Below are 72089 nucleotides of genomic sequence, written 5' to 3'. Positions count from 1 at the left end.
CAATCTTTGTTCAAGCAAATTGTGATCAAAAGACGAAGTTCTTGACCTAGTTCATTTTCTCTTAAGAAGTTGCTGTGTATTTGCACCAAAGGGTTTTGTGACCAAGCATCTTCCTGACCTTCATCGCGTAGGATGAATTGAAGAACTTTGCAGCCAACCTCTTCTCCTTAGTTGGTGTTTAGAAGTCGCGTACTAGGATCTGCGCATTGGTTAGTCACATACTTGGGAGCCGTGCATCAAAGGTGGGAACTGTCGCTACAGATCAAGTCCAATTGGGTATTGGGGTAAGGGTTCAATTGTAGGTTGGTAAGGTACTTGGAATTCCTTTACTTGTAACTGCTTGATTTGATAATAGTGGAGTTTCGGGAGTGGTGACCTGAAAATCACCCGGTGGGGTTTTTGCCGTAAGGGTTTTTCCCATTCGTAAACAAATCACCATGTCATTTAATTTCTGCTGCATATTTAGTTATTTGGTGATTTGTTTATGCTTCCACGCAATTGCATGATTAATTGATTAATTAACAACTTGGCTAATTAATTAATTGGTTTAATCACAAGGGGTCATTCAGATTGTGGCCTATCACGTGGATTCGGAGCTTGCACGTGGTCGTGTCAGTAAATTACTACATGAGTTAGCAATAGATTTAGAGTTAAATCTTATCGTAAAAACTTCAATTCTCTTATAGTGAATTTACTTTACCATGAGGATAAATAAGTCAAATCCTCCCCAAGTTTTTACCTTAAAATTGTTCGTTTCATCGGTTTTTCTTGGTCATCATATCACGGTATTATTTACTTTTCCGCATTTGTGCATGATATGATATATGCTTGTTTAACCTAGATCTGAATAATAAACCTAATAATCAACTTTGTTAATTAATTAGGTTAAAAAATATGGTTTAAGGCGTCTAAACGAACAAACAAGTGGTATCAAAGCGGGTTAGCTCTTATTTATAAGTTTCTTAACTTAGAGTTGATCCTTGACCTTTGCTGTCATGGACTATGGTCATTCTCTTGTGATTCCCCCACACTTTGATGGAAATAATTATGCTTATTGGAAGGTGATGATGCCAAAAATCGTCAGTGAGTTGTACAGTCCTCATGTGCTCTAGACAGAACCTACAAAACAGAAACAAAGAAGACCTTAAAAAGAGTACTGGTGTAATATCAACCAAATACCGTCTGAAGGTTAAGTTAGAGAGAATTTCTACAACTCTAGAGTGCCAGAGCTGGGAAAATTATGAGTACCTTGATTTGTGAGGGTTTTGGGGTTTTGTTAGTAAAGTGGAGCTGACATTCATTTCTTGGTGGAAAAGGTATTTCCTTGTAGAGAAGATTCTCATTAATGCTCGTATTTTATGAGATTCTTTCCTTGTAGAGATTCCTCTAATAAAGGTACAAGACATTTCCATGTATAGACATTCGTGGAGGTCAAGCTAAGCCAGGCTGGACCTGTCAGCTTCTTCACACCTGTCGGCCTCTTCTCCCTCATTGGCCACTTGCCTCGTCTGAAAGTTCCCCGTCGGCTTGTGGAGGCGCCCGTCGGGTATCGTGGTGGGGTTGTCGGCTTATGGTGTCGTTGCTTTTGTCCTTCCATATATGCGCATGAAGTTGACGGGCCTATAGGTACCGTCGGCTTCCTTGTGTGTGACGCATTAAATCATTTTCAAGAACACCCTTATAAGCTGCCCCCTATTCCGTGGTCCCATCGGCTTTGGTTGATGGGCCGCCGAGTATATAAGCATTTATGACCATTAATAGGTTTTATTGGAACCCATGTCATTTAATGGCATAGGTAGCTCTTGGTTAATATGCGAGGTGACACGTGGTGCTTGCTGGTTGGCCTAGTTTCCAATCATGAGCACCACTTCGTATACTGCACCTCCTTTCTCTATAAATAGTCCTTCCCCCTTTCATCATTTCTTTTGCTTTACTTTATTCTTCATCCTTTGAGACCTTCAGGGCCAGAATATACACGCCGACCCATCTTTCACAAGCACTCGTTGCCTGCACCTCCATCAGTTTTATGGATCCCGTCACTTTTACAGAGTTGTCTACTTATTCTATAGGACTTCTTCCCCTTTTTTTTGGTTTTCTTTTTCTTTTTCCATTTTCTAGCTAGTCGTCACCTCTATAGAGACCCATTAAATAGGTTCTTAGAATACCTCCATCGCTTATAGGTGAATAGATGTCAGGTGATAGAAAAGCGATGAGTGAACAATTGTCGTCAGCCCGTGAGGGTGCGGACTACGATGAAGTCTACCTGTCAGGTCGTGGGCCCGAGGAGGGCTTAACCTGGTCCCTAGAAAGGGAACTGTCTACTCATTCTCCTGATGACGAAAAGGAGGAAGATTATGAAGCAGATAGGGGAGAGGACGAAGAGGAATTAGAGGAAGGAGAGGGAGGAAAGGAGAGGGAAGATAAGGAGGAAGAGAGTGATGAAGGGAGTCACAAAGAAGGTGACAAGTCGATTGGCCAAAAAGACGGAAGAGGCAGTAGGCCTTTCATTCTTCCAAAAATATGGACGGTGAACGACTTCTATCCAACCATGTCCTAAAGGGTCTTTAATACTCTTCGTGACCTTCATCAAATTCCTGACAACATCCCTATCCATCTGCCAAGTAAATTTGAGAGATGTTATTCGGGTAAAACAGCAGATGTGGGGAAGTATGACGCTATGTTTACTATGGGGTTAAGGTTACCGTTAACGGAACTACACCATCAACTTGCCAACTACCTTGGCCTATTCATCAACCAGATTGCACCAAATGCATGGAGGATTTTTATTGGTGCTGAAGTGATATGGGGTTAATTGAGTGAAGGGAACCATCGACTTACACTTGACGAGTTCTTTTACTGCTATAAGCCCTAGTAGATATACTCATCAAAGGGTATCTACCACTTCCTAGCCAGAAATCGGTCACGCAAGCTTGTTTCAGACATGCCAGATTCTAACAGAAACTGGAAAAATAGGTACTTTTTCGTCCAGGGGACGGAGTGGGTATGTAGACTTGAAGAGTACGATGGCATGCCTAATGGGTTTGACAATACTTAAGGTGTTGTCAAGGAGTCTGGTGAGTCATCGATGTCCTTTTTTGTCGCCCCGTCAACTTAAATTATGTACCTAACCTTCTGCTTTTTTCATTTTTTTTCTAGCTCAAGTCCGTCTCGAGATAACTAACGAATAGGAGAATTTCCTCAAGAGAGTTTGGGTGATCCCTTTAGATGAAAGGAAGTGGAAGGATTTGGTCACCCTCGACACCCTTTATGCCTTTTGTGGTGGTCTAGAGCCAACACCTACAGCCCGATGGTTGCCTGCTTCTTCCTGTCATTGTAAGTCCCTTTGTTCGTCTACTTCTGTTTTTACTCTCTCGATTCGTATAACTCATCTTATTGCTTTTTTAGAGATGGACATAGGCAGGTAAAGTACTTTGGTGAGGAAGGTAGCTGCCACTTGTAAATAGCAGGAGCAGGCATCGGGATCAACTCCTAACGTGGGCCCTAAAGTTACACTTAAGAGAAAACCCAACACCAAAGATGAGCATCCGTCGAAGAAGGGGATGGGTCCACTGATTGGCAAGCAAAAGTAGAAGACTACATCACCCCCCCTCCCCCTTGTCATAAAGCTAAGAAAGGTCAAATGATAGGGAAAGGACCCATTGCTCCTGTCCTTGTCCCAAGGCTTGTTACTCACAAAGATTACGCCATTGAGATGGTCACCTCGATCATCAAGGAGACGGACCTGGATCCGTGTACCCATCGGTATCCTAGGTTATCCATCCACCTCGCAGGTAGGACTAAGTGAAATTTGTAAGACTAGGTACCCATCGGTATCCTAAATCATCCGTCCACCCTATAGGTAGGACTTAGAATATTTTGAGGACTAAGGACCCGTCGGTATCCTAGGTTATCCATCCACCCTGCAGGTAGGACTAAGTAAAAATTTGTAAGACCAGGTGCTCGTCGGTATCCTGGTTCATTCGTCCATCCTATAAGTAGGAATTAGAATATTTTGAGGACTAGGGACCCGTCGGTTTTGTAGATTTTAGGGAGTTCGTTGGGTTTTTTTATTTTTTATTTTATTTTTTTTAACTCATCAATTTTAATAAGAATATTCTAAGGTGACTGTGGTTCGTCCACTTTTTAAGTTTGATCTTAGTAGACTTTTGAGATATGTGGTCCGTCCACCTCATGGACTGGACTTAGTAGATTTTCAAGGCATACATGGTCCATCCACCTAAGGACATGCATATGTTTCAAGATATCCCTTGGGATGTGTCCGGTTGCTTAAGGGTGTGTCTGTCCACATAAGGTCGTGTCCGTCCACTTAAGGACTTGTATATATTTCAAGGTATCCCTTGGGATTTCCTTGTATCCATCCACTCAAGGACTTGGTCGTAGATGCGTTTTTTGTAGAAATGTATATATGCGCATGATTTATCTAAATAACTCTTCTTATTATGGTAAACAAGTGCATAAGCCAAAAAATTGTTTTGAAAAAATAAAAAGCTACCACTTTAGTCTAAAAGTACTGTAGACAATAAAAATAACTAGAATGAAATAAACTGGAAATAAGGAGTGGTTGCCTGTATGCCGTTGTCTACTTGTAGTATTTCTTTAGGTCCTCGGTGTTCCATGGATGATGCAACTTTTATCTGTCGAGTGTTTCCAGGTTATAGGTTCCTTTCCTCTACCACGAAGTGATTCTATAGGGTCCTTCCCAATTGGGTCCTATCTTCCCTTGGGAGGGATCTTTTGTGGCACCCGTCACCTTCCTTAGGACAAGGTCTCCAACTTGAAAATCCCTATGTCTGACTCTAGAATTGTAGTGCTCGGCCATGAGGTTCTGGTATCATGCTAACCTTTGTTCGGCTGTTACTCTGACCTCGTCCACTAGGTCTAGCTGTAGGCACATGGTTCGTTCCTACTTTCATCATGGTTTTTCACTCTGTAGCTTATGAGTTCGACATCAGCAAGGATAACGACCTCGCTCTCGTATGCTAGTCGGAAGGGTGTTTCTCCTGTAGGTGTTTTGGCCATCGTCCTGTACGCCCACAGTACACTTGGCAGCTGGTCTGGCCATATATCTTTTTCCCCCTCAAGCCGAGTCTTGATGATTTTGAGCAAGGATCGGTTCTTGACCTTAACTTATCTGCTGGCCTGAGGGTGGGCGAGTGAGGAGTAGTGAGTCTTGATCCCTAACTGTAAGTAGAAATCCCTAAATGACTCGTTGTCGAACTGTTTTTCGTTTTCCGAGACCAAGACTCTAGGGATCCCATACCTACAGATGATGTTTCTCCAAATGAAGCATCATACGTTTTTCTCCATGATAGTCGTCAGGGCTTTAGCTTCCACCCATTTGATAAAGTAATATGTACTGATCACTAGGAACTTTAGTTGTCTTACTGCTGTTGGAAATAGGCTCATGATGTCCAACCCTTATTAAGCAAAAGGCCACGGGGTTGTCATTGGAGTGAGGTCTTCTATTGGCTGCCTAATGACATTGTTTAACCTTTGACACTTGTCGCAGGTTTTGACATAAGCTTGGGCATCCTTCTACATGGTAGGCCAATAATATCCTGCTTGAATTAGCTTGTGCACTAACGACCGTGATCCCGAATGGTTTCCGCAGATTCCTTCGTGAACTCCCCTTATGACGTAATCTGCTTCCTCGAGGGTTAGGCATCTTATCTACGGTTGGGAGAATCCCTTTTTATACAAGATGTCTCTTATTAGGACGAACCGTGCTGCCTGGACCTTCAATTTCCTTGCGGCCTCTTTACTGTCAGGTAGAGTGCCATCTTTCAAATACAAAACTATCGGTGTGGTCCAGTTGTCTTTCTAGCCTATTTCCTGCACATCCATGCCGTCTATCAAGGGCGAGAGCTGAACAAAAGAAAGTACCTTACTGGAGATGAGCACGTGTTCTGCTGATGCGGCCTTGGCAAGACGGTCGGCTTGCTCGTTCTCTTCCCTTGGGATTTGAACAAACTTGGCCTGAAGGTCGCCTACCCGCTTCCTTACTTGCTCCTTGTATTTCTTCATCCGTTTACCTTTGCATTCGTAGTCACCGTTCACCTGAATTGTGACCACCTGAGAATCGAAGTAAACAACCATACTTGTGGCCTTTGTTACTTTGGCGAGATCTAGTTCTGCCATTAAAGCTTCATACTCTGCCTTGTTGTTGGTTGTAGGGAAGTCGAGACAAACCATACACTCGATCTCATCCCCTTTTGGAGAGTGGATCACTATACCTACTCCGCCAACCTACCTATTGGAAGATCTGTCTGTGTGGATACTCCATCGAGAATGCTCTTCTGCCCCCTGACCTTCCACATTGGTGAATTCCGCTGTGAAGTCAGCAACCACTTATCCCTTCACGGCAATGCATGAATGGTATTGTATGTCGAATTTGCTCAACTTGATTGCCTGTAGCGCCATCCATCCAGTGGCTTCAGGATTACTCATTGCTTTCCATATGGGCTTGTCTGTCAAGATGACCACTGTGTGGGCCTGGAAGTAGGGTTTGAGTTTGTGAGCCATGGTAACTAGGGCGAAGGCTAGTTTCTCCATCGAGGGGGTACCTTTACTCTGCACCTCAGAGTGCTTGACTAGTGTAGTGCACAGGTTTCTGCACCTTTTCTTCTTCTCTAACTAAGGCTACACTGACCACAGCTAGGGAGACAGCCAGGTAGGAAAACAGCTCCTCCCCAGGTTTGGAAGGACTTAGCAATGGCGGGGAAGAGAGGTATGCTTTTAGGTCCCCGAATGCTTGTTGGCATTTGGTTGTCCACTTGAAGGACTTCTTCAATGTGTGGAAGAAAGGCAAGCATTTGTCTGTTGCCCTTAACACGAACCTATTCAGTGTCGTTACCTTGCCATTGAGGTTTTGCACTTCTTTTACGTTCCTAGATGGTGCCATATCCATTATGGCCTGGATTTTGTCTGGGTTGACTTCTATGCCTCTCTAAGACACCATAAACCCTAGGAATTTTCCAGCCATTACCCCAAATGTGCACTTGCTCGGATTGAGCTTTATGTTATAGGAATGGAGGGTGTCAATGGTCTCCTTGAGGTCCTTCAAATGATAATCTCCTTGTCGGCTTTTCACTAGCATGTCGTCCACATAGACTTGGACATTCCTCCCAATCTGATGTGCAAACATCTTGTTCATAAGCCTTTGATACGTTGCTCCTACATTCTTGAGACCGAACGACAACACTTTATAACGGAATAAGCCTTGGCTGGTGATGAATGAAGTTTTCTCCTAGTTAGCCTCATCCAGCTTGATTTGGTTGTAACTAGAGAATGCATCCATAAAGCTCAATAACTGGTGCCTTACCGTTGAGTCCACTAGTATGTCGATCCGTGGGAATGGGTAGCTATCTTTGGGGTAAGCCTTGTTTAGGTCCGCGAAGTCTACACACATCCTCCACTTTCCGCTGGCATTCTTGACCATCACCATGTTGCCTAGCCAATCGGGTTAGTATACTTCTCTTATGAACTATGCATCTTGCAACTTGCGAACCTTTTCCACTATAGCTTTGTCTCGTTTTTGGGCAAACACCCTCTTCTTCTAATTGACAGGGGGAAAAGATGGTGATACATTCAACCTATGAACCATAACTAAGGGGTCGATCCTAGGCATATCTTCGTGGCTCTAAGCAAAGACATCCTGGTTCTTTTTTAGGAAGGTCGCAAGCGCTTGGTGAATGGTTGGACTGGCAAAGGTGCTGATCCTAGTCATCCACTCAGGTCTAGAGTGATTGAGAAGTATTTCCTCCAACCCCTCAACGAGCTCCATAACCGTCTGCTGCTCCTCTATACTCAGTGTTTGTAAGTGGTCGTCCATCTCCAACATCACTATGTAGCACTCGTGTGCTGCCACTTGGTCTTTACGTACCTTTCCTACACCGTACTCGGTGGGGAACTTGATCATTAGGTAATAGCTTAAAGTCACGGCCTTCCACGAATTGAGGCTAGGTCGGCCCAGTATGGCGTTGTAAGTGGACGAACAATTGATGACAAGGAAAGTCACATCCTTGGTGATTTACTGAGTGTAATCTCCGACCATCACAGGTAGTGTAACTGCCCCTATGGGGTATACTTTCATGCCTCCGAAATTGACAAGGGGTGCATTGGTTGGTACGAGCCGTTCTTTCCCGATTCTCATCTGTTGGAACACCAGGTAGTAGAGAATATCAGCAAAGCTTCCATTATCAAATAGGACCTGGTGGGTGTTGTAGTCTCCCACTCGTATGCTAACAACGAGAGTGCCATCATGGGGGTGGTGGAACCGTCGGGCATCTTCCTCCGAAAACCCAACAATGGGGTTGTCCACCTAAGCCATCTTTAGGATGAACCCCGTCAGTTGGACATTCTAGACCATCCTAAGGTAGGTTTCTTGTGCCTTCTTGGATAAGCCAAATGTTGTGATGCCCCCTACTATCATCTTTGTGTCCCCTAAGGGGGGCCTAGGGCGCTCGCCATCCCTCCTACTAGCCTGTTCCTGTGGCAGGTTGTTATCTGTTCTATCTTTGCTAACAAACCGTTGTAGCTTCCCCTACCTGATAAGGGTCTTGATCTGTTGCTTTAAGTCATAGCATTCAGATGTGTTGTGACCATGGTCACAATGAAAGCGACAATACTTGTCTCTAGACCTCTTGTTGGGGCCTCCTTATAACTTGTTAGGCCACGTCAAGGTCGTATCGTCCTTGATCTGCATCAGGACCTAATTGATTGGGGCGTTTAACAGGGTGAAATTCATAAACCTTCCAATGGCAGTTTGGAGCGCCTATCCTCCCGTCGGTCTCTTGTTCTAGTCGTCTTCCGTCCTCTGTCTTACCAAGCATCTTCCTACCTATCCCTTTTCTTGGGTTTTTCCTCTCTGGCCAGTAGTGTGTTTTCAGGGTTCATGTACTTAATGGCTCAATAGAGTACATATGACATGGTTTTTGGGTCATTTTTGTATAAGGAGAAAAAAAATTCTCTTTCCACAAGCCATTGGTAAAAGTAATGACGAGTATATTGTCATCAGCTTCGTTTATCGAAAGGGCTTCTTTGTTGAAGCGCATTATGTAGGACCTTAGTGTCTCGTCCTCCTAGTTCTTGATGCTCATTAGGCACGCAGTGGACTTCTTATACCTGTGCCCCCCGATAAAGTGCAACGTAAACTACGCACTTAGCTCTTTGAAGGTACTGATGAAGTTGGGTGTCAATCAACAGGACCTTTCAGCACGGTTGGGAAAGATCGGCATATGATCTCGTCCGGAACACCTTGTAAGTGCATGAGGGTTTTGAATGACTCCCAGTGATCCAAAGGATCCTTAGACCCATCATAGGATTCTATCTGTGCATACAAAACTTTGACGGAAGGGGGAACGAAGTGATGGGTGCCGTAAAGGGCAAATCCATTCGATGGACCAACTCATCGAGGTTGTTTGACATCCGTCCCTTGAGGGAATTCATTATGAAGTCCATCCTTTCCTTCATCATCTGCATCTCTGCAACCATGTGCGGTGTTGTCGTATCTGCGATGGACGGACGGCTGGTGTCTTATCGCTGTTGTCTGCATAGGGCATTGCTGCCTTCTGGTCCTTCTCTATCCCTTCTCTCGGTGGTGTACTGAGGGCTAGTTCCCTCTTGCTCTTCTCCTTGATTATTAGGCCTAGCATTCCTTTGGCGCAACTATTTTTCTAGGTCTTAGTTTTGCTTAGTGAGGCGTTCCACGGCCACAAGCAAGGTCTGTACCTGCCTTTCGAAGGCAGTAGTGCGTGGTTCCTCTCCTTGATTGTTGTTGGTTGCCATCAAGTGAGTGAGTACCATACAACTCTTTGACTGGGAAGTGGTAATATGACTGCTATCTTTCCTACAGATGGCACCAACTGATGATGCCAAAAATCATTAGTGAGTCACACAGTCCTTACGTGCTCTAGACAGGACTTGTGAAACAGAAACGAAGAAGACCTTATAGAGAGTATCCGTGTGGTACCGGCCAAATACCCTTCGAAGGTAAAGTTAGAGAGAATTTCTATAACTCTAGAGTGCTAAAGTTGGGAAAATTACGCGTACCTTGATTTGTGAGAGCTTTGGGGTTTTTATAGTAGTGTGAAGCTAACATTTGTTTCTTGGCAAAGAACGTATTTCGTTGTAGAGAATATTTTCATTAATGCTCATATTTTATGGGATTCTTTCCTTGTAGAGATTCCTTTTATTAGGGTACATGACATTTCCATGTATATACATTTGTGGAGGTCAAGCTAAGCCAAGTTGGACCCATCGGCTTCTTCACACCCGTCGGCCTCTTCTCCCTCGTTGGCCACTTGCCTCATCCGAAAGTTCCCCGTCAGCTTATGGTGGTGCCCGTCGGGTATCGTGGTGGGGTCGTCAGCTTATGGTGTTACTGCTTTTGTCCTTTCGTATATATGTATGAAGCTAACGGGCCTATAGGAATCGTTGGCTTCCTTGATTGTGACGCATTAAATCATTTGCAAGAACACCCTTATTAGATGGTTAGGATGAAAGCCTTCTTGAAATCCGTTGATGAGAGAGTGTGGCTGTCTATTGAGAACGGTTCGTGAAGACCAACCATTACTATTAGTGAATGGACTACTATCCAAAAGGAAGCAACAAGCTTTTACAGTAAGGCTATGAATGCGATATTCAATGCTGTTTCCATGGAAGAATTTAAGAGGATCTCAAATGTTAAAATTGCTCACACTGCTTGGAACATCTTGTAAACAGAGCATGAAGGCATTAAGGTAGTAAAAATCAATAAATTGCAACAATTGACTTCTAGATTTGAAAGTGTTAGGATGTCTAATGATGAATCTTTTGATGAATTCTATGTTAGGTTGAATGATATTGTCAATTTTGCTTTTAATTTGGGTGAAGTTTATGATCAACCAAAAATTGTTAGGAAATTCTTAGATCATTAATTGAGAATTTTAGACCTAAAGTGACTGCCCTAACTGAAAGTAAAGATGTTGGCTCTATCTCTCTAGATGAACTTGTAGGATCTCTTCAGTCCTATGAATTTGACTTACCAAAATCTAATAAATCCAAATCTATGGCCTTAAAATCTGTTGATAATGTTGATGATTGTGGATTCGATGATGAACTCTCATCTACTAAGATTGCTTATCTTGCCAAGAGCTTTAGAAATTTTCTGAAAAATAATAATAGGAGGGCAAGAAATATAAACAATGTTGATACTAAGAATGTGAAGAAGAATGACACTGCCAAAAATAACAATTCTGAAAAATCAAAAGATATAGTAGGTCAATCTTCCAATAGTTCTTTAGGACAACAGTGTTATGGTTGTTAGGGTTATGGTCATCTAAAATCTGAGTGTCCAACTTTCTTGAGATCCAAAGGTAAAACTATGGCTGTTACTCTAAGTGATGATAAAGTTTCTGATCATGAGTCTGAGAGGGATCAAGAAGGAAACTTCATGGCTTTCACTGCTACTACTATAGTAAGTGAAATTAAGACTGCAGATGAGAACCCTTCTAATGGGGAACTCTCTGAGAATGCAGATTTATAAGAAGCTTACAACAAACTATGCAAGATTGTAGCCAAAGATGCTATGAGTGTTGAGTTAGGGTTGAAAAAGATAAACACTATTGAACAAGAAAAGAAGAATTTGTTGCTAAAGCTGTTTGATGCTAATGAACTCTTGAACTTTGTTAAGATTGAAAACATGACTTTGCTTGAAAAGGTTAAAAGTTAAGAATTAGAATTATATGTTGCTAGAGAACAAATAGATAGGGCTTCTACTTCTAAACTAGATGAGATGTTATGTGCTCAAAAGTTTGTTTTTGATAAGACATGTCTAGGGTTTGTTGAGAGTGGATCTCCTTCGGTTGTTAATCCTCCCAAATTTGTACCTGCATCTTCCACTCCTGTTGTTCATCCATCTGTATCTGAAGGCAAGGTACATAAAGAAGTAGTTCCAGCCTCTAGAGAACTAGGGTAGATCTGAGTGAGTCTACACCTCAGAATCCCAATCAATCTGGAAGCAAGAAAATCACAAACCCCAGTGGTTTTGTCACTTTTAAGGTGGAGCTGGGCATACTAGGCCAACTTGCTTTAAGTTGCAAGCTTTAAAGCAAGCTTCCAAACAAAAAGTGTCAGTGCCAAAAGCGCAAGATCATGTGGCACTTATTCATGTGCTGGTAAAGGTTCTTAACCTTTATATCAATACTAGAGTTGAAATTAGGGCCAATTCTAATAGAAATCCCAACTACCAGTTTGCATCTAAAAAGGTCTGGATGCAAAAGACTCAGCCTTAGTGAGTCTGCCTAACATGGTCCTTGTGTTAATTCTTTCTATCTCTTGTGAGCAAAATTGTTTTTCTTTAGGTTTGCATTTGCATAACATTCATACATTGCATTCTAGGGTTGTTTTTCAATTTTTTTTTTTAAAAAAAATTAAAAAAAAAAAAGAAAAAAAAAGAAAAAGGAGAGGGTTTTTGTATTATACATCTTCAAGATGTGTAATTGAGGTTGGCCTATGAAATTTACATTTCATGACTATGTACCTTGTTTAGCTTTGATAAGCTTTATTTTTCTGCACTTTACTAGTTTGTGCTATGTAGTGCTTATATTGTGTGAGTTGTTTATGGTTTTTAAACACATGCTCTTAATTTTGAAGTCACATTATTTTGATAGTAAGGACTAAAAAATCCTAGGAGAAAGGTATAAATAACCATCTCACCAATGTTATTCACCAATCATGAACACCTGTTTGCAAATTAAAAAAGCCGTGCTCGGTAAGGTGTAGCACTTGCACAGCAAAATACTTAAGGTGTTATTGTACAATAGAAAAAGGAAGCATATTGAAAAGTGAAAAAAAAAAATATATATGACTCAAATGAAAAAGAAAAATCAAATACATATAAAAACAATTGCATGATTGCAAGCATGTTTTCTAGGAGATGTGGGAGCTATATGATGTAACTCTTTAGGTGATAGTCACTTTCAAACTTATGCGATGAATGATGTAGAAAGTGTGTTTATTCTCTGTTTACATATTACCCTGTAGGTATCTCATACACTTACTAGTTGCACACACCACAAGCAAAAATTTGTTGAACTTTGTGATTGTGTGTTAAGTTTTGTGGCCTTCCAAAATTAAACTTCTTGATGTGTTTAATGCATTTTGGGAAGTGAGGAAAGAAAAGATTAAAGAAATTTGATAAAGTTTGAATTTTTCTTAGAAAAGTCTGGTTTTGAAAATCATTTGAAGTCATGAACATACATGTCATATCATTAAAAATAAATAAATAAATAAACTGTTTTTCAAATGATTCTGTAGAAAAATTTTCTAGAATTTTTCAAAATTTTTGTTTCTTCAGAATTCGCCTGATCGAGCCTATTTTCCAATCGATCGAAATGTGAAGAGGAAAATTATGTTTTTAGCTTAAAGTCTCGGGTCCCTTCGATTCCTTCCCGATTCCTTTCGATTAGTCGAGCCTTTTCTTCATGTACATTTCAATTCCTGCTCGATTCCTTACGTTTATGGTTTGTTTTCAATGTTTAAGGAATTTACAGGTTAATTCTTTCAACAGTTGTTGTCTATACTAGCAACTAATAGTTAGTAGTTGTGTAAGAATTGTATTAGGGCAATAACTTGTATTTGGGCTGGTATTTAATTTAAGCATTACATGTTTTATATGTGTTTTGTCATGGATTGCCAAAGGGGGAGATTGTTAGGTTCTAAAGATTTGTGTTTCAATGTTTAGAATCATATTTTTGTTGTGTTGGCATACCGAGAACAAAACATGTCTAGTCTAAGTGTAAGGCAATGCTTAAAAGTATAGGTTTCGAGTTTAAGTCCAGCTGACTGCAGAAAAAAAGGAAGTAAGGTTCTACCTTCCTTGACTGATTGAGAATTAGACTCGACCTATCGAAAATCGCAGGTCCAGTTTTTTTGTAGAATTTTTGAACAGGCCCAAGCGCGCAAAAACATTTAGGGTTTCATTTAAACTTCTCTACATATAAAAGGGAAACCCTAGCCACGTTTTGAAGACTTTTTGGAAGACTTGTGTGCTACTCTTTGTAAGATCTAACAGGTTTTGTACCTTTTAACTACACAAGAATCTAACGGAGCAAGAACTACAATCAAGCGTTGGTAGAACATAGTTGCTACATCAAGATCATTACTGACAATGACTGAAACCCTTGAGTGGGATCTCAAAGTCACAAGCAAGGCGGCTTATGTTGGTGTAAATCCAAGAAGAGAAGGAGTTCGTGGATTTGGAGCTTGCACGTGATCATGTCAAAAGTTACTACATGAGGAAGCAATAGATTTAGGGTTAAATTTGATTGTAAAAACTTCAATTCTCTTATAGTGGATTTACTTTGTCTTGAGGATAGTTAGCTCAAATCCTCCCCAGGTTTTTACATTGAAACGGTTCGTTTCATCAGTTTTTCTAAGTCATCATATCATGGTATTATTTAATTTTCCGCATTTGTGCATAATATGATATATGCTTGTTTAACCTAGATCTAAATAATAGACCTAATTAATTAACTTGGTTAATTAATTAGGTTAAACAATTTGGTTTAAGAGGTCTAAACGAACAAACAATATATAAAGTCTTAAAAAACCTTTCAAAAAGAAGCTTTAGGCCTAAGCTCTTTTAGTTTTAAACCTATTCTTCGTAGAATCTCCATCAATTTTAAATGTATCCCACTAACAATTCTCGAAACCCAAAATAACCATCAATGCAAAACATTAAAAGAGTCCAACAAATTTACAAAGTCCCAATAAATTAGACGAATTTGTTATTGAAATGTACAAGCACAATGTGGTCCTTTGAAAGAGAATATAGACTCCATTATTAGAGCTCAATAACGTATAAGCCACAACATGGTACTCCACAATAGCATCCCCAGAGGTAAGATTGGAAAAATGTGTCTTTGCTTGCACAAATCCACATGCTAATCGGAAAGCACCAGTCTCATCTATAATTGGCATCTCACGGATTGGATGAAACACTGCATTCTTGCCCAAAATAGTGAGAGTGCTACCATTGAATTTCCCAGCTATGAAAACAAGGTTCCTGGCCAAAAGTAGGCCTACTTCTTGTTGGCCAGCTGACCCATATAGACCTTGAGCTCGACACACAAGCTTAGAGGTGGGTTCAGGCCCTTCTGTTAATGGGTCATCAAAAATATTGACTAGTCCAAACAATGTGGGTGATTTCTTAGTCATTGATGCTTCAGCTACTTCCACTGCACTTGGATTTTTCCTGATAGTGTATTAAGGAAGTAAAAGTGGAGCCTAGAGACTTTCTCTTTGGCATGAGTTTCAACATTCTTCTCCCATAAGGTTATAACAATTTCAAATGTTTGTTAACTTCCTCTGATCAGCATACATTTATACATAAATCAATCCTAGAATATCAAAATCAAATAGAGCTATTTACTCAGAGTTCACACCCAAAAGAAATATGCACTATAACAATATAAAAAAAGAATAGTCGCAATTGAAACTTTGAATGCTATTGTTTATATGGCTCAAACCGACTTAAGATGACCGATATTTGGTCCAAGTGGTACCTCGCAAGGTACTAAATACCTAGGGGTTGAAGAGGGGTTTCAAGTTTAGGGGGTCGAACGGTAGTATATGATCATTTCTAACACCTCTCTCTCAAGATGACCGATATTTGGTCCAAGTGGTACCTCGCAAGGTACTAAATACCTAGGGGTTGAAGAGGGGTTTTAAGTTTAGGGGATCGAACGGTAGTATATGATCATTTCTAACACCTCTCTCTCTCTCTCTCTCTCTCTCTCTCTCTCTCTCTCTCTCTCTCTCTCTCTCTCTTTATATATATATATAAACACTTAAGATGTGTGCCGTAAAATCTACATTCATTTAAGGCTAAAATCCTCACTTGTCAAATTAGTCATTGGAGTTTAATTTTAACAGTTTAATATGTCACTTTGTTAAAATGAGTCAATCAAGTTCTTCCGTCCAAATTTATTAGCAAATGAAACCATTTAAATATCATTTATAATTTTTTAAAATAATACTAATCAAACATCACCATCTATCAAATGACACATCTAATGTATTCAGCCAAAAAGAAAACATGATGTCGCAGAAGTCTAAAGAAAGTACACATGATACTATTTTGATGGAACAAAAACTAAACTGTTAGTTCCTGGTAATAAACATTGAATCTACGAGGGGTTTCCTTGAATCCACAAGGAGAAGAAAATTGAAATCCACTTGAGAAATAATATGACAAAAGTCTGTGTTTATTGATAATAGTCTGATCTGCCTTTGACGGCTACAAAACATATAAATACTGAGAAAAACGCCAAAAACCCTAATTCGTACTAATTATGCGATTACATGACTTTCAGTCTTTTATAAGTTATTGACTTATTTCAATTAAAAAAAAAAAAAAAAAAAGAAAGATGGAAATCCCACAACTAATGCAAGAAATTTTCAATTCCTAGTGTGCTTGAATGATTCTTTTTCTCTTGGTATTTTGTTTCACAAGAGGAACATAAAAAATGAAATGGCAGTTTAAGACTGTTCAATCAATGGAAAGTGAAACAATGGAAACTTCCAATTTCAAGAAAATGCAATGGTGCTATAGGTGCTCGAACTACAAGGAGAGGCCTTGGACACGTATGGTATATGGGATCAACCATATTATAAATATTGTAACTCTCTTAGGCACATAGGACACTACTGACAACAATAATTTGAAAGGCAAATCATTTAATCCATATAATACTAATGGACTCATATAATACCATAATACAGACTTTCACTATATTGTACAACCATAAGAGCGTAAGGTCAATCTACCTTAAGAACTAATTTTATGAAATGAGTTTTAAGAATAACAAAAAAAAAAAAAAAAAAAAAAAGCTAAAGAGATAGCATCATAAGATGAAACTAAATAAATACTGCAACAAAAGCTTTTACTTTAGCCTAATTAAAAAGATAACAGTGGGCAGGAGCCTGAAGATGAAGCAACACCATTGTCCGCACTTGACATTGTTGATGTAGAAACATCATCCCATTGCTCGTGCATTTTAGTTCTGACATATTCAACTTCTTCGTAGTTTTGTTGAACATTAGGAGTTTTTTGCAATGTTTGGACTGCCTCCAATTGCATTGCAATTTCTTTCATTGTAGGTCATTTCTTCCCAATCAAATTCAAGCACATTTTTGCAAGGTTTGCAACTGCTATGATTTCTTCTTTTTTAGCATCTTTCCTAACTCTAGCATCAATAATATCAAACAAATTTTTCTCCTCCATTGAATGAATGAGATATGTGGCTAAACTTCTGCATTCTTTTGTCCTTGTAGAAGAAATTGCTTTTTCTCCGGTTAAGAGCTCAACAAGGACAAAACCAAAACTATAAACATCACTCTTTTCTATAAACTGGCTTGATTGGAAATACTCAGGGTCCAAATATCCAAAAGTGCCATGTACTATTGTAGTTAGGTGAGTTTGATCAATAGCAATGGATCTTGAAGTCCCGAAATCTACTACTTTTTCTCTGTACTTATCATCTAAGAGAATGTTTGTAGTCTTAATATCTCGGTGATAAATGGGTGTAAAAGCTGCTGAGTGTAAGTAGAAAAGAGCTCCTACAACTTCTATAGCAATTCGTAAGCGCATATCCCATGTTGCTAGAAACTCCTCATTTTGGTCATAGAGATTTTGGGATAGAGCTCCATTAGGAATGAATTCATAAACTAGCAGAGGAGTTTTTGTCTCCAAACATCAACCAAGCAGTTTAACTACATTCCTATGGTTAATTTGTGAGAGAATGACAACTTCATTAATGAATTCTTCAAGTTTTCCTTCATCAATTACCTTGGACTTTTTTATTGCAACAATTTTCCCATCTATCAACATACCTTTATAAACAGTGCCTTGCCCTACTTGACCAAGAATTCTATTCACATTAAAATTGTCAGTGGCCTTTTCCAAATCCTTTGAATTATACAATTTGGTGGTTTTCTCAACTGTCACTTCATTTGAAGACAATTGTTGTTGTAATAATAAACCACCATTTCGTTTGAAGAACTTCTCCTTGTGCTTAATATTCTTCCTTTTTTTTTACCACTTTGTGTGACCACCATCCACCAATAAACAGAAATAATAGCCCAATGATGCCTATGCTAATACCTGCTTAACATAACAAAATGAGAAAGATTACTCCTAGTAAAGCTTATAATAGTTTTGAATAAAATAGATACAACTTCTTTGAACGCAAAATGGCTAGACAATCTGTTCCGTGACAAAAGTATGTTAACTTACATTGACAAGTACTAATTAAAGAGAATGATACTCTAAAATTCTTGGAAATTTTTTTGAACATTAGCATAAATTCTTTCGAGTTTGCTTGTGGGTTATCATTATTATTATTATTATTATTATTTGAGTAAATAAATGCAACTTGTGGGTCATCTTCATAATACCATTTGTTAGTAACCGGCTGGTTCGTGGATGGAATGAATACGAAATGTTTAAAAATTGACTTGATTTAAGGGTGTTACCCTCTAAAGAAGTATTAAAGGCATAAAAACATTAAAGACAAAAGGGAAACTATAAGCAACAATTGGGTTATTCTTCATTAAATATTATCCCTATGCCTTTACCATTTGGAGTTCCAAACCCACCCTTCCGTTTCAGGTAAATATTTTTTCAATTATTGTAGATCTTAGAGGGTAAAAGGACATACCTATTATGATAATTTTGTTGCGAGACTTGTGATTAGAAACTGAAACACAATAGTATTCCCCAGGTACATTTACACAATGATATCAAAGATTGAAAAATCTACATGATCTGGGATCTGCGCATTCGTCAATATTTGACATATTGGCATGTAATAACAAACACAACATTAGAATAGATGTTCAAAATTATCAACAATAAAACACAACAATGCAACACTAACATTCATCCAAAAAGTCATTTCCGTTATATAATACAACTAGTCAGTAGTCACTAAATAGTTTGCCGTCCAAAAAATATTCAACAAAATATGGTTTTTTCTTTTTATTTTTATGTTATTATTTTTATAAATATATATTTATTAACTATTAATACACATTTATTATGATTGTATTAATATGTACAATTATTTATTCTACCATTTTAAAAAATATATGATGTGACAAGTTCTAATAGGGAGTATAAATATAGGAGATTTTATAGGGAATTTACACTTTAATTTAATGAGGTCATTTTGACATAAGAGTAATTAGAAGAAACAAATACATTAGTCCAGTATATAAACGCATTACATTTTTTTAGTAAAAATTTAGGAGGGCATTATTTAAATTTATGTCCCAAATTATTTTTTTTACAAAAAATACAACAGGATGGGAGAATTTTTGAAAATTCAAAGGAGCCACCCTTATTGCCAATAATGAGGGAATTTTATAGCTAGAAACTAAAAGTCTAGAAACCATCAAGGCCTAGAGGCTAGGATAGAAAGGAAAGTACAAGTTTGGAAAGAACTGTTGGTTTTTTAAAATGAGATGAGAAATCTTGATAAAGGCAATAGCACAAGCCATACCCACCTATATTATAGGCTATTTTAAATTGTTTTAAGTAATGTATGATGAAATTAATTATACCATGGCAAGGATCATAGTATAAACTTGCTAAAGCTACATAGATAATGTTAGGATAAGAAAGAGGGAGGCATAGGTTTTAAAAACCTTAATGCCTTTAATCTAGCAATGTTTACCAAACAAGGATGGAGGGTCATTAAGGACATATCCATATACTAATGTACCAAGTATATATAGCCAGATACTTCTTGTCATGCTCAATTGCGGAAGCTAAGCCTCAAATCCATCCAATATTTGATGAATATCCAATCTTCCTTTGAGATACTAGTTAAGTAATGAGGACAGAAAATGGTGGGATGAAACAATAGTGTGGATGATCTTCGACTATAGGGATAAGGAGAGCATTCTAATCAACTCATTAGCTGATCTTATAGCCCTACATTGAGTCATTTAGTGCAAATCAAAGTCAGGAGTGTTGACAGTTCAGTTGGCCTATCTGTTGGTGATGAGAACTATGACTATGAAAGGTAAAGGAGAAAGCTCAAGGGCCCATATCAATCAAATGACATGATAAAAGCTGTTACGGTCAAATATTGCAAGTGTGGGAAAATCCATGTGAAAATGCATTTTCCATGTAAGATCATGTAAGTATTTTTTTTCCTTTCCAGCCTTCCATGTGATTTATCGAGCTTTATTAAAGCTTAACTCCTACTTGACTCCTCACAATCTATCAAGCTTTAATTTTGTTAATTTTGTTCTTCCATTTCGATCCACGATGACTTGTTGGCTTTGGAATTCGTGCACTAGGATTTCAAAAGGTAAAAAAAGGTTAATTTTAAAGCCACCATCATATACAAAGAAACCATACAAATTGAGAAGTTTTTGCAAGTTTGCTCACTGTGAAGGCCTTTTAGAATCAATGGGCCAAAGCCCATTAAGGCATGTGAACTAGAGGGTAAGGGAGTCAGGACTGGCCCTATGGGGTCAATCTATGGGCTAGCTTGTGCGCGAGCTAGGCATGCCCAATGTTTAGACAACACAGAGAGTAATGTTGTAGGTTGGGGGCCCTTATGAACACAACAAGTGGCATTATGATGAAGTAACTATTACAGCAGACATAACAGAGAAACGCCACTGCCAAACAAATGGTATAGCTAATATAATAATATGTGTTACCACAGAACAACTGTTACAACCAAATAGTGGTCAATCCTACAGCAGGACATCTAATATGAAAACTTTATGGTAGAACAACTGATATAGCAAATATAACAAAAGATTCTATAGCAATATAACTGACACAGCAAACATAACTAAAAATGTTACGAACAACTGATACGACAAATATGACAAAAGGGACTATAATGGAGTAGCTGATACAGCAAAAAGAACAAAAATATCGCAGCAGAATAACTAATAGCATGAAAAATGACAATAGAATAGACAACCATAGAAAATATCAAACAAGCTATAAGAAGCCTTAGCAGGATAGGAACAATAGCGTTAGGCAAATGTAATAGCGTTGGTTTACCCTCTTAATCCTGGCTTAAGTCATTTAGCATAAATAAATCCAAGAAGGGAGCCAAGCACCAACACGAATAACCTCATTACGAGTTTCTGCTACTGAAGTTACTCATGTTGGGCAAGGGCCTAAGTGGTTTTAGATTCGATGTTTAAAGTCTTAGAGGGTAGGAATGTCAAGAGGGAAAGAAAAGATGGTCTATCAATGCACACCTCTATTTCTGCTGTGTTTTCTATCTTCCTTGTTTACCACTTACTTTCTTTCTTTTGTTCTATTGTTCTTAGTTTTTCTTCCTATCCACTCCATGGGTTCCTCCTCCCATTGCCTAGGACTACCTCTCCCCTTTTTATACTACTTGATTCCATAGGATTTCTCCCTTTTGTCCCTAAGGCTTCAACAATCGTTTTTGGTTTCTTATGGGCATCCTTCTAGGATTATCCACTAACCTGTTGGTTTCCCGACCACTACCTCTACCCGAAAGTGAGCTCGTCGCACCACCCCTTATTCCAAGATAAAGCTCCCTGTTTTTGTTTTCCCCTCTATCTTATCCGAATGGATAAGGATTAGAGGATCTCTCTCTACCTATCCCTATGGTATACACCAAGCGGTCTAAGCCTTCTGCTTGTCTCTTTTAGGCGAAATGCCATCCCAACAAGGTATTTTTCCCAAAAGAAGCCCCAGCAGGAACATTAAAATAGATCCCTTTTCTCCCCACCACCAAACCACACCCTCTAAATCCCTTGATTGAGGGCCCACCTTTCTAGTATTGGCTAGGTACAAGTAGGTGGTGCTCTGGCCCTTGTATATGAGTCCCACTACCCTTTGCGTTTGTCCTCTTTTGCTCCCACACCATTTCTGTCGTTCTTACCATGTCTTCTTCAGCTGCATGTCTTGTGTTCATGCCTATCTTCCATGGTATGAAGGGCATAGGCTTCTTGGGCTTGCATCATTTACTCTTATTTCCCTATGGGCTTGGATGGTGGGTTTGCAAAAGTCCCTGCTCACCCAACCCATTGGGCTTCTACTCCTATGGTTTCTTTTCTTGCCATGTCTGTAGGCTTGTTGGTTGTCATTCCTGCCCTGTTGGCCCATTAGGTTTATTACCTCTTTCCTCGGGCTTCCATGGCCATTTGCTTTACTTTTATCTTTTATAATGCCTATAGGCCTGCTGGCTATCAATCCTGACATGTTGGCCCATTAGGCTTATTACCTCTTTCCTTGGGCTTCCTCATCTCATTTGCTTTACTTTTACCTTTTGCTACATCTATAGGCCTGTTGGCTATTATTTCTGTCATGTTGGTCCATTGGGTTCATTACCTCTTTCCTTAGGCTTCCCCAGCCCACTTGCTTTTCTTTTACCTTTTGTTATATCTGTTGAAGAACAGTCTCAACAATCTCAACACAATGATAAAGATTCAATACGCACCGTTTCACTTATGACTTAAAGACAAAACGCATCGTTTCATTAATCTATGCAGTGGACTGCCTTGGACTCAAGCTGAGGACTTTATTCATCACATAAACGATGTCGTATGGCTGAGTGATCAAATAGCAGTTATTGTTGGAGGGAATGTTAGTTACAGAAGTAGTTATAGTTCCAGGATTCACGGAACTGATCCGGATAATCAGGATCATAAGCTATTCAGCTCTTAGTGATGATAGGACTCTATAAATAGTAGAATCCTCTCTCAGATAATGTATTGAAAGATATTGTGAATCATTTTTTGGTTAATAGAATCATCTTCAACCTCTCGTCTCTCTCTCTCCATTTCACTCTCTGTTTTTCCTTTATTTCTTTATAACTGAATTTCTACATGGTATCAGAGCCTATTGTCAGTGAATCAACAATGGCTTCCTCTACAACATCTTCATCAACTTCCAATTCTTCAGTGAATATACTCAATCAACCTCTTCTCCTTCTCTCTAATATGGCCAACATGATGACCATAAAGTTGGATAATACAAACTATATAGTGTGGAAGCATCAGATAACAATGGTGCTCGAAACCTATTCTCTATTTGAATTGATTGAAGAACCACAGCAAATTCCTGAAAATTTTCTCAAGGATCTCTCTGGTTCATATACTACTGTGATGAATCCAGATTATTTGGTATGGAAATCAAAGGAAAAGGCATTATTAACATTCGTGAGCTCAACCTTGACTCCTTCCATTTTAGCACTTACTGTAGGGTGCTCATCGGCCTTAGAAGTTTGGAAGGTCTTGGAGAACAGATTTTCTTCCATTTCAAGGTCACATGTCATGAACCTTAAAGGTGAGCTTCACAATCTCAAGAAAGGAGCTGAGTCTGTGGATGTATATCTACAGAAAATCAAGGTGGTTAGGGATAAATTGCTAGCTGTGGGAGTAATTGTGGATGATGAAGAATTGCTCCACATTACCCTCAAAGGACTCCCTACGGAGTATCATGCCTTCAGGTCAGCCATACGAACCAGGAGTACTCTTTTGAGTTTTGATGAACTCTCCACTATGCTTTATGCAGAGGAAGAGTCTCTCGATGAAGGTTCTGAGGCAAAAGACACTATTTTTGCTATGGCAGCAGCAGCTACTCCAAAACCTAACAATAATGGATTTAATCCATCTTTCAATAGAGGAAGGGGAAGAAGCAACTATAATCACAAAGGTGGCAGAGGTGGAAGAGGTTCATCTCACCAATCCAGTCAATTTAATCAATATAATCAGTTTCAGCAACCTCAGCCTAATTCTAATGGAGCTAGGACAGAAAGACCAACCTATCAGATTTGTTGGAAGGTTGGCCACTCAGCACTGGATTGTTACCACAGAATGGACTATGCTTACCAGGGAAAGCATCCTCCCACCAAGCTTGCAGCTATGGCTACTGCATCAAATGCCTATGTTACTCAAGATCAACCTTGGCTCGCTGATAGTGCTGCTACAGATCACATAATATCAAGTCTGAATCATCTTAACTTTCCCAAACCTTACCATGGTCAAGATCAGATTACTGTGGGCAATGGACAAAACCTTCCTATCACACACTTAGGTAATACTTCTCTTCCTCTTTCTCAGTCTACACTTCACTTAAACAATGTCCTTAGAGTCCCTTCCATTGCATCCAATCTTGCCTCTGTTCATAAAATTTGTCATGACAATAAGTGCTTCTGTTATTTTGATGAAAACATTATTTCAATTCAGGCTTTAGCCACGGGGGAAATACTTTACCAGGGCAGGAGTGAGGATGGTGTTTATCCTATCTACCCTCACAAGGCTGCACAACTCTCTTTGTCTACTAAATCTTGTAATAGGGTGTCTAGTAGTCCTGCTTTCAATAAAACTCTTTGGCACTTGAGGCTTGGTCATCCTTCTGATCAAGTTCTTCATCATTTGTTTCCTAATGCCAAATTTCAATTCAATAAAAATTCTGTTGTTGAGAAATCAAGTACTCATTGTTTGTATGGAAAGATGCACAACTTACCCTTTCCTACTTCACAATTTAATGCATCTAATCCTTTTGAACTTATTCATTCTGATTTGTGGGGTCCAGCTCCAATGTGTTCTGTTAATGGCTTCAAGTACTATGTGTTGTTCATTGATCATTACACCAGATTTACTTGGATCTATTTGCTTAAATCAAAATCAGAAGTCTTTACCAAGTTCATTCATTTTAAAGCCATGATTGAAAATCAATTCTATGTTAAAATTAAAATTTTTCGATCAGATGGAGGTGGTGAATACACCTCTACTGTCTTCAAGAATTACCTTTTACAAAATGGCATTATTCATCATCTTTCTTGTCCCTACACTCCCCAATAGAATGGACTGGTTGAAAGGAAACATAGACACATCATTGAAACCACCATTACCATGTTATCTCAAGCCAAAATGCCCTCTTCCTACTGGTCTTATGCTATTCTTACTGCGGTCACCCTAATCAATTTGATGCCCACTTCTGTACTGCATTTTCTTTCTCCTTGGTCCGCACTTTATGCCTCTCAACCTGATGTCTCTCAATTAAAAGTGTTTGGGTGTGCATGCTATCCTAATCTTAGGTCTTACACTCCACACAAGCTTGCACCTAGAACCAAAGAATGTATATTTCTTAGTTATCCAGTAGGTACAAAGGGTTATCTGTGTCTTGACTTTGAAACCAATCATCTATATACCTCAAGACATGTTTTGTTTGATGAGTCTAAATTTCCCTTTTCTTCCACCACTACCTCTCAGTCATCCACTCCTTCATCACCTATTTTTCCTAATCTCACTTGGCTATCAAATCAATTGTTTCTCCACTCTACAAATCACTCTTCTATTCTAGGTCCACATCCTTTCTCCTCTAACAGTTCCTCAGCCCCATCCTCCACAACTGTCTCTTCTCCAAATGCTCCATACTCTCTCCTTCCTGTCACTAGTCCACAATCTGACCCTTTTGTTCCTAGTCCACAGTATTCTATTTTGGCTTCCCAATCCACTGATGCTACTGAGGTTGCTACTGCCAATGCTACTGCTGCACTTTCTACCTCAACCACTGCTCCTACTTCTATCTCAGCATTACAGCCTGTGCCCACTGTGCCAATTAATCTGCATGCCATGCAGACCAGGTCTAAGAGTGGTATCTCCAAGCCTACCACCAAGTTATGTTACAAGGCTGTCATGGATTATTCATTTACTGAGCCTCCAACCTACAAGATTGCATCTCAATATCCCAAGTGGTGTGCAGCTATGGATGCTGAGTTCCTGGCTTTGCAAAGGCAGCAAACTTGGTCCTTGGTGCCAGCACCTCCTAATGTCAACCTTGTTGGCTGCAAGTGGGTCTTCAAGCTTAAACTGAACAATGATGGCTCCATTTCAAGATATAAAGCCAGATTGGTAGCCAAAGGGTTTCATCAACAAGCTGGGATTGATTATCATGAGACATTTAGTCCTGTTATCAAACCTGCTACAGTAAGACTTATTCTGGCTATTGCAGTGAGTTGCAATTGGAGTTTAAGGCAACTTGATGTATCTAATGCCTTTCTACATGGACTTCTTCAAGAGGATGTATATATGTCTCAGCCTCCTGGTTATGTGGATTCTCATCATCCTTCCTATGTGTGCAAGCTTCATAAGTCCTTGTATGGTCTCAAACAAGCTCCCAGAGCTTGGTTTGAGAGGTTCACATTTCATCTTCTTCATTTGGGGTTCACTGCTTCCATGGCTGACAGCTCTCTCTTCATTTTTCATTCTTTTGGCACTACCATCTATCTGTTACTCTATGTGGATGACATCATTGTTACAGGCAAAAAATCTGCTCATATTTCATCTTTCATTACTGCTCTCAGTCAAGTGTTTGAGCTTAAAGATTTAGGACCATTAAACTACTTCTTGGGCATTCAGATTTCTCCCACTAAGTATGGCATCACTCTCACTCAGTCCAAATATGCTTCTGATATCTTGCACAGCTTCAATATGTCCAACTCTAAACCTGTCAAGACTCCTTGCTGCCCAGCCACACGTTTGGTTCCTCACATTGGTGTGGCTTTATCTGATCCCACTGAGTATAGAAGCCTGGTGGGTGCTCATCAATACCTCACCTTCACTAGGCCTAACCTTGCCTTCAGTGTCCAGCAGCTTTGCCAGTTTATGAGCAAGCCTACTTCTATACATATGGAGGCTGCTAAACGAGTTCTGAGATATGTTAGGGCCACATTGGATCATGGCATCTGTTTCTCTCCTGGTCCCTTGACCCTCATTGCTTTCTCTGATGCAGATTGGGCAGGGGACCCTACTGATAGACGCTCCACTACTGGCTTATTGGTGTTTCTTGGTTCTAATCCTATCTCATGGTCTGCAAAGAAACAATCCACTGTGTCTCGCTCATCCACTGAAACTGAGTACAGGGCCTTGGCAACCTCTGCTGCTAAACTTTCTTGGCTTCGAATTCTTTTCAAGGAACTCAAGCTTTTCCTTCCTCATGTGCCTGTTATCTGGTGTGATAATATTTCTGCAATTGCTCTCTCTACAAATCCAAAGTTTCACTCCAGAACCAAACATTTGGAAGTTGACTATCATTTCATACGAGAAAAGGTTATTCGTAAGGATCTCTATGTTGGTTTTATCTCAGGCAAAGATAATTTTGCAGATGTGTTTACAAAGCCTTTATCTGCTCCTCCATTCCTTCTTATTCGTTCCAAACTTCTGGTGGATGCCTCCCCCATTCGTTTGAGGGGGGATGTTGAAGAACAGTCTCAACAATCTCAACACAATGATAAAGATTCAATACGCACCGTTTCACTTATGACTTAAAGACAAAACGCATCGTTTCATTAATCTATGCAGTGGACTGCCTTGGACTCAAGCTGAGGACTTTATTCATCACAGAAACGATGTCGTATGGCTGAGTGATCAAATAGCAGTTATTGTTGGAGGGAATGTTAGTTATAGAAGCAGTTATAGTTCTAGGATTCACGGAACTGATCCGGATAATCAGGATCATAAGCTATTCAGCTCTTAGTGATGATAGGACTCTATAAATAGTAGAATCCTCTCTCAGATAATGTATTGAAAGATATTGTGAATCATTTTTTGGTTAATAGAATCATCTTCAACCTCTCATCTCTCTCTCTCCATTTCACTCTCTGTTTTTCCTTTATTTCTTTATAACTGAATTTCTACAATATCCATAGGCATGCTATATGCTATTCTTGACAAGTTGGCCCATTGGGCTTATTATCTCTTTCATTGGGCTTCCCTAGCTCAACTGCTTTACTTTTAACTCTTTTATTTCTTTTTTCTTCCACATTTCATTATTGTTGGGCTTCTTTTGCTGTTGGGACTTTTTGTCAAAAATGGGCATCAACATTCACCAAAGGTTTTGTATTGAGTGACTTTTGGTCTACCATTTAGTACGTTCTTGCCACGAAGACATCCACACCCACATTTTCAACAATCAAGAAGGTTGATTGTGTGAAGTTTGTCATGAATTGGAGATTCGTGCACATTGAAGAAGTTCATTAAGAAGATTAGTCCAACCAAGTTAGAGCTACTCTTAATAACTCTATAGGTTCTACTATAGGTAGATACTTCAAGATCGGGTATATTCCTTGCACTTGCAACCTCGTTGTTTATAGAGAATTCTTCAAGTTTAGTGGCTACCTTTAGACCACCATTCGTTGGGATTTTTCCTGTTAGGGCTTTTATTAGTGTAACCATATCACTTATGTTAAAACTTTTTTTTTTTTCCTTGCATGAAAGTTAGAATTGGCAAAGTGGTTGTGTCTATCACTTAATTAAATGGATCTTAAGATAGTCAAACTAATTAATTAACTTGGGTACTTGATTAATTCAACTAGGATAAATTTATAATCAAACAAGTGGTAACAGAGAAAACACACTTTGATTAAGTTTTAATCACTGTTGTGTGATCATTGACCCATGTTGTCATAATGGAAGTTGTGCAAAAGGACTTTATTAAAGTCTATTGATGAAAAGGTATGCTTCTCAGTAGAGGTCAGATGGCGAAAGCCTGAGGAGGAACCTACAAATTGAACACTTGAGGAAAATAGTGTTGCAAATTTTAATAGTAGAGTTTTAAATGCAATTTTGAATGATGTGCCTGAAGAAGAATTAGGAGGATACAGACTGTTGTTGTAGTAGGCAAGCATTTAGTTAACCATATTAGCAACTTTCATCATTAAAAAAGATAGCAAGGACCAAAATGAAAACTTATTGTAGTAATCAGTTTTAAGTGCAAAATACACCCCTTAATTTTTGGGTCTTTTGATTTTGCCTCTTAAAGTTTCAAAATTTTGATCTGCACCCCTAATGTTAGAGTATTGCTTTAATTGGCACTCCCTTTGTTGAAACGTGTGATGATTTGTCTATTAAATGACACCTCAACCTTAAAAGGAATAGAACAAATAGGAACAAAGTAGAAGAAATAAATGTACTTTTTCAAACTCCTTTTTTTCCCCTAACATTATCAAACATAATTTTTGACAAATGATGTACCAAAATAAATTTTTTTGGAACCCAATATTTGTCACAATTTTTACAACTTAGTAATATGTGAAATTTTGATTGATAAACCATCACTTTCAATTAGACCTATATCCTTCTCCCTTTTTTCCAGCATTTATAGTCACCCATGTCCTAGTTGTGACACAAAAGTATATCTATAGACTTTGTCGTACCCAAAATGAAATTTTATGGTTCACCCAAAATATAAATGAAGTTTTGTGAGAACATCAAATTTATCAAATTATGTTTTTCCCCAAGCTCCTATAATGGGGTTACACTTGTTGTCTCTATTTAGCACAAGCACTAAGCTGTCCACGAGTTAGGCGAGTCGAGTTTGTGCCAAACCCACAACCGCCCCATAAAAGATCGGGTGAGTAGGTGCCCAACCCACAATCAACCTATAAGAGGGTCGGGTTTCATGGGTCGGTTTTCCATCGCGTGGGCATTGGTTTCGGGTGAAGCTGAAACCCGCCAAAAACCACCCAAAAATGGCAAAAATCGAGAAGATCTCACCCGATCCATCCAAGATCCAGTGAGATATAGCCAAATTTGGCGGAGATTTCATCGGATCTGATGAATTTTCCGCCAAATCACACCTAGAATTGCCAAATTTGGTGTATCTTTGTCGGATCTGACTGTTTTGGTTGCTGAAATCCGTCAAATCAAGCTAAAAAACTCATCAGAAAGCTTGAGAATTCGCTAGAATTTGATGGTATTCAAGCGGGTCGAGTTTCACGGGTTTTGAAGGAGGGGACTCGAAACCGTCCCACCGGTGTTGGGTTTTGGAGCTCAAGACCCATGTCTGACAGTTAGAGTAGTCAGTCGGGTGGCGGCGGATGAGGTATGGGCGGGTGGGTTGGACAGCCCTAACAAGCACTACTACACTAGTATGTTTGTGACGCATGTCTTTTGGAAACCTAGCTCCAAAATTAATTAATTTAATCATTTTTATTGGTCTATGAAGATGAAACACACATTTAATTTATTAATAAATAGAATTAATAGAGTGCGAGAAGTTTACCATGACATCCATCAACAAGATAGGGATTTCCTTCAAAGCCGGAGTCGCAAGAACATGTAAAAGTTGAACTCATATTGCCCAATGATTAAGAACCATTTGCAAACTGACAGGTTGAGTGGGATCAATTACTTTCCATTACAATGGAAGATAAGTTTGCATTTATTTCCCACTTTAATATATACCACAGGAACGTGAGACATATTTCGGACTTCAAAGGGGTTTGTTAAATTCTTCTCGAACCACTTCTGATCTACTAAGGAGGCATACTTGCAATCTTCGTTACTTTCAAAAGGGGCTCCCTTCATTAACCGTATCATTGTGCTAAACACATAGAGATCTGAAGGGATTGGGGTTTTGCAACAGTCGATGCCATTGCAACTACTGCCGTGTGTCTGTATGGTGTTATTCACACAAACGGACATGCACCCACCAATAGTTAATGAGCTATTTGAGCTATCATTGGATAGAAGATAAGCCAAGTTGTCACAACCCATGGCAATGAATATGTTTCTCAATTTTGAGAAGACAAAGGGACTTGATGCAAAGCTCACATTATCTTTTGCTCTACGACCCTTAGGACACTTCGTGACATAGGATAGTTGACGCGAAGTGTGCCTTCTGATGAAATGTCCAGCACCTCCAGATATAAGCTTCTCAAGAAAGGCTTCTCCGAAGTTTTGTTGCTACCTATCGCAAACCAATCGTCAATATAGCAACCAGGTTCAATTCCAAAAGGGTATGGAATTGTAACGTTCCCACAAACTGCTGCTGCTCCACTACATGAACTGTTTCCCAAACCCACTGCTTTTGTAAATACATTCATTGACCACAATAGAAACACCATTCCAAAATTTACTTTTCACTTAAAAACTACCAAAAAATAGTTACTCGGCATTATAAATTTATAGTACAAAGAACATATGAAAAAAGTAGTTAAAAAATAGGATTATTTAAAGTTTTGTTATGCCGTTTTTTCTTTAAAAAGAATCCGTTAAGGTTTTTTTTAAGGCATTTTTTCCACAATTATGACACCTAAAAAAAAACCAAGAATATAATATCCCAAAATTTACTTTTAAAATAAAAACTACCAAAAAAAGTTACTCGGCATTATAAATTTATAGTACAAAGAACAATTGAAAAGAGTAGTAAAAAATAATAATAATTGAAATGATAAAAACCAAGAATATCACAAAATTTACTTTTAAAATAAAAACTACCAAAAAATAGTTACTCGGCATCTATATATCTATAGTACAAAGAACAACTGAAAAGAGTAGTAAAATAATGATAATATAATTGAATGCAAATTGGGCTCCTCAAATCTATCATATGTTAAGAAATTATTCCTACATTAAAATTAATTTTCTTTGTTTGCTCTTAAATGTGCACTAACCCACTAACTAATCCTTAAATTACCCCAATCATTCTTTTATCCATTTTTCAGTTACAATGGTTTATATCTTAACATTTAACATATGAGAGACGTACTCCAATGGATATAAGGATTTTTTTTTTTTTTTTTTTAAGATAGAATTTCTACTATAGTCTAATCTAACTATATATGCGCATGAAGCTCCCTTCTAGAGACTTGAACCCTGAACATGTTTCTCCCAAAATTAAAATAAAAATAATAATAATAAAACCCATATGGACATAAATGACATTATTAAATTCCTGTGAGTTGCTAATATAACTGGAGCATCTCCCAAGTAAAATAGAGAATTTTCTTATGCTGATAGAACACAAAGGTGGAGAAGAACAAAACTACACAAAAAATGTTGGTTACTAAGACTTTATATCAATCTTCCCTAGGTAAAAATATTTCAATTTTTTTTATTTCTTATTTTAAACTAAATTTCATTTGCTATTAAGAAGTTTTTAACAATCTTCTTAAGGTAGTCGATTATTTGATTTTGAATTATTGATGCAATTTACAGATCCAAAGAGCATGTTCATCGTTTGAAGATAGATTCACACAGCTCAGCTATATGGTCTCATTATCTTAATTATACCAAGACAAACACTCCTTTCTGTTTTATATTTCTGATTTACTGGTACAAATATTTCAATTATCTTTTTTATTACTCTTAACTAAATTTCATTTGCTATTAAGAAGTTTAACAATCTTCTTAACGTAATCAATTATATTATTAACTTTTGAATTATTTATGCAAATTTACAGATCCAAACAGCATGTCCATCGTTTGAAGATAAATTCACACAGTTATATGGTTTTATTATCTTGTACCAAGATAAGCACTCCTTTTTATTTTATATTTCTGATTTACAAAAAAGTGTCAATATCTGCGTTACATAACTAAGGCAATTTTTTTAAATCTAGATTACAATATTTATTTACCTTGATCACTATTATTCTACTTGCAAAGTGTAGATAGAACACCAAGATTTTAAAAAATAATAATAAATAAATAAATAAATAAATAAATAAAAACCCTGAAGGCAACATAAAATTCGGGAGGATATAAGGCATGTTCGTTTACTTATTTCATTAATCCATTTTCTATATATATAATAATAATAATATAAATAGCTATCCACATATGTTGAATCAAAATTTTATAAATAAATCAAATTTTATGGTTCGCCCAAAATATAAATGAAATTTTGTGACAACATCAAAATTAATTAATTTAATAATTTTTATTGGTCTATGAAAATGAAACACACATTTAATTTATTTATTAATAAATAGAGTCAATAGAGTGCGAGAAGTTTACCTTGACATCCATCAACAAGATAGGGATTTCCTTCAAAGCCGGAGTCGCAAGTACACGTAAAAGTCGAACTCATATTACCCAATAACGAAGAACCATTTGCAAACTGACAGGTTGAGTGAGATCAATTACTTTCCATTACAAGAGAAGATAAGGATTCATTTATTTCCCAATTTAATACGACGGGAACTTGGGACATTTTTCGGACTTCAAAGATGTTTGTTAAATTTTCCTCGAACCACTTCTGATCTACTAAGTAGCCATAATTGCAATCTGTACTTGTGAAATTTCCATACTTTATCGATATATCTGCAGTAAACGCATCGAGATCTGAAGGGATTGTGGTTTTGCAACAGTCGATGCCATTTTGCAACTGCTGCCGCTTGTCTGTATGGTGTCTTTCACACAAACGGACATACACCCACCAATTGTGTCAACACTGGGTTCGATAAAAGCCAAGTTGCCACAACCCATGGCAACGAATATGTTTCTCAATTTTGAGAAAAGAAAGGGACTTGATGCTAAGCTCACACTTGCTGCGCTCCCAGACTCCTTCTTAGTACTAGTCTCAGGACACCACCATGACATAGGATAGTTAACGCGAAGTGTGCCCTCTAATGAAATGTCCAGCACCTCCTGATCTAATCTTCTCAAGAAAGGCTTGGGAGAGCCAAGAGTGTGGTTGCAACCTATCGCAAACCAATCGTCAATGTAGCAACCAGGTTCAATTCCAAAAGGGTATGAAATTGTAAGGTTCCCACAAACTGCTGCTGCTCCACTACATGAACTGTTTACCAAACCCACTGCTTTTGTAAATACATTCATTGACCACAATAGAAACACCATTCCCACCGCCATACCCATCTCTCTCTGATGATGATGAGTCTCGTTAACTTCTTATAATAAGCGCCCCTCCCCCCCCCCCTAAAAAAAAAAAAAAAAAAAAAAAAAAAAAAAAAAAAAAAAATGATACTGCATAGAAGACCAAAGTCAACGTCAAAGTCAGCAAAAATCTTGCGCCGATACTGATCCCATGACTTACAACTGTGTGTGGCTTTAATAAATCAATAGTTGAATCTGTCCGCTTGGAAATAAATTTAATAACCATATGGGATAATGTGGAGTGAAGTGGGTCGAGCGGTTTGGGTGAATTGAGCCGGTTGTTGCACAGTCGTAGTTGTGGCTGATATTATTGGAGATCACAAACTTTTTAGTTATCTTTCAAATTTGATGTGATTTTGATTTTGTCTTTTAAAGTTTAAATTTTTTATACAATCCCCTAATGTTGTCTATAGTTTTAATTAAAGACTCTACCATCCATGGTATGTGTCAGTTAAATGGCATCTATGCCTGTCACATATGTTTAATCTAACAAAAAAAAACACACACACACACACACAAAGAAGACATTGGAGTTTCTCAAAAAAAAAAAAGACATTGGAGAATGGAGAATATAGTTTGTTGAAGAATGCTCCATACTAGCATTGTTTTGAAACTCGGACCAGACTGAACTGAGAGGTCTGACTAAGAAAACTGAGAACCGGGATGAAAACCGGTTTTTTAAGCATAGAGAACTGAAATTATTGTTAATTTTGTGAACCCCTTAAACAGGGGTTGGACCGCACAGTTCATGCAGAACCAATGGCATGAATCATGTGGTCCAACCCCGACTTATTTATTTATTTATTTTTTTATAAAAACAACTTAACTCAATTATATTCTACTTAATTAAATTATCCATCTCTTACAAGGAATAAAAAAAATTGTAATTAAAATCCTTCAAAGATATTTAACTTTACTTCAAAAATCAATCATAAATTTTAATGTTTTCATGGTTATTATTTTCTTTTATTAAATTTCTTATTTAATTATTAAATATATGCTTGAAAATCATTAAATTTCCTTCACATATATAGATATATTAGTTAATTTTTTTAGTTTTATAAATTTAATATCTATATTTAGGCTTTAATTAATTATTAAATTAATTATGACGTCATCAGGGTTCGACCTTAGTTCAACCTCGGTTCAACCTCATAAACCTTAAACCTCTTCCTTTTACGATTTAATAAACTGTCCGAGATTCAAAACCATGCATACTAGTAGAACTAAAATGTTCAATAAATTAAAGTAGAGTAGCCCAAAGCAATATAAAATAGAAATTCGTAGGTGCTTAGGATTTACTACATAATTGGTTTTTCAATTTGAATGTATATTTCTGGCTACTCATAATTCATGAAATTATTAACAATAAGGAAGCAAGCATGAAGAATTTATAGAATATATAGTATAAACAAAAAAAGAGAAGGGTACCTAACTACCTATGTTTGTAGCTTAGAGGATAAATCACAACAACACAACCAAGAGAGAGAGAGAGAGAGAGAGAGATGACTGGGTTTTGATTTTACACAGTACTTGATTTCTTAGATTTCAAAAGGAGGGCCCATTGGCTATGAAAAAGTTGAAAAACTACCTTTTTTTAGTTTTATTAGCTATGTTCATGAATCTGAGGAAAGCCCAGAAATCCATCAAAGACTTAAAATCTATTTGTGTTATTTTAGTTTTATGTTTGGTAACATTTTTTATTTTCTATTTTCAAAAACTTGTTTTGAAAATAATTAAAAAAAATTATTGCATTTTTGAAATCAAAAATATGTTTGGTTAGTTGAAATTAAAAAGATAGTTTTTGAAGAAAAAAAATATACTAAAACATATTGTTACTAGATTTGAATTCTAATGCTAACTCATTAAATGAGACAGATTCATTAAATTAAATGCATGTTTTTATTGACTTTTAAAAATTAGAAATTGAAAATAATCTTTTGCATGTTTTCAGTTTCCTTCACAAATTGAGTTTTAAAAACAGTTTTTATTTTCTGTCTATTTTGGATTGGCAAACAAGATTTTTAGTCTAAAAAATATAAAATTGCTTTTGGAAATAGAAAATGTAGGGTTCAAATTCTTTACGTAAACCCAAAGACAATTAATTTGTAGAGTATGGGTCAAAGAACTAGAATTAGCAAGGGATTAATAACAAAGGATTATCACTCTTTCAACTGTTCATTGATCAGTTTGAATACATTTTTTTTTCCTTTTTTTTCTTCTTTCCTACCCTCCCCCTCTATTATATAGTCACTCTCACCCTCATCTCCATCGTCCACGTGCTCCCCATCCATGAACTTGCTCAAGTACCTGTCACGTCAGGCAGCTTCTTTTCATCTCTGTGTGAGTGGCGGTAGGTTAGGAGGCATTGTTCAGAGGTCTTCGCCACATAAATGCGGCCAGAAAAGCTGTTGCAATGCATTGAATACGGTGGCAGCAGCCTTTCCCTCAGATATTTCCTCATCCTTATCGTTCCTGAATATGCTTTGAGCTTATCTTGATCAGGTGAAGTCCTCGGACAGTCAATCAGGCTTTTCCCCTACTCAATTAGTCTCCGATATCATATCAGACTAAAACATCTTCCTCGGACAGGAGATGTCCTCCTCAGACTAGAGATATCCTCCTCGGACAGCGGTGATCCTCTACCAAGAGGATTCCACTCCACTCTGGGCCTTGCATTCTCCGCATCCTTCTCTTCGGATGTGAAACAGTCCTATCGTGGGTATTCAGCCCATTAACTTGGGCCTGACCCCCTTATCCCCCACAATAGCCCCTCAAAATTTTATTTTTTTCCCACGCAAACGGGAAGAAAGAATAAGATTTTGATTTGGTACGCGGGAATGAGTGGATAAAAATGAAAATAAACTAAAACAAAAGAAACCAACAGAAGTAAAAAGTCATAAATGCCCCTGTTTACACGCGTGAGATTGTGGAGACGCGCGCCTCATTATTATCGCTGTAAATCTCTCCTTCCCAAAGTAGCGCATCAACTACTTCAGGCGGCTGTGTCCTTTGCATCCAACGGTGGATTATTGATCAGACGGGTAGGGTTTGCCCTCGTAATTCGAGCGAGATGAATGATACCGCTCCATTTGTCCCATATATAAACCTCCGTAGGCAGTTACTTTTCTTACTTTACACACTTTCATAACACTCAGATCATTCTCAGAGCCTCCGGAGAGTTCCCTTCTTCAAAAGCACTTCACGCCCACTCGGATTTCTGCGTTTTCTGCCTTTAGGATCCCACCCCAAATTACATTTCGAGTTAGGGAATTCGCTTTACTCGTGCTAGTGTAAGTCTCAGTGATTCCTGAACCTTTCTTTCCTTCTCGGCTACCATTTCCTTCCATTAACACCATCTTCCTCACTGTTTCGTTCAGTCTTTTAGAAATGGGTAAATTCCAATATCTCGTCGATAGTCCGACGTTGATTGAGGAGTTCAAGAGAACCCACCATATCCCACAGGGGGTAAATCTGAGGTATTGCCCCCCAGAGGGACTACTGTTAGCCCAACAAGAAGGAGAGGTCATAATTCCTATGATCGCCTTCATTGAAGGGGGAATGACCCTTCCTATGGGTCCCGTGACCCTAAACTATCTTCGTAATCATAGGCTCTCTCCCGATCAGTGCGCACCCAACACCTTTAAGATTTTAGGGGCCTTTGATGCCATAAATGAACAATTAAGCCTAGGGCTAACTTGGCACGACTTAGTATACCTGTATGAGTGTCGTGGCCAAAAAGGGGGGGGTTATTACCTTAAATCCCGCTCCGATGTCGTGAGGCTATTCTCCTGCCTTCCTAAATCCAATAAGGGGATGAAAGACGATTATCTGATCGTCTCGGGCGCATGGCACGACGGTCTACACTGCCCGACCGAGCCAGGAGAGCCAGGTGTGCCTTCTCGGACTCAGGGTCTTTAACCATAGTTTTAGGGCTTTCTCTTTCAGCAGTTACTCCTTTGTCTATCCTTGTATCTGATTTCTGATCTGATCTGGTGTGTTTGTTTTACAGATAAGATACATACTGCTCCTCGGCTGAGCCTTACCAATGTGCCTGCCCTCAACTATCTACTGCGCTCGGAGATATACGTCAGCGAAGACGGACAGTTGAGGTCCGTTCCACTCATACTCGGTTACACCCCCAAGAAAGCAGACATCCAGCCAGCGGGGAACGCAATTACTGAGGGCGATTATAGGTTGCAGCGCATAGACGTTGCTCGGAAGAATTTTTTAGCGCCCTACGACCTTGCACCGGTTCCACACCCTAATCCCCAAGGTGTTCCGCTGCTCGTCCGACCAGTTCAGCAAGTTCCCCTTGCACAACTGACCGTGAGAGAAAGGGTCGGCTCTTCGTCCGCCTCCTTAGACGCACAAATTGACAAGTTCAAATTTGAAGGGGAAAGCGAAGGAGGTGTCCACATAATTCCTTCGGACTCCGAAGAGGAACTTGACAGACAGTCTTGCGTCCGACCTCGTCTCTTACTGACTATAGTCCCTGAAGACTTTTCAGAGGAAGAGATGTCCGACTTGAGGCTACTCCTAAAGAGAAGGAGTAATAAAGTTGAAGCCAAAGGGACGGGGACTTCTCGCCCTGCGGTTAATTTGCCTCCACCTCCTCCAGCCCCACAGGTTCCTGATCCGGCTCTTAAACCTATACCGGATCTAAAGAAGAAGAGGCCGATGGAGCCTGAGGACAAGGAGAAGGGGTTGCCACCCAAAAATAAGCAACAGAAGGTGGTCAAAGAGCCCCACAAAAAGAGGGCATCCTCGGTGGAGAGCAGAGAGGAGCCTCCACTGGCCGAGGTGCGCCGAGGACAACGCATATGGTCCCCTCGGCTAGAGCTCGACGGCGTCCCCTTCCCCTGGGAAACCTCGGTCAGGAACTACGACGGGGGTCGTGCTGCACTGATAGCCGAGGCGCTGCAGCAACCTTTACTTCTGCCCCGAGACATGGATTCATATAGGCGTTTAAGCCAATATGAACTCTTCATGTCCTTGAAGAGGGATTTGGCCATGGTAAGTATACCCCTTTCACCCCTTGGCTATAATGTGGATTTTCTATGTTTGTATACTAACACTGTTACTTTGTTCAGATCACCCAGCAGGTCTTTGTGGCTGAAGAATGGAACCGCAATACCCATGTGGAAGCCCAAGCCGAGGCCCAAGCTAGGTCCGAGGCAGAGAGAGCCTTGGATAGCCTGAAGGGAGAGATCTCTAAGCTTTCGGACCAGCTAAAAGGAGTAGCCCAAGAAAGGGATAGCCTTGATGCTGGTCTCAAGAACGCTGAGTCCCAGGCCGAGTTTCAGCGCAGGCAGCTAAGCGAAGCCCAGAAAAGTCTGGCAGCAGAAAAGGAAACCACCAAGGCGCTTCATGCCGAGCTGCTGAAGGCTAAAAAGGCTGCCGAGGAAGCTCAGAGGGACGCCCAACTAGCTAAGGAGGCCACTGAAGCTGAGAAGAGGGCGTCCTATCAGTTGGGGGTGGAGACAACGAAAAAAGGTCTCACCGAGCAATTTGCCGCAGTTGCTCGGGATTACTGCGACTTGACTTGGGGCAAAGCACTGGATGCTGCTGGAGTGCCCCTCGACTCAAATCTTAGACTGCCAGAAAATATCTTTTATGGCGAAGATATTCGGCAGTATCCAGATGATGATGCCCCCACCCCCCTGCACAACTCCCAGAGGCATCTGAGCTGCCCTTGATTGAGCCGAATCCCTCGGTTACCCTCGAGCCTAACCAGGGTCTTCCACTGCCAGGTGATCAGGTCTCTTCCACTGAGCCCCAGCAAGACAATGGTGAATTTTTGGCAGAAGAGAAACTACCCTCGGATCCTCCTCATGAAGTCCCAACTTAGACTTAGATGTGTATTTTTTTTTTTTTTTTTTTTTTTAGTTGAGAGAATTGTAAACTATGATTTTTATTAATGGATTAGTTTTTGTTTGGATGCTGATGTTCGCAGTTTAATATAATTTTCTCGTGTCACAAGTGACTTCACCTGGTAGTTATAGTCATAAAGAAACACGATTACTTTGCCTTGCAAACAATTAATATAATCAATATCGCGTCCGAAAAGGACTTTTCATAACCATTAACATTAAAGAACAAACCTGTCTAATGCTGCATATAAATAACAACGGATACAATCTTTTGTAAATATACTTAGGAACATTCACAGAGGCCAGAAAGTAATTTAACCAAATAAATAGTGTTAACTAATCCGAGATCATCTGGTCCGAGGACTACAGGCATGATCAGATTTAGGCTTAAACACTTAGAGAACGAATAAACAGTGTTAACTAATCCGAGATCATCTGGTCCGAGGACTACAGGCATGATCAGATTTAGGTTTAAACACTTAGAGAACGAATAAACAGTGTTAACTAATCTGAGATCATCTGGTCCGAGGACTACAGGCATGATCAGATTTAAGTTTAAACACTTAGAGAACGAATAAACAGTGTTAACTAATCTGAGATCATCTGGTCCGAGGACTACAGGCATGATCAGATTTAGGTTTAAACACTTAGAGAACGAATAAACAGTGTTAACTAATCTGAGATCATCTGGTCCGAGGACTACAGGCNCACACAGTCAACTCGTGGCAGTGATCAAATGATGAAGAATATGAGGAAAGAGCTAGACAAAGTCAAAAACGCCATGAAGGATAAGACAACAGTAAACCTTGATGGCATGATCAAAAGGACAGATTCACCCTTCACTACCAGCATTCTAGAATGCCTCTTGCCTCCCAAATTTTGTCTCCCTTAGCTGGAAGTTTACGATGGCACGAAGGACCCCTTGGATCACATAGGGGCATTCAAGAAAATTCTAAGCCTCCAACAGACCCCAAATGAAGTTATTTGCAAAACATTCCCGGCCACCTTTAAAGGAGCAGCAAGGGTTTGGTTTAGTAAGCTGCCTGTGGCATCTATGGCAAATTTTGATTAGTTAAGTGACTCATTTGTTCATCATTTCATTGGGGGGTCAACGCCATAAGACGCCCACCTCTTATCTGTTAACTATGAAACAGCAGGAAAGGGAAACCTTGAGAGAGTATGTAAAATGTTTCAACAAAGAAGAGTTAGAAATTGACGAAGTAGATGATCAAGTGATAATGACAACCTTCCAAGCAGGGTTGAACAATCCTAACCTTGCTTTCTCTCTAGGGAAGACTCCTCCAACTTCAATGACAGACTTGTTGGTCAAAGCGAAAAAATACATGAATGGGGAAGATGCACTAACTACAAAGGGATTGATAGGTAAGCAAAAGAAGAAAGAAACCACTGAGTCCCAGGGCAAGAAGAGAGATTGCAAGGATAATCTCACAGATACCAAGACCAGCAAAGGTGGTCTAGAGATATTGTCAAAAAAGAAGTTTAATTTCACTCCTTTGCTGATGCCCGTAGACAAAATCCTTGTGCAAATAACGGATGACCCAGCGCTGAAATGGCCGAAACCTTTAAGTTTGTCCTCAAAGCATAAAGATACAAAGAAATATTGTTGCTTCCACAAAGACCATGGTCATTATACTGACGAGTTTCGAGATTTGAAAGAGCAGATTAAGGAGTTGATCCAAAGAGGAAAGCTTCAAAAGTTTATGAAGAAAGATTACGAGGCTCGCCAGAGAACAGAAGAGAAGTTTACTGATGACCATAAGGAAGAAGATCGGGACAATTCCAAGCAGATCGTGGAAGAAATAAGGACGATCACTAAAGGACTAGTTGTTGGAGGATCATACAAATCCTTAAGAAAGGTGGTCCAAAGGCAAGTAAACAGTGTTCATGTTAAATACCTAATAGCAAAACATCATCGTACCAGGAATGACGACATTGTTTTCTCCGAGCGAGATGTGAAAGGGATCAAGTAGCCACATGATGACCCATTTGTCATCATGCTAATGATTGAAGGATACAACACCTAAAGAGTGTTGGTGGATAATGAAAGCTCAGCAGATGTGATGTATATGACGACATTCTAGCAGATGAAGTTGGATTCAAAACGCCTCAAACTTTTTGGATCCCCGCTGGTCAGTTTTAGTGGAGACCATGTTTATCCAAATGGCATCATTTCATTGCAGATTACAGCAGGGACATACCCCGCTCAGGTGACAAGGATGGTAGACTTACTGATCATCGATTGCTCTCCATCTTATAACGTGATTCTTGGACGACTAACCCTTAACCGCCTTAAGGCTACAACTTCCACATACTGCCTGAAAGTAAAATTCCTAACCCCCTATTGCCCTTCATCTTATAACGTGATTCTTGGACGACTAACCCTTAACCGCCTTAAGGCTGCAACTTCCACATACTGCCTGAAAGTAAAATTCCTAAACCCCTAAGGGATTAGAGAAATATGTGGAGACCAGATTTAGCCAGGGAATTTTACCCCAGTCTTGGCATCCAGAGAGAATCACACCTGGATGTTAGAGGAAGAACCACCCAAGCCCATGGAAGAAGCAGAAAGCATAGAACTGGTGGAATAAGATCCATCCAAAACTACTAAGGTAGGAAAAGAGCTCCAACGGTCCTTAAAAGACAAGCCAGTGAAGTTCTTGAAACAAAACCTGGACGTTTTTGCATGGAGCCACGAAGATAAGCCAAGGATTGACAAACAAGTAATAGAGCACAGTCTCAATGTTGACCCAACGAAAAAACCTGTCCAACAGAAGAGATGAGTATTTGCCCTAGAATGGAACAAAGCAGTTATGGAAAAGGTGGAAAATCTCTTAGCCACTGGATTTATTCGAGAAGTTTATTACCCCGAGTGGCTTGCCAATGTTGTCATGGTAAAAAAATCCAATGGGAAGTGGAAAATGTGTGTGGACTTCACAGACTTGAATAATGCATGCCCCAAAGATAGTTTCCCCCTTCCTAAAATTGACTAGCTCGTTGATTCAACAGCTGGTCACGAACTGCTAACCTTCATAGATGCTTTTTCAGGTTTTAATCAAATCCTAATGAAGAAGGAAGATCAGAAGAAAACTGCATTTGTCAGTAACCAGGGCCTATATTTTTATAAAGTCATGATGTTCGGATTAAAGAATGCAAGTGCCACGTACCAAAGATTGGTGAACCAGATGTTCAATAAGAAAATAGGCAGAAGTATGGAGGTCTATGTGGATGACATACTCGTGAAAAGCAAGGGAGTCAAGACCCTCCTGGAAGACCTCTAGTAGACGTTCAATACTTTGAGAAGGTATAAAATGAAGCTCAACCAAGCAAAGTGTGTCTTCGGGGTCTCGTCAGGGAAATTCCTAGGCTTTATGGTATCACAACGAGGAACTGAGGCATATCTAGAGAAGGTCAGAGCCATACTTGACATGACTTCCCCAAAGACAGTCAAGGAAGTGCAAAAGCTAACGGGACGAGTGGCAGCATTAAACAGGTTTGTCTTGAAGGCCACTGATAAGAGTCTTCCATTCTTTAAAACTCTTAAATAGGCCTTCCATTGGACGGACGAGTGTGAGGCAACCTTTCAGAGCCTCAAGGAGTATATGGCCAAGCCTTCATTGTTGAGCCCGTCAATCGAAGGAGAAGAGTTGTTCTTGTATCTTATTGTGTCATAAACAACCGTCAACTCGGCATTGATCTGTGAAGAATCCAAAATACAGTGACCAATGTACTACACAAGTCAAGCTTTTCAGGGAGCCGATGCAAAATACCCACGAATAGAGAAGATGGCTTTCTCACTAATCGTGGCTTCAAGGAAGCTTCGTCCATACTTCCAAGCTCATACTAACATGGCAATGACGGATCAGCCGATCTAGAAAGCAATGAGCAAGCCAAATGCTATAAGGCACATGATCCAATGGGTCATCGAGCTAAGCCAGTTTGATATTGAGTACAGGCCAAGAACAGCAATCAAAGCTCAACCTTTGGCAAATTTTATTACAAAATATACTCTTCCCGAAAGTAGAATACTAGACAATCTACATAGATGGCTTGTCTATTACAGGTTTCGAAGGCATCGGTATCATTGTGACATCACCTGAGTTAAACACCCTTAGGTATGGAGTTCAACTCCAATTTCCAGCAACAAACAACGAAGCAGAATATGAAGTAGTCCTCGCTAGCCTAAGATTTGTAAAGGCCTTAGGGGTCAGGAGTTTGAAATTAAAGACTAATTCGAACCTGGTTATTGGCCAAATGACCAACAAATATGAAGTGAAGGAAGAGAGAATGAAGAATTACCTTAAGCTAACAACTCAGCTTATTGACAAATTTGATGACGTCAAGGTCGAACAAATCCCACGGGAAGACAACTCAGCTACCAACGAGATAGCTAGACTAGAGATGCCTCAGCGGTGGCAAAGTTGCTCATGGAAGTCCAAATAAGCCCTAGTATTAAAGGCCTACACACCTTTTCAGTCCAACAACCTGGTACTTGGATGGATTAAATCCTTTCTTATATCAAAGATGGTTAACTCCCATCTGACCTGTCGAAAGCAAAGAAGGTTAGAGTCAGGGCAGCTAGATTCACTGTCATGAATGGTGAAGTTTACAAAAGAGGATTTTCACTGCCATACTTGAAATGCCTAACTCCTATGGCAGCAACGTATGTGTTGCAAGAAATCCATGAAGGCGTATGTGGAAACCATTCAGGACCTCGTTCCTTAGTGGAAAATACGATCAGGGCAGGCTACTTTTGGCCGACTATGCAGAAAGATACAATTGAACTTGTCAAAAAATGTGATAAGTGTCAATGGTTCAAAAATGTGCAGCATATACTTGGGGAATTACTGAAGAGCATCTCTTCACCTTGGCCATTCTCCATATGGGGGATTGATATCGTTGGCCCACTCCCTTGGGGGAAGAAGCAGGTGAAGTGCCTACTCGTTGCCATTGATTACTTCACCAAATGTGTCGAAGTAGAACCACTAGCAATAATCACAAAAGGCAAAATACAGAGCTTCGTCTAGAAGAACATTGTCTGCGGGTTTGGAATCCCAAGGACGATCATCTTTGATAATGGTCGACAATTTGACAGTCAAAAATTTAGGAAATTTTGTGCAGAGCTGGGGATACAAAAGTAATATTCATCACCTAGGCACCCACAGGCTAATGGACAGATAGAGGTAACAAATCGTACTTTGCTTAAACTCATCAAAGCACAACTTAAAGGGGCAAAGGGTGCATGGCTAGAAGTGTTACCTGGGGTGCTGTGGGCCTACCAGACGATTGCAAGAACACCAACAGTAGAAACTCCATTTAAGTTGGCCTTTGGTACTGAAGCAATCATTCTCGTTAAAGTAGGAGTATCTAGTTTTAGGCGAGCTCATTATGAGGAAGGTACAAACAATGATGAGCTGAGACTCAACTTGGATTGTTTGCCTAAAGTCAGAGATAAGGCAGCCCTAAGAATGACTTAGTATCAACAGATAATTGTAAATTACAACAATCAAAGGGTGAAGCTCAGAAGGGTCAACCCTGACAACATGGTACTGCGAAAAGTCTCACAAGCTACTAAGGACCCAGCTCAGGGGAAGTTAGGCCCTACTTGGGAGGGTCCATATAAAGTCATCCGTTACTCCAGAAGAGGAACCTATTACCTGAAGGACCTTGACGGCAACCCATTGACACGTCCCTAAAACCTGGAACATCTTAAGAAGTACCATCAATGAGAAGTACTTGATTCAATAAGCTCATTCTGTAAGAGCACTTCGCCTGACGATGCATCAGATAAGCAAGATTTTTTTTTTTTTTTTTTTTTTGCTTTAAGTATTTTTTCCTTCAAGTATTTTAATCAAGTTATTTTCAGTAATTTCCTTGTAATCCCCTCGTAAATGAGGACACATGAAATGATAAGGCTCTATAAGCCATCCCCTTTTCAATAAATTTGACAAAGCTTCCAAGTTAAGTTAAGATCAAACACAAGAAGGAGATATCCACGACAAAATGACGAGTTTAAATCATAAGCATGGTAATCACTCGAATGACGAGTAAAAATCACAAAATATGGTAAAAACTCAAATGATGTGTTTAAATCATAAGCGTGGTAATAACTTGAGCGACGAGTAAAAATCACAAAATATGGTAAAAACTCAAATGACGAGTTTAAAACATAAGCATGGTAATAACTCGAGCGACAAGTATAAATCACAAAACATGGTAAAAACTCAAATAATGAGTTTAAATCATAAGCAGGATAAAAACTCTAACAACGAGTATAAATCATAAGTACGAGAACTTCAAGTTCAAATCATGTATTTCCAAAGGAATACTATATAATGGTAAAAAATCTCAAGACGAGAACTTCGAGGTTTAAACCATAACAAAATTTCTTGAGCAAAGGCTGAATAAGTAAATAAAGCCTAAACAAGTGCATTGTTTATAAAAGCAAAAGCCTCAAAACAGAAGGTGTCTAAAACATCCATTGTTTTAGAAGTAAAGCCTTAAAATAGGAGGTACCCATTGTCTTTAAGTTAAAGCCTTAAAACACGAGGCAGCCAAAAAAAAAAGAAAAAAAAAAGTTATTTAAAAACTTCTTTCAAGGAACATTGACGATCTCCTCAATATGGCCATCGTCCATATGAGTTTCATCCACAACTCCACCTGCAGTAGTACCATCTCCTCAGTAGCATCGGTAGCATCAACAACAATTTCATCTTCCTTCTCTTTGGTCTCGTCGGCAAGGATCTCGGTATCAATAGCTTTGAAATCTAGGTTTGCTAAGTCTGCTACTTAGCTGTGATGCTTCATCATCCACCTACAAAGAAGCTCGAAGCCGTTGAAGAATTGCATGAATTGAAGATCAGAAAAGCGATCAGATTCAAGAAATGTGGCGATCACCTTCTCACATTCCTCATCTATCTTCAGGAAGGCACTTGAACTTTTTTATCCTTTTGAATAACAAGCTTCTTCTCCACCTTCAGTGCGTCCTTAAGTTCCTTCACCTTTTCCTTGGCCTTCATCGCTTGGTCCATTACCTCGATCAGATCCTTCCTCAACTTTGAGCTCTCAACCTCAATCGAGTCAACCTTGGAATTTGCCACCACTACCTTCTCCTCACTACTCAGGTAATCTGTCATCAAGCGCAAAGACTCGCCCAAAACCTAGAAAGTGAAAGAAGGGTCAAAACTCTTAACAAGTGTAAATACTCCATGAGTAACAAAAAGTGGTTGAGTAAAATACCTGCACCAGCTTATGAATATGGCAGCTGACCAGCTCATGAGAAGGGATTAACAAGAGGCCACTAAGCTCGTCGTCAGTAATGATGTTGTGAACTTGTCCAAGGGTTGTGGTAGGATCTTCCCAAACACTCTTACCAACCTTACCCTTCCCTTTAGAGTGAGTGGCTGGGGAAGTGAAGGCCATCATCTCAAGGGAAGGCGTAGGAGAAGATGGGGTACCAAAGAAAGATAAGGGGGCAGGGGTTTCATCTTTACCTTCATCCAACTTGCGCTTTTTCGATCCAGGAGTAAGCAGGGACAAAGGCTCGTTCTTTAAACTCTTCACATGAGCGTACTTATCCTTGCTATACCTAGTAGCCATTTCTACAAAATAGAAGGTTAAAAAACTCAGCTTTTACAAAGAAAGAGGAAATAAGAAAGAAGGTTAAGTCAAACGTACTTTTCTCTTCACAAGCAATCTTCTTTAAGACAAATGCGGAAGGTTCGGGTCCAAGGCAACACTCATATAAATGACGAGGATCTACCAAATCATCAAAATCGTCAATAGTAAGGGCAAACTTAAGAGCAACTTGAACTCATCCTTCATAACACTTTTCCAATGTAGGACAATCAGAAACTACAAGACCAATCAACTAGGAAAGATTAGAGAATGATAAGTTAAAATAGTTGGTTTAATGAAAAGGTAGAGAGACACACCAAGAGAGGGAATTTCCCATTTCCTTTGCAACCGCAGGACCTCACCCCACAGGTTGTCAGTCATGGTTTCCCATCTGGGTCTAGAAATGAAAAAGTATCGTGACTTCTAGTTACAAAAGGAAGTAGGAGAGCTATGGACAATTCTAGACTCCCCATTTCCAAGGCAAGAGTTCAAAATACCCATAGTGGGTAGAAGGTTTCAAATGATATAAGTGAAGAAATTTGTTTAAGTAAGGTAATCATGTCCCCATTATGGACAGATACCCAAATTGACACACAACCAATAATCGTCCTCCATGCATTAGGGACGAGTTGGCCAGGTGCAACATTGAGAGCAGAGAGAAGTTGCATGATGAAATGATGAACAGGAAAATGAAGGCCACATGAGAAGGTAACTTCGTAAAAACTCACCTCACCATGGGCAAAGGAATAGGCTTTTTCATTGGGACGAGGTAGCCTTGTAACGACCCCTCCAGGGAACTAGAACCTTTTTTGTATAGATTTCAGGTGCCTTTGTTCCAAAATCAAAACTTGGAAAGAGCATGAAAAGGGATTGAAGACAAAGAAGAAAAGGGTTTTGAAGAAGAAGAAGGTTTTGAAGACAACCAAGGTTTTGACATCACAATTTCAAAATCTTTATCAAAAGACTCACCACTCGACGACAGACCAATCTTTAGTTTGCTAGACCTAACATCAGTATCCCTATACTCTATAGCAATCATCTCTAGGTGATGAGCAATCAGAGGTGAATCAAGGGAAAAAGGCTAGTTAAAATGAGTCTAAAAGCTCCACAATCTCGAGATAAAAACAAACCAACTTGAGGACGATGCCCACCAGAAAACTCAAGAAATACCCCTAGTCTAGCAAAGAAGTACGATATAAAGGGAGTTGCTTGCCTAATGAAAGCAAAATCAACCATTAATGGAATCTAGAGGAAAAGGAGTCTTACTGTACGGAGGGTGCAGAAGCTTTCTTTTGGTTTCAAACTTCAAGTGTAGTGTATAATGAAGAAGAAGAAGGATATGAGGAGTTTCTTTGCTAAGAAAGGAAACAAAATCAATGTGTGGGAAAACACAAGGATAGAACACACGTGTGGCCAACACGAGATAGAAACGTGGCAATCATTTGACAAAAACGTTGCCCCATAATAGATGTGATGGGACGAGAATCTTGAGGCACGAATAAACTAACCCACCCAAGGAGGAATTTCCATATTCCCTTGCTCGTCCAAACAAAGGATGACAAAGGAATAAAAGGGGGCAACTGACGAGTAGCACCTGAATGGTCGTTTGTAACTAGTAAACCATCTATAACAATGACGAGTAAGAGTGTGGATGAGCGTAAGTGCATTAAGTCTAGATAGCATTCAATGATTGAGTGATAAATGAGCACAGAACCGTTATCTCCATCCAATAATATGCAGTAAAAGGTCGGTTACAAACAAGAAATGTTGGGATTAAATGGCCACCATTGAGCATTAAATCCTCCAACTCTAGTTTAACGTTAGACCGAGCATTAACTTAGCATAAGGCTATATAAAGCCAGGAAAGATAGGTATAAGGGACAAGATTTTTACACTACAGAATTGAGATTCCTAAATAGTTTAAGCTAACTTAAGTATCGGAAGGTCCTTAGCAGGCTCCAAACCAGTGCCATTATCTATTTGGTGTTTTCTCTTACACAGGGTCTCAAGTCGTCCAACGTACTAAAAAGGTGAAATCATGCTTCATCAACTATTATTTTATTTTATTTGTATCATAATTTTTTCATCTATACTAAAGTGATTTCTAAACAAAAAAGTCATTTCTCAAAAAATAAATAAATAAGAACAAAAAGTTAGAACTCAAGTCAAGATAAAACCAACTCTTTAATGATTTGATTTTTCCCATCAAAATTGGCGCACGCCTAAATTACTTATCTAGCTTTTTCCAAATTCCCAAAAAACATGAATATTTTATACTTATTTATACTAGAGCAGTACGGCACCCATTAACAGCACCCTACTTTTACATTAGAAAGAGTGGTGTGCTGTGTGCATGTGCAAGAGCATCTTACTTTTACAGCAAAATACTGTCTCAAAAACTGGCCACAAAAAACATTCTTTTGAGGATTTTTTTTTTCTTGAATAAAAAAAATAGGTCTTTGATGTGAGCTCATCAATTCTATGTCACGTGATGATAATGGATAATACCACGTGTATCACATAGGCCTTACTAAGACTATCGCTCCGCTTCTCTCTGATTACTAAAATAAAGACTTCTACCATCAAGCCATACCCTGTGTGGTCATTCTTTTGAGAATTAGGATTGATTAGTATTACCGTAAATATATAGTCTTAAAAGTATTTTCAAAAAGAAGCTTTAGGCCTAAGCTTCTTTAGTTTTAAACCTATTTTTTGCAGAATCTCTATCAATTTTATATGTATTCCACTAACAGTTCACAAAACCCACAATATCCATCAATGCAAAACATTAAAAGATTCTAACAAATTAATAAAGTCCCAATAAAGTAGACGAATTTGTTATTGGAATGAACAAGCACTGTGGTCCTTTGAAAGAGAATATAGACTCCTTTATTATAGCTCAATAATTTATAGCCACAAGGCCCACAACATGGTACTTCACAATAGAATCCCCAAAGTTAAGATTGAAAAAGTGTGCCTTTGCTTGCACAAATCCACATGCCAACCGGAAAGCACCAGTCTCATCTATTATTGTCATCTCAAGGATTGGATGAAACACTGCATTCTTGCCCAAAATAGTGAGAGTGCTACCATTGAATTACCCAACTGTGGAAACAAGGTTCCTGGCCAAAGGTAGGCCTACTTCTTGTTGGCCAGCTGGCCCATATACACCTTGAGCTCGACCCACAAGCTTGGAGGTGGGTTCAGGCCCTTTTGTTAATGGGTCATCAAAAATATTGACTAATCCAAACAAGGTGGGTGATTTCTTAGTCTTTGATGCTTCAGCTACTTCCACTGCACTTGGGTTTTTTCTTATAGTGTGTCAAGGAAGTAAAAGTGGAGCCTAGGGCCCTAGAGACTTTCTCTCTGATATGAGTTTCAACATTCTTCTCCCATAAGGTTATAACTATTTCAAATGTTTTTAACTTTCTCTGATCCGTATACATTTATACATAAATCAATCCTAAAATATCAAAATCAAATTGAGCTATTTACTCATAGTTCACACCCAGAAAAAAAATATGAACTATAACAAAAAAAGAATAGTCGCAATTGAAACTTTAAATGCTATTGTTTATATGACTCAAATCGACTTAAGATGACCGACATTTGGTCCAAGTGGTACCTTGAAAGGTACTAAATACCTAGGGGTTGAAGGGAGGTTCAAGTTTAGGAGGTCAAACAGTCATATATATATATGATGAAATTTAGCTACAAAATTAGTTGTATCTTAAGGCTACAACTTTACCTAATAAAATAAATATTATTACATATTTTTTGAAAATCTTATTGTTAAATTGTATGTTCTTTGTGTTCTTAATACACATGTCAAATGTTGTATCAATTGGATATTATTTACCATATGATCTACAAGTTTATATTTTATGTATAATTTAAAACTATAAAAACTTGCAATTTAAACAATTTATTGATGAGATAGCTATTAATCTTTAATTTTCTAGAAATTTTGCAAGCATGAAGATATAAGATGAAAATGTAATCCAATGGTAGATTTGTCAAAATTCACCTCCAATAAAAAGATATTGAGTAAGNTATTTCAATTTAAAAAATATATATATATATATATATATAAAACAAAGAAAAAGAAGAGGGAAATCCCACAACTAATGCAAGAAATTTTCAATTGCTAGTATGCTTGAATGATTCTTTTTTTCTTGGCATTTTGTTTCCCAAGAGGAACACAAAAAATGAAATGGAAAGTGCAACGATGGAAACTTCCAATTTCAAGAAGATGTAATTGTGCGATGGGTGCTCAAACTACAAGGAGAGGCCTTGGACATGAATGGTATATAGGATGCACCATATTATGAATATTGTAACTCTCTTAGGCACATAGGACACTATGGACACTGATGATGACAAAAATCCTTAGTAAGTTGCACTGTCCTCACACGCCCTAATCAAAACCTACACAACAAAGAATAAGAAAAACCCTACAGAGAGTACCGGTGTGGTACCAAAGACCCTTCGAAGGTTAAATTAGAGAACTTTCACAATTCTAAAGTGTCAGAGCTTGGGTAAATTATGCCTACCTTGTTTTTTGAGGGCTTGGGGCCTTTTATAGTGGTGTAGAACTAACTTCTATTTCTTGGGCAAGAAGATGTTTCCTTATAGGGAAGATCCTAATAAATGTACGTATTTTGCAAGATTCTTCCCGTAGAGGGTTTCCATTAACCAGGGTCAATCGTAAGGTGTAAGATATTTCAATTTAGGATTCTTTGGAGTTCACTTAAGCCATCTGGGTGGCATGTGGCTTTGATATCCATCAACCTTGTGTCCGTACACCTAGAATCTGTCCACTATAGAGGATAATCCGTCCACTACGAGGACCATCCATCCGGTGCCTCAATCCGTCATCCTATTCCTGTGCTTTGATCACCCATTATCTCAGTACCATCACCTATGGCAGGCTTGTTTGAATGGGTCCGTCTACCTTAATTTTTTTTCCTCTTCAAACACCAATAATTTAAATGGCAAATCATTTGATCCATATAATACTAATGGATTCTTATAATACCAAAATGCAGACTTTTGCTATATTGTACAACCAAAAGAGCATAAGGTTAATCCACCTTAAGAACTAATTCCATGAAATGAGTTTTATAGTACCAAAAAAAAAAGACTAAAGATATAGCATTATAGGATGAAACTAAATAAATACTGCAACAAAAGCTTTTACTTCAACCTAATTAAAAAGATAACAGTGGGCGGGAGCTTGAAGATGAGGCTACACCACTGTCTGCACCTAACATTGTTGATGTAGAAACAACATCCCATTGCTCATACATTTCGATTTTGGCATATTCAATCTCTTCTTGGTTTTATTGAACATTAGGACTTTTTTGCAATGTTTGGACTGCCTCCAATTGCATTGCAACTTCTTTCATTGTAGGTCGTTTCTTCCCTTTCATATTCAAGCACATTTTTGCAAGGTTTGCAACTACTATGATTTCTTCTTGTTTAGCGTCCTTCATAACTCGAGCATCAATAATGTCAAACAAATTGTTCTTCTCCATTGAATGAAAGAAATATGTGGCTAAACTTTTGCATTCTTTTGTTCTTGTAGAAGAAATCGCTTTTTCTCTGGTTAAGAGCTCAACAAGGACAACACCAAAACTATAAACATCACTCTTTTCTGTAAACTGACTTGATTGGAAATACTCAGGGTCCAAATATCCAAAAGTGCCTTGTACTGCTGTGGTTAGGTGAGTTTGATCAACAGCAATTGATCTTGAAGTCCCAAAATCTGCTACTTTTGCTCTGTACTTATCATCTAAGAGAATGTTTGTAGTCTTAATGTCTCGGTGGTAAATGGGTGTAGAAGCTGCTGAGTGTAAGTAGAAAAGAGCCCCTGCAACTTCTGTAGCAATTCGTAAGTGCATATCCCATGTTGCTGGAAACTCCTCATTTTGGTCATAGAGATATTGGGATAAAGTTCCATTAGGAATGAATTCATAAACAAGCAAAGGAACTTCTGTCTCCAAACAACAACCAAGTAGTTTAACCACATTCCTATGGTTAATTTGTGAAAGAATGACAACTTCATTAACAAATTCTTCGAGTTTTCCTTCATCAATTACCTTGGACTTTTTTATTGCAACAATTTTCCCATCTGTCAACATACCTTTATAAACAGTGCCTTGTCCTCCTTGACCAAGAATTCTATTCACATTAAAATTGTCAGTGGCCTTTTCCAAATCCTTTGAATTAAACAATTTGGTGGTTTTCTCAACAGTCACGTCACTTGAAGACAATTGTTGTTGTAATAATAAACCACCATTTCGTTTGAAGAACTTCTCCTTGCGCTTAATATTCTTCCTTTCTTTTACCACTTTGTATGACCACCATCCACCAATAAACAGAAATAATAGTCCAATGCCTGTGCTAATACCTGATTAACACAATGAAATTAGGAAGATTACTCCTAGTATAACTTATAATAGTTTTGAATAAAATAGAGACAACTTCTTCAAACGCCAAAAGGCTAGACAAACAATCCCATGACAAAAGTATGTTAACTTACATTGACAAGTAGTTGTCAAAGAGAATGATTCACTAAAAGTGGGTCATAGATGGAGGATAAAAGATAACAGAAAATAAGTTTAGCAAAAAAAAAAAAAAATTGATAATAGAAAAAAACAAGCATTAAGTTCTAATGGGTCCAATATACCTCAAGAGCAAAGACCAATCGAAAGCTTATAATAGTTTTAAATAAAATAGGGACAACTTCTTTGAATGCCAAAAGGATGGACAAACTATTTTTTGACCACCACGCACCATTGGTGCGGTGGTCACTCCACAAGTATAAGTGCTTGTGGTGTGAAGGGCAAAGGCCGGTGTTCAAGTCTCTAGGAGGAAACTTCACACACATATACACTTAGATTAGGTTAAAATATAAATTCTATCTTGAAAAAAAATTTATATATATATATATATATATATATATATTCTGTGACAAAAGTATGTTAACTTACATTGACAAGTAGCAATTTAAGATAATAATAATCTAAAATTCTTGGAAAATTTGTTGAACATTCACATAAATTCTTTTGAGTTTGCTTGTGGGTCATCTTCATTTTTTTTAGGAGTAAATAAAAACAACCTGTGGGTCATCTTCATAATTCCATTTGTTAGTAACCAATTGGTTCGTAGACGGAATAAATAGAAAATGTTAAAAAATTGACTTGATTCAAGGGGGTCACCCCCTAAAGAAGTATTAAAGACAAAAAGATTAAGAGACAAAAGGGAAACAGTAAGCAACAATTGGGTTATTCTTCATTCAAATATTATCCGTTTGCCTTTACCATTTAGAGTTCCAAACTCACCTTCCTACTTCAAGTAAATCATTTTTCAATTATTGTAGATCTAAGAGGGTAAAAGGACATACCTATTATGATAATTTTGTTGCGAGACTTGCGATCAGAAACTGAAACTGTATCACAATAGTATCCCCCAAGAACATTTACACAGTCATATCGTAGATCGTAAAAACTACATAATTCGAGATCTACGCATTCGTCAATATCTGACATAGTGGCATGCAATAACAAACACAACATTAGAACAGATGTTCAAAAATATCAACAATAAAACATGACAATGCAACATTGACATTAATTCAAAAAGTCATTTTTGTTGTATAATACTACTAGTCAATAGTCACAAAAAGTCTATCGTCTAAAAAATATTCAACAAAATATGGTTCTTTTTTTTCCTTTTTATGTTATTATTTTTATAAATATGAACTTTATTAACTATTAGTAAATATTTATTATGATTGTATTAATATATACAATTATTTATTCTCCCATCTATCTATCTGTGGGGCCAGAAAATCGTACAGCCACGGCCCACTCCAAGCCAGGCCCAAATGGCCAAGTCCGAGGAGGGATGACCACCCAAGGCCAATTTAGGGAGCAAACCCTTCTTTGGATCCGCGCCGAGGATCCCCTCGTCCTCGGCATACTAAGGATAACTATAGGGGAGGGGGGACAGACCCAGAGCCAGTTGTCACCTCAGCACTTAATACGTTCACCTAACCCTTCTGGCCGCATTAATGGGGATGCAACCCCCGAGCAGGGCTACATCGATCAGGGTGAACCACTTGAGCACGGATATGACCTCTGATGGGACAGGCGGCCAGAGGAGAGGCCAATGAATGATCAACAGAAAGAGGAAGAGAGTAATATATAAGAGAGACAAGCAAAATGTAAAGGGAGGGGGTTTTTTGGAGTGAAGGGAGGAAAAAAGCCTCCTCGGCCCATGGCCGAGGAGCATCTCCTAGTTGTAAATGGTTCCAAGTGTTTCTTCAATAAAAGGAAAAGATGTTCAGGCTTCTAATACGCCGGTCGGCGCCGAAACCTTCAACCCACTCTCTACAAATTTATTGTTCTGGGTTCGTTGGGCCTATAACCAATCTCTTTTGGGCTTAGGCTACAAAAAACTGACCCTACAATTGGCGCTATCTGTGGGGAGGATTAGTGCGTCGGCCGGCACAACAGGCGACGGTTCTAAGTAATCATTCTATGAAAGATTGATGGTGATCAAAAAAAAAAAAAAAAAAAATTCGAGACAGATGATTTAACAGCAAAGAAAGAGAGCTCGATATTATTTCATAGAAAAGAAAAGTTACAAATTACAATCAGAGGCTCAGGCAGGCGTGCTTCACAATTATTCCTACCAGCTAGTTCTACAATCAGAGGCCAGGTGGACCCGCCCTAAAACTAGCTAGAGGGAAGTGTCAACCCATGCTTTTATTGGCATCAAGAGAATGAGAGAACTTGACACTAAAAGCAGGGAAGGGGGAGGGCCAGCTTGTTTCAAGGCCACCAACGACTCCTTTCTCGGAGCGGCGGAGCTTGATCAAAGCGAGGAGCAGATGCAGGTGCCCCGGGACACCTTCCCTCATGATGTTCCCTCCATTCTCTCCAGCCCTCACGAGCGTTGGCCGTTGGAGACGGCAACACTCGGGCACCGGCCATGACGTGAATTCACACATCTCCTCCGTCGGGGGTGCACTCCGAGGAGAGACATTAGGTACTCTAACGACATCCCGCCGAGCCACCATGCATGGCACCATCGGGGTTACGCCTAAACTCTGCCGCACCAAAAGCCTAGTGGGGGCTGCGGCCACAATGGCTCTTGGCACGGATGTCCTCACACCCGCCCAAAGCTGCCCCATATCTACTGACTCCAGTCACAATTCCGGCGAGGTTATTAAAGGGGTTGGGGGAGCTGAAGAGGTGTGTTCTTTCTATTTGTGTTGGGAGGTTCATGGTGTGTGAAGAAACCTCCCCCCCGAAGAGTCTTATATAGGGGATAAATGTTGGTGAGAATTAATTCACGCAGAATTCGAAAAGAGAGTTGTCAACAGTGCTAGTTATGTGGCCACCCAATTCCAAGGGGACCGTAGACCGTTGGATTCGTGTTAATTCATGAGGACATTAATGAGAGTGCGTCTCGCGCACCGAAACGTCAAGCGCGGAACACGAACGGCCAAGGGACGCTTCGTAAGTGAGGAAAATGGGGGCTCGAGCTGGAGGCGAGATCAGCGCCACGTGTAAGATCAAAATCCGACTCAAGGAAGAATCATCTCCAGTAGAGCAATCCGAAGACAAACCCCCAGAACCAGGGCACTCCATGGTCCTCGGACTCGGGCCTATGGGGAAACTATTCGCTCCTCTATACCTGGGTACTAGACAGAACCAAGGTATTGCATGGTCCTCGGACTCAAACCTATGGGGAAACTAGATACTTCCAGAGAAATGAAAGCGTTAGACAGAACTAGGGCACTGCATGGTCCTCGGACTCAGGCCTATGGGGAAACTACTCACTCCTCTATACCTGGGTACTAGACAGAACCAAGGTATTGCATGGTCCTCGGACTCAAACCTATGGGGAAACTAGATACTTACAGAGAAATGAAAGCGTTAGACAGAACCAAGGCACTGCATGGTCCTCGGACTCAGGCCTATGGGGAAACTACTCGCTCCTCTATACCTGGGTACTAGACAGAACCAAGGTATTGCATGGTCCTCGGACTCAAACCTATGGGGAAACTAGATACTTACAGAGAAATCAAAGCGTTAGACAGAACCAAGGCACTGCATGGTCCTCGGACTCAGGCCTATGGGGAAACTAACCGCTCAATCAGACCGTTGCGCCGAACAGAACAGGGGCGTCGCATGGCCCTCGGACTCAGGCCTACAGGGAGGCCAACTACAAAACATCCCAAGTTAGGAGAGGACCAAGCCCCATAGGGCCCTTGAGACGCGAGAGAGGTGCCCATGCATACGTTCTCTCTCCTTATCATCGTTACTGGCGCAACTGACCAACATGCAATTCAAGCTAAAGTCATACAGATCTAAGGAAGAAAGGAAAAGCAGGCAGCGTGTACACAAATGAGCAATTCAAGTAAAGGGAAATCAAATTCGCATTACAACGATGAGTTCGTAAAAATTGCATGGCAGGAGCCACAGTACATAGAAGAGAAGTATAACAAAATAAAATAACAACGTGAAAGCAGGACGAGCCGAAACGCCAGGGAGCCTACTCCTCTTGCTCCGGTTGGACAGAGGCAGCCCCTGACCCCTCCGAGCCCTGGCCTGAGGGGATAGTCTGCGGGGGTACGGCGAGAGCAGCTACTTCCTCAGTGGTGGGGGCTGGATCATCGGAAGGGATCTCCACTATCTCTGGGGGTACCTCCTCACTCGAATGCTCCCCCAGTTCAGCTGCCCGCACTTCTTCAGTAATCTCCCCAACCTCAGGGTCCTCAGGGGCGGCCTCACGGATAGCGGGGGGATAATACACGTTCTCCGCCTTCCACAGGTCGGACGCAGCCTCCACCCCAGCTTGTTTGAGGGCCTCAGCCCAGACCTGGGAACAATATCGCCTACACACTCCCGGGACTTGAGCCTTGTAGTCGGCCTCTACTGCAGCCACCCCATCAGCGTAGGCTGCGGCTTCGGCCTCCTCCTTGGCACGCTCGGCCATCTCCTTGCCATGATCAGCCTCGTCCTTGGCCCGCAGGGCCTGGTCCCTGGCCCACTCCGCTGCCCTCTGATTCCCCTCGGCCTTAGCCACGTCAGCCCGCAGGTCAGTAATCAGATCCCTCGAGATCCGCAATTGCTCCTCCGCCTCGCGTAGGCGCGTCGTCTGCTCCGTGGCCTGGGTCTGGGCGCCCTTAAGACCAGACAGCGCATTATCCCGCTCACTGGTCACCTCCTTCAGAGCCTGTCGAGCCTTGACGAGGTCAGCTTCAGAATTTTTCAGAGTATTGGTGGCCTGGTATCGCCAGTCGCGCTCCTTTTTAAGGACCTCCTTCTGGTCGTTTGCCGCCCCCTCCAACGCAAAGATAGCTTGGACGGCCTGTCAAAATGACCAATGTGCGATGAGTCCCATAAAAGGAAAAGAGTGGGAAAAGAATTGAGGTTATAGCCCTTACCATCCCCACATATCGCTTAAGGCTGAGGAAGACCTGCTCGCTCGTCAATGAGTCAAGCTCAGCCATGTCCGCTGGGAGCAGCAAGCTCCTCTCCAATGCGTCTGCCACGCGCGTACCCTCGCCCTCGTTGAAATCCCTAAGAGAGGCGTTATCCCTCAATGGCTCCCCGCGGAGCATCGGGGCTGGGAGCCAGGCGTCAGCCCCGGACGAGGTGGTGTCGGCGACCTGCCTATCCGGACTCCTTCCGCCTATCTTAAGCTGCTTGGATGGCCGCAGAGCAGTGTCCTCCTCCTGTGAGGACACCGTCCTATCCCCCACGATCCTTTTACCCTTATCCTTCTTCTTCTTAGGACCAGCAGGCACGGACCCAGAGGGCGAGCGCGTCTGAGAAGGAGAAGGAGGAAGCTTCTGCCGAGCGGAAGTCGACTTAGCCTTCGAAGGAGGAGTAGGAGTTTTCTGTTGGGACTCCCCCGGCTGGCCCTCAAGCAGGTCCAACAACTTGGTGGTGGGTTTCCTCTTGTAACCCATTGACGGCCGAGGAGGGGTTTCTGAAACAAGGAGGTCTGCTTCGCTCAAATTGGGATCACCCAAGTCCCCGGGAGGATCCTCGGACTGATCAAGATGAGCGAAAACTTCAAACGCGTCCCCTTCCCCCTCTGGAGCTCCCTCGGCAGCCTCGGCAAACAGTTGGGAAGAGGAGGGGACGGCTAATGTGACAGTTTCCTGGTCGGAGGGCCCCTCGGGGAACGAAAATCCGTCCTCGGTCACAGTAATCCTCTGGAGCCGAGGATCGTTGGCGAGGATGACGTGCTTCGGAACCGGGAACGATTTCTGGGTAGGTGTATAACCCAAAATTATGTGGGCGGCCCTAACCTGGTTGTCGTCCTCGTTTATGTACACCGGCGCCCTCAACACCTTTTGCAAGTCTTCCCGGTTGATCAGATGGAAGTGACGCTGGAAGGCGTGCGGGTCTGCAAACAGAAAGTACCAGGACGTTAGTAAAAAAGAAAGGGGGGTGAAGAAAAGAGACGAGAGCTTGAAACCCTATCTGTCTCCCACTGCCCCACCTGGTGTGCCCTCTGTTGTTGGGCAGTGAAGGCCATCATGCCACTCTCCCGACACAATGAGGAAATCCTCATAGAACCCCTTGCTGGACTCGGGGAGGCACTGAATGAGCCGCACCCTGTCGTCCCTCGTTTTCAGGTAATACGAATGGCCCTTAAGAAGCTGAAGATTGTAACACCAGTTCACGTCATGGTGGGTCAACCTCAGCCCCATCTTCTCGTTCAGGGCGTCCACACAGCCCAGAATCCTAAAGACATTTATCCCACACTGGGTGGGGGCCAACCGAAAGTGCATGAGGTAATCCCTCATCACCGGCCCCATGGGAATCGTCATCCCCCCTTCAAGGAAGGCGACTACGGGAATTACCACCTCGCTCTCCTGCCTGTATATGCGCCACTCCCCATCCTCACAATGTCTCAGATTCACATTGCCGGGAATTTTATAGTCGGTGATGAATTTCTCCATCGCCTCTTCAGTATCATCATATTTCTTAAACCTACCCATCCCAATAGACGCCTAAAATAACTAAGAAAGAACAGGCGAAGCAGAAAAAAGGGTAATGAGAAAGAGGGGCCAAAGAGAGAGCGACTTACAGGAAAGAGAAAGGGCTCCTCGGACAAGCTTTTGTGCTTGAGGTGCTAGTAAGGGGGTGTCTGAACTCGGGAAGGGCGCACGAATATCCTCGATTACAAATGAGGAACAGGAAGAAGCGGTTCGTACGGGTATTTATACCCCAGATCGAGAAGCCATGCGGGTTTTCCCGCTCATGAATGCCAGACGAATCTCCACCGCTGGATGGATAACTCCTCCTTGGACGTGGGAGGGCACAGAGCCGCCTGGATTTAATGATGGACACGTTACGTGCTCCGAAGCGTCAGCGACGTGCCCTTGGCAGGTGAATGGGCCCCAGCACTAACGAAGGGTGGGGGGGGGATGAGGCCGAGGATGTCAAAATCCTCCTCCCCGCCCAAGGATGCGTGCAGCAAGATTTTGAGGGACTATTGTGGGGCCAGGAAATCGTACATCCACGGCCCACTCCAAGCCAGGCCCAAATGGCCCAGTCAGAGGAGGGATGACCACCCAAGGCCAATTTGGGGAGCAAACCCTTCTTTGGATCCGCGCCGAGGATCCCCTCGTCCTCGGCATACTAAGGATAACTATAGGGGAGGGGGGACAGACCCAAAGCCAGTTGTCACCTCAACACTTAATACGTTCACCTAACCCTTCTGGCCGCATTAATGGGGATGCAACCCCCGGGCAGGGCTACATCGATCAGGGTGAACCACTTGAGCACGGATACGACCTCTGATGGGACAGGCGGCCAAAGGAGAGGCCAATGAATGATCAACAGAAAGAGGAAGATAGTAATATATAAGAGAGACAAGCAAAATGTAAAGGGAGGGGGTTTTTTGGAGTGAAGGGAGGAAAAAAGCCATGGCCGAGGAGCATCTCCTAGTTGTAAATGGTTCCAAGTGTTTCTTCAATAAAAGGAAAAGATGTTTAGGCTTCTAATACGCCGATCGGCGCCTAAACCTTCAACCCACTCTCTACAAATTTATTGTTCTGGATTCGTTAGGCCTATAACCAATCTCTTTTGGGCTTAGGCTACAAAAAACTGACCCTACACTATCTTTTGGATCCTCAAACTAGAGGATGCATGCAATGATGACACATGTCTCTTTCTCAAAGCACACAACAGTGACACATGTCATTTCTTCTAAAATAATTTTTTTTTCCTTAAAGTTCGATTCTCAAACTGGAGGATGCGTGCAAAGATGACACGTGTCTCTTTCTCAAAGCATACAACAATGAAACATGTCATTTCTTCTAAATTAATTTTTTTTAATGAAATAAATTTATTTTTTTGGTTATGACTTATTACTTTTAAGACACTTTAATTTATATTTGTTGTGGTCATTTATGTCATTTTCAAAAGATTTATGTCTTATTTTTCTTTTTTTTTTTTTGTAATAATGTAAAATGACTACTGCTATTCCTCTTTAAAATCGACTTCTGCACTACCCTTTGATTTGAATTATTGTCATTTAGGATTATTTAAAGTTTTTTTATGCCCTTTTTTTCTTAAAAAAGAATCCGTTAAGGTTTTAAGGTTTTTTTAAGGCATTTTTCCACAATTATGGCACCTACAAAAAAAACCAAGAATATCCCAAAATTTACTTTTCACTTAAAAACTACCAAAAAATGGTAACTTGGCATTATAAATTTATAGTACAAGAAACAATTGAAAAGAGTAGTAAAAAAATAGGATTATTTAAAGTTTTGTTATGCCCTTTTTTTCTTTAAAAAGAATCCGTTAAGGTTTTTTTTTAAGGCATTTTTTTCCACAATTATGGCACCTACAAAAAAACCAAGAATATCCCAAAATTTAATTTTAAAATAAAAACTATTAAAAAAAGTTACTCGGCATTATAAATTTATAGTACAAAGAACAATTGAAAAGAGTAGTAAAAAAATAATAATAATTGAAATGATAAAAACCAAGAATATCCCAAAATTTACTTTGAAAATAAAAACTACCAAAAAATAGTTACTTGGCATCTATATATTTATTATACAAAGAATAATTGAAAAGAGTAGTAAAAAAATAATAACAATAATTGAATGCAAATTGGACTCCTCAAATCTATCATATGTTATGAAATTATTGCTATTAAAATTAATTTTCTTTGTTTGCTCTTAAATGTGCACTAACCCACTAACTAATCCTTAAATTACCCCAATCATTATTCCATCCATTTTTCAGTTACAATGGTTTATATCTTAACATTTAACATATGAGAGACTCCAACGGATATAAGACTTAGGACCCATCTAAACATGTTTCTCCCAAAATAATAAAAATAAAAAATAAAACATATATGGACATAAATGACATTATTAAATTCCTGTGAGTTGCTAATATAACTGGAGCGTCTCCCAAGTATAAATAGAGAATTTATATCAATCTTCCCAAGGTAAAAATATTACAATTTTTTTAATTTCATATTTTAAACTAAATTTCATTTGCTATTAAGAAGATTGTTAATCTTCAAGGTAATCGATTATTTGATTTTTGAATTATTGATGCAATTTTACAGATCCAAAGAGCATGTTCATCGTTTGAAGATAGATTCACCCAGCTCAGCTATATGGTCTTATTATAGTATACCAAGACAAACACTCCCTTTTGTTTTATATTTCTGATTTACAGGTGCAACTATTTCAATTATCTTTTTTTATTATTCTTAACTAAATTAATTTCATTTGCTATTAAGAAGTTTAAGAATCTTCTTAAGGTAATTAATTATATTATTTTTGAATTATTTATGCAATTTTACAGATCAAAAGTGCATGTCCATCGTTTGATGAAGATTAATTCACACAGCTATATGGTTTTATTATCTTGTACCAAGATAAGCACTCCTTTTTGTTTTATATTTCTGATTTACAAATAAGTGTCAATATCTTTGTTACATAACTAAGGAATTTTTTTTAATCTAAATTACAATATTTATTTATTTTTATTTTTATTTACTTTGATCACTGTTAATCTACTTGCAAAGTGTCGACAGAACACCAAGATAAAATAATAATAATAATAATAATAATAATAAAAACGCTAAGGCTAACATAAACAAAGAAAAATCGTCAACAACGTAAATTCAAATTAAAATAATGGCCATTAAGAGATAAAAAATGGGAACAAATGATTTTAGAATATAATTAATTTCAGTGAAGTATATTATCAATAGTACCACTGAAACATCAACAAAAGACTAGATCCAAAATTATCTTTTCCACAAAAAAATATTTCTTAGATTCATATATATTACTCACACAACTTGCTGATTAAGAAAGACAAAAATAAAATAAACAAACAAATAAATGACAAAATTACAATTTACAACAAACAATTATTTTCACAAAAGTCAGTTAGACTATATATCTAATTAGAATCTTCTTCGTTGTTCAATCACAAGCTTTGAAAAATAGGGGAAAATAGGTAAAAGAAAAAAAGAAGAAGAAGGAAGCCCACAATAATAATCAATTTTTTCCTTTGTAAAATAATCTATTATTATTCATTATTGAAGATGCTTGATAAACTTAAAAAAAGGAAGAGAAGTAGAAGAAATAAATATACTTTGTCAAACTCCTTTTTTCCCCCTAAGATTATCAAACTTAATTTTTGACAAATGATATACCAAAATAAAATTTTTTTTTTTGAACACAATATTTGTCACACGTCCTAGTTATGATACAAAAATATATCTACAGATTTTGTCGCACCGAAAATGAAATTTTGTGACAACATCAAAATTAATTAATTTAATCATTTTTATTGGTCTACGCAAATGAAACACACATTTAATTTATTTATTAATAAATAGAATCAATAGAGTGCGAGAAGTTTACCTTGACATCCATCAACTAGATAGGAATTTCCTTCAAAGCCGGAGTCGCAAGTACATGTAAAAGTCGTACTCATATTACCCAATAACGAAGAACCATTTGCAGGCCGACAGGTTGAGTGAGATGAATTAGTTTCCATTACAAGAGACGATAAGGTTTCATTTATTTCCCAATTTATTACCACAGGAACTTGAGACATTTTTTTTACTTCAAATTGGTTTGTTACATTTTCCTCGAACCACTTCTTATCTACCAAGGAGCCATAATTGCAATCTTTGGCACTCTTAAATTTTCCGAACTTTCCCGATACACCTGCGGTAAACACATTGAGATCAAAAGGGATTGTGGTTTTGCAACAGTCGATGCCATTGCAGCTGCTGTTGTTTGTCTGTATGGTGTCGTTCTTACAAACGGACATGCACCCACCAATTGTGCCATCACTGGATCCAAAAAGAGCCATGTTGCCACAACCCATGGCAATGAATATGTTTCTCGATTTTGAGAAAAAAAAGGGACTTGATGCTAAGTTCACATTTGCTGCGCTCTTAGTCTCATTCTTAGTCCCACTCTTAGGACACCACCATGACATAGGATAGTTGACGCGAAGTGTGCCCTCTAAAGAAATGTCCAGCACCTCCAGATTTAATCTTCTCAAGAAAGGCTTGGGAGAGCCAAGAGTAGTGTTTTTGCAATCTATCGCAAACGAATCGTCAATGTAGCAACCAGGTTCAATTCTAAATGGGTATGGAATTGTAACGTTCCCACAAACTGCTGCTGCTCCACTACATGAACTGTTTACCAACCCACTGCTTTTGTAAATACATTCATTGACCACAATAAAAACACCATTCCCACCGTCATTCCTATATCTCTCACACACTCTCTCTCTCTCTCTCTCTCTGATGATGATGATGATGAGTCTGCGTGAAACAGCAACGCCAAGCCCTGGCTTCTTATGATAAGCCAAAAAAAAATATCTAGATATTTCTAAGGAAATTGCATAGAAGACCAAAGTCAACATGGAAGTTGCAAAAATCTAGCAGCCGATGCGGACGAGTGTGGCTTTTAAATTGGGAATTGATCCCATGACCTACAACTGTCGGTAGCTTTAAATTTGGACTTTCTCTACCATGTATGTTGTGCAAAGGTGTCTATCTGTAGGCTTGATTTGACGGGTTCGTTTTAGTTAATAATTTTTTTATTTAAAAAAAAAACACTTAAATTTGATATGAGAGCCAAAAATGATACAGACGAGTGTGGCTTTAAATTGGAAATTGATCCCATGACCTACAACTGTCGGTAGCTTTTAATTTGGACTTTCTCTACGATGTATGTTGTGCTAAGGGTGTCTATCTGTAGACTGGATATGACGGGTTCGTTTTAGTTAATAATTTTTTTTTTAAAAAAACACTTAAATTTGATATGGGAGCCAAAAATGAAAAGTCAGCAAAAATCTAGCAGCCGATATAGATAAGTGTGGCTTTTAATTTGGAAATTGATCCCATGACCTATAACTGTCGGTAGCTTTTAATTTGGAATTTCTCTACTATGTATGTTGTGGTTACAGGTGTTTGTAGGCTAGATTTGGCAGGTTTTTTTTTTTTTATTTGAAGAGGATTTGGCGGGTTTGTTTTAGTTAATAAATTTTTATATAAAAAAAATATATTAAATTTGATATGAGATATAGACTAACAAAAATGAAAAGTCAGCAAAAATCTAGCAGCCGATATAGACAAGTGTGGCTTTTAATTTGGAAATTGATCCCATGACCTACAACTGTCGGTAGCTTTTAATTTGGACTTTCTCTACTATGTATGTTGTGGTTACGGGCGTATGTAGGCTGGATTTGGCGGGTTCGTATTAGTTAATAAATTTTATATAAAAAAAAAAAAAAAAAAAACACTTAAATTTTACATGAGATATAGTCTAACGAAAAATGAAAAGTCAGCAAAATCTAGCAGCCGATATGGACGAGTATGGCTTTTAATTTGGAAATTAATCCCATGACCTACAACCGTTGGTTGCTTTTAATTTGGACTTTCTCTACTATGTAATATGTATGTTGTGGTTAAGGGTGTCTGTAAGCTGGATTTGGCGAGTCCGTTTCAGTTAATAATTTAAAAAAAAAAAAAAAAAACACTTAAATTGTGTGTTGACTAATGAAAATGAATATATATATATATATATATATGTGTGTGTGTGTGTGTGTTGACTCAAGTATTGGCGGTTTAAATAACTCAACCCTCCATCCAACCCGACTCGTCACTTTAATAATTGAATCCGTTCACTTGAAAATTAATATCATATCCATGCGAGGGTGATGCGGAGCTAAGCAGGTCCAGTAGTTTGGGTGAATTGAGTGGGTTGTTGCCACCCTAGTTGTGGCTGATATTATTTGAGGTGATTTTGATTTTGTCTTTTTGTGAGAGATCAGAAACTAGGGTGCTCTCAAAAAAGAGATTTGAGTGCCTAGGACCCCTCTCTTTTGGGTAATTGTGTGGAGTCGTCACTTATTTTTTTTATAAAAACATAAGAAAAAATAAAATACAATTTACATGTCCAAAAATACCTCAAATGTCATTAATTGATTAAACAAATACAACTTGGTAGAATATCTTTACAAGGCTTTGGTCATAAATACAATCTATGTAAAAATTACAAAGCTTTGATCCTAGTTGCAATCTACCAAAACAAAAGATAAAACACTAGTCTACTATCCAAAAACTTAAGCTTGGGGGCTAGGTTACAGAATATGAAGGTGTTAGACACTCATTTCGCCCAAACGGAGTCTGGTCTTCTAGACTCTTAATAACCATTAGATACTCATTTAAAAGATGCATGACATTACATTGACGTATTAAAATCCTTAAATTCAATATTAATTCACTCTTTGAAAATAAAAAATCTGCAATTTTTATTGAAGATGAAAACCATTTTTTATTATAAAAAATATAGATCTGTATTTAATGAAAATATAGATCAGTTTTGTATGCTTGAAAAATTCAGATCTTTATTAATGAAAATACAGATTTGTTTTTTATTAGAAAAAATTTTAGATTTGTATTTAATGAAAATACAAATCAGTTTTTTTTTTTTTAAGAAAAATTTCAGATCTATATTTAATAAAAATACAGATATGTTTTTGTTCAGAAAAAAATTTTCAAATCTATATTTAATGAAAATACAAATCAGTTTTTTTTTTTAGAAAAAATTTCAGAACTGTATTTAATGATAATACAGATCTGTTTTTGTTCAGAAAAACTTTTAGATTTGTATTTAATGAAAATACAGATCTGTTTTTGTTTTGAAAAAAAAAAAGGTTCTGGTAATTAATTGTAGATTTTGAAATTTAAAGAAGAACTAAATCACAAACATGTTAATCAACTAAAGAAAAATCCAACTAAATATGTGAACATGGCAATAGATGATATCCATTTCAAGAAAATTTCAAATTTTGAAGGAAGGAAAAAAAAATTTCAAGAATGTTCAAGAATAAAGGGTTTCATTTTTCAAAGAGAATTTCAATTTTCAAAAAAAAAAAAAATGATGAAAAAAATTTCAAAGGACCCCAAAAAATTCAGGTTTTTCCTTTCGAAAACTAATTGTTTGAAAAGGTTGCCTCCCACTTGCTCTCTTTTGGTCTTGGATGGCATAGGAAAAATCCTAATTCATATGAAGGGGACTTCCCAACAAGGCTCTTCAAGGGCAGTCCTTCAAACTTCTTTGTCATCTCCATTACATCACACTTGCTTTGATCAATCGATTCCTACCCGGCATTTGAGAAAGTCATTGACGGCACCATCTTGCTCAACGTCATAATCAGCACAAAAAATTAATAAAAGAGGATTGTAGAAAGTCAAGAACACAGCACAAGTTCCTGATTTCATCACAAAGAAACTATTTCAAAGATTGGGACTACTAGAAGAAGAGGGATCCTGCAGGCATTACACACCAGAAAAGCTTCGTTGTGTGACTAACAATTTTAGCCCTGATATGGTGATTGGAGAAGGTGGCCACAGTAAGGTGTACCAAGCAAACTTGGAGGATGGGCATACTACAACAGTGAAAATCCTTAAACTCACACATTGGTCAGTAGATGATCTTCTCCAAGAAGTAAACTTGCAGTTTGGAATAAAACGTGAACACATTGAAGAGCAACAATTGACCAGCAGAACTTCAGCGAATTTGGTCATTTGAAAGATTGCAAACTGTCAATAAAATAGGTCGTCAGTAATACTGACAACCGTTACACACATTAATGACCCGGTCTTAAATCCTTTCCTTAATAAGGTCTAAACATTACAGACTTCAGCAGACAGCCTCGGACAGCTAAGCTGATCGTTGTAAAAACGTTACAAGACTTTAAACAAGGATATAATGGCATTCAACAGGCTATTCAAAGCCTCCAACGTTTGGCACAATAAATGCCCCGTGCATTTATTCACAAACATGCTATATAAGGCGAACAACAAGAAGTAAGCAGGGATCTACGCATACACCAGCACACTATACTCAGATTGTCTCTTACATTACTCTGTTTCTTGAAGAGATAAACTAACTTAAGCATCAGAGGCTCTCCGGGACCCAAGTGCCCTCTTACATTGTTTCTTTGAAACAGGTACTGACGATCGTCCATACCAGTGACGAGGAGCATACTAACGAACTGCAGTTTTCTGCTTCATCACACATAGTTCAGATGATTGGTTACTGTAATCACGAAGACATGCATGCAAATGTGTACAATTTACTCAATGGAAGCCTGAAGCAAAATTTGAGACAACTCAGGTGGAGTGAAAGGATGAGGGTTGTAGTTGGTGTGGCAAAGGCATTGGAGTACCTTCATCATTCTTGTAACCATCCTATCATTCATAGAGATGTGAAGTCATCTAACATTCTCCTCTCTGACAATTGTCAACCACAAGTAAGTTCTTTGTTCATACTATCATCAATTTAATCAACTTAAATCCATTAAGATGGGATTTGTATATTGTAGAAAGGTATAACCAAGTGCTGCTCAAGTAAATACTAATTGGAGGTAATTACTTTTCTCTGAAACAGCCTGCTCATTTTCATTGCATGATTGATTAATTTCTAAAACATGATATTGTACTAAAAATACCTAACTATGAATTTCTTTATGAATATCTTTTTAAATAATCTAGTTATGTATTTAGATGCCTAAGAGCATTCGCAGCAATGGAGGTATAATGCTATATTGCTAAAATTTAGCTCCACAAACACAAAAGTCTTGCTACAGCAGTGGAGCTAAATCTAAAAATTTTAGCTACATTGCTATAGTGCACATCTATTTATAAATGTGCACTGTTCATGAGATCTAAAAAATAATAATAATATTTTAATCCTTACCTGATTAAAATATAAACCTTCTTTCTCTCTCTCAGCTCTGATCATCTCAGCTCTCTCTCTCTCTCTCTCTCTCTCTCTCTCTCTCTCTCTCTCTCTCTCTCACCGCTGCCAGCCCAAGCCCACACTGACGACCAACACCACCATCAAACCTCGCCGCCAAACCCACGCCGTCGATCCTCGCCGCTAGACCCAGACCCACGCCACCATCAATCCTCACCGTCAGACCCATGCCGTTGATCCTCGCAGCCAAACCCACGCCGTCGATCCTCGCCGCCAAACCCACGCCGTCGATCCACATCAATCCACGCTGTTCGATCCACATCAATCCACGCCGTCAATCCACCGGCTATGGTGGTGGAATGATGTTTGATTTTTTTTTTTCTTCTATGGGTTTGATGGCTATAATTGTGGGATGATGTTTGATTTTTTTTTTTTTTTTTCTGTAGGTTGATGGCTGTGGTGGTGGAATGATGTTTGGTTTTTTTTTTTTTTTTTCTTCTGTGGGTTTGATGGCTGTGGTGGTGGCGATGGTGGTTGTTGTGGCTATGGTTTGGTGGTACGGTGTTTGATTTTTTTTTTCCTGTGGGCTTGGTGGCTGTGGTGGTGGATTGGTGACTATGATGGTTGTTTGGGGATTTATTTTGTTTGTGGGTTTGATTGTGTGTGTTGGTGTGGTGGTGGTAGTGGTGGCTGTGGCTGTGGCTGATTGTAGAGAAGGTTGTGGTCGGTGCTGGGATGTTTTTTTGGATTGTGAGATATATTATTTTATTGTAAGAGTATATTATTTTATTGTAATGTTTATATTATTTTATTGTGTTGATAGTTAAAATAGATTCACTGCTGCAGCAGGTATGTAGGTATAATAGATAAAGAAACTTTTGGTGGAGCTAAAAAGCTAAATTTTTAGCTTCATTGCTGCGAATGCTCTAATATTGTATAGTGCTATCCAATGATGCCAAAGGTCATGGGCTTGCCTGAGTATAACCCACTGAAAAACTCCTTGGATTACGTGAAAGTATATTATGTTTCCACTCCATACAGCATCACACTCACCAAGTGTGCGGCTCACACATTGAGTATGATGCTATATGGAGCAGAAACACCATATACTTTCTCGTGAATTACAAATGCAAACCCACTTCCAACAAAATCCAGATGAACATATTCAACACGCTTGTACAGATAGTTCTAGCTACACTTGATAATAATGTTCACATGCTAAACACAAGAACATCAAAGGCCTTCGGACTTGTCATCATATTAAGAATTGAACTAGAGATTTAAGGTTCTAGAAAGACTATTTGAAGTATTTTCAAAACGCGGTCAATTGATCCAGCATGAATCAAATAACGAACTTGGTAATGGCAACTAGTAAAACTAACATATTCAATGACGTGATATGAACTTAGCAAACTTAAAAAACTTATGCGCAGCAAATAACTAAAAGAAAAGAACAAAAAAATTAAATATTTATTTCCAGCATATAACTTTAAAAAGAAAATGGAAATAAACCAAAACTAATGTCATGACTCATGACATAAGGCACATTTGTGCTTTCCTCAAAATGCAGTTAAATTAGGGCTCATTGTGATTGTTTACATAGTTCAGATTTATCTTATACATGTCTTATACAGGGCTCAATATATGCTTGTACAAAATAATCATACAATCCAGTTTGATCCATAGAATCTCGAGTATCACAATTTTCTCCACTTTTATAATATCATTGATGTCCATGACAAGGATCGTGTTGCATTATAGTGCTCCCAAGCCACAAAATATTATTGACCTAGTCCTAATATATATATTTTATGAAACCTAGTCCTAATATTATTTGTTATGAATTGAGGAAAACAATAGCCATATCTACACTATATTCCAAACATACTAATAAAGTTATAATTAAGAACTCCTCTTAATCACATATATAGCACAATAGACACTCATCCAATTTAAGATGTCACAACAAGTCATTTAATTGCGTAAAAGTCAAATGAAAAAGATAATTAACTTAAATAATATTAAAAGTACGATTATATACTTAAAATTAGTAAAAGGTCGTATACTTACAAATATTATGTAATGGATTTTCAATGATAATTTGTCAACTTGACTTGTCAAAGGAAGAAGACCATGAAAATGAAATCTATCTTACTTTGAACCTGTTAACTAATACGTGGTCAATTTCATGACTCAAGCATATTATAAACACTGCCGTGGCTTTTAAGTTTTATTGGTCCAAGTGTACAATATGGAAGACAATAAAACCTAGTAAAAAAAAAAACATCTTGGTCTTTTTATTAATTAATTCTTAATTAACAACGGAAAAAAGGAAGCGTTTGAAACTTTTGATCGTTGTTTTCTAATAACACTCTGCTTATATAACACACAAAAAGAAATAGAAAAAAAAATTATTTTGTTTTTATTTTTTATTTTTATCATTCATCATTTTTAATTTTGTTTTGTTTGTTTTGTTTTTTTTTTTTTTTTTTTTTTGGGTGAGTTGACTAAGTCAACTCAGTCAAACATGAGAGTCAACCCATGTGGGTTTTAGAGGGGGGAGAAAGTATATGTTG

General features: G+C 38.9%; 1 protein-coding gene and 1 pseudogene across 1 annotated transcript; both read right to left on the bottom strand.

The window, feature by feature from the left end:
- Nucleotides 1–14739: 14739 nt before the first annotated feature.
- On the bottom strand, nt 14740–22380 carry LOC112012738 (wall-associated receptor kinase-like 1; annotated as a pseudogene).
- Nucleotides 22381–52222: 29842 nt separating this feature from the next.
- On the bottom strand, nt 52223–65119 carry LOC112012739 (wall-associated receptor kinase-like 10). Its single transcript, XM_065763203.1, has 3 exons — nt 64150–65119; nt 54616–54753; nt 52223–53619 (listed from the first exon to the last, which is right to left on the bottom strand). The coding sequence occupies exons 1-3, from the start codon at nt 64733–64735 to the stop codon at nt 52550–52552; spliced, it is 1794 nt and encodes a 597-aa protein (XP_065619275.1). The 5' UTR covers nt 64736–65119; the 3' UTR covers nt 52223–52549.
- Between the last annotated feature and the right edge of the window lie 6970 nt (nt 65120–72089).

The sequence above is a fragment of the Quercus suber genome, unplaced genomic scaffold, assembly GCF_002906115.3.
Source record: "Quercus suber isolate HL8 unplaced genomic scaffold, Cork oak 2.0 scaffold_496, whole genome shotgun sequence".
In the NCBI taxonomy this organism is placed as follows: Eukaryota; Viridiplantae; Streptophyta; class Magnoliopsida; order Fagales; family Fagaceae; genus Quercus; species Quercus suber.
The sequence above is the reverse complement of the archived record's forward strand: the minus strand, read 5'-3'. Positions and strand labels throughout refer to the sequence as shown.

Bases quoted from the DNA above. Each gene is read 5' to 3' on its own strand.
- LOC112012739 (XM_065763203.1), bottom strand. From the start codon at position 64,735: ATGTCATGGTGGTGTCCTAAGAGTGGGACTAAGAATGAGACTAAGAGC. The intron at 54,754-64,149 runs GTAAACTTCTCG...CCACTATGTCAG, and splicing joins TCTAGTTGATGGATGTCAAG to ATATTGACGAATGCGTAGAT. The intron at 53,620-54,615 runs GTATGTCCTTTT...TGTGTTAATCAG, and splicing joins CAACAAAATTATCATAATAG to GTATTAGCACAGGCATTGGA.